Raw genomic sequence first — 72,089 nt, forward strand, 5'->3', positions numbered from 1 at the left:
GCATGCTGTTTTGTATTTGTTATATGTTAAGGTTATATTTGTATGACGTTGATATTTTGGGGTAGCTCACTAAACTTTCAGGCTTACAGTTTCAGGTACTTCTGGTGATCGAGGGAATGTGAAGGCTTAATCGTACCGCTCCTCCTGCTGCTTTGATTTATGATTGGAAACTGGGATACTCTGATGATTATTATTTTGAAAACAAATTATGTAATAGTTAAATGGTTTTTAAGTGTGTTGAAAAAGTTTTAGTTTGGCATGATTTTATGGGTGTTACAAATGAATTTGAACTGTTATCTAATTCTTTACTGTTACGTATTTGAGATTGAAGGTTATTATCATATTTACAAGTTTACCACCGTGTCTTTTTATTCCTAAATTAAATGATTGACTGAGAATGATTCCCTCTTTCTCAACTTTTTCTTTTTTCTCAATTGAACTCTCTCTCTTTCTTTCTCTCTCTCTCTCTCTCTCTCTCTCTCTCTCTCTCTCTCCCCCCCCCCTCTCTCTCTCTCTCTCTCTCTCTATATATATATATATATATATATATATATATATATATATATATATGATAACACAATTAAATATCCTCCTACCTTTACCAATCATCATATCCATTTAAATAATAACATATGTTATATTAGTATCCTAAAATATCATTAAATTTCATTAAATGAACATTAAATGTTACACATATCACCATTTAATTGGATAGGATGATATATAGGAACAAAAGGTAAGAATAAATTTTAATTTCTCTATCTTTTGTAGGTGAAAAACCCCATCATATTTAAATATATATACACCATATTTTACGTGTTGGATGATAGTTTTAATTTTTAAATAATAACTGTGACATATTATGAGGAAACGAACTACACCAAATAACGCCTGAAGATCACACACATGTCCCGTAACTCACGGCAGCAGTTTTTCTATTTCTTTATATAATGTTGATCCACATCTTAACTAAAAGATATCAATAATGTTGATCCACATCTTAACTAAAAGATATCAATATTGGAGAATTTAATTATTTAACATATTTTTTATAAAGTGTGAGATTTTTAATATATCTTGCTCTTTCATGAGGATGACATCACAATTTTTTTCACTCACATATCATCCATCTTGAAACACAGTTTCTTTCACACAAAGATCAAGAGGACAGAGACTGTTAATAGGGTTTTAAAGTATATATTCTTCGAAAGAATACAACGAAATGTAATAACATTTTCTTTTGTCAAATTGGAAAGGTTACTTCCATGTTTCTTAAATTTAAATCTTGCCCGTATGCTAAAATACGTACACAAATGACTACTTTATTTTTTTTTTATATATTATTGTTAAATATTACTAAAAAGATTTTTTGCTTAGCTCTTATAATGCTCATTTACGCCTAGTTCTTGATTTAAGCAAAGAAAATAAAATAAGAAAAAAGAAAGTAAGGAGAGAAAAAAAAGAAAAATGAAAGAAAAAAAATCTTTTGTGTTCCTAAAGAAGTGGATGGAAAATTAATAATTTTTTTTTTTCTTTCTAAATCCTTCAAACTCAGAAGGAAAGTTAGGAAAGAAATTGATCCTTTCATTTCTCTGTACTTCTTTTATTTAATGAAACTCGGAAACATAAATTTCTTTCACTTTCTTCACATTTTCATTTTTTTTTTCTTTCTTTAAGTTGAACTTGAGAATGGGGTGTTAAGATCCGAGATAATCAAACCCCATGAAAATGTATAAAATTATAAATAAGGATCTGATGGTAACAACTTTACTTTCCAATGAACCTTAATCAAAATATACACTTTTTGTAAGATCTCAATACGATCGATGCTTTCATTAATCACCAAAAGGGTCCTATTTATACATGAGATCTATAGCTATAAGGAGAGTGTTGTTAAATACAATTACAAGACAAATGTAACAAAGAGAAATAATATAGTGATAAGGCATATCATTGATAGTACCCCGCAATACAATTGGAAGAGGGTGAATGCATGCTTAGATGTCATTAAAGTCATCAAACAAAACTTTTGGTATACCCTTTGTAAATACTAGTTGTGAGACTTGTATATTATACGGGTTAATTAAAACAAAATGTTAAGTACGAACGATTAAATAGAAATTTAATTTCAATTTGAAATTGAAATAAGTGAAAATTATGTGAAAAAAAAACATGCAAAAAATAAATTAATTGAAATTATGTGTTTAGTGTAGTAACCGAGTTAATTCTAACAAAATGTTAAACATAAAGGTTTAAACTGTAAATTTATTTGAAATTGAATTTAAATTTAAAATTTAAAATTTAAAATTAATAGTAGTTATGGTAAGTTTAATTTATGGAAACTAAATTAATGATAGAGTGAAAATGAAAATTGAAGCAATGACAAGTGGAAAATAAATATATATCTCAAAATTATGACAAAATTACATGTGGTTAATTTTATGAGATAATGACATATGGCAAAGTCATTTTCATTTATTAGGGTAGATGTAGGCAAGTTCATGGGACGGTGATACATATAGAAAATGTATCTCTCCCTTTGCAACTTTCTCACAAATAATGTGAATATCCATTTAACGATGTACTAGATTGCCCCCAAGGTAAATATGTAACGTCCCAAAAATAATAGCCAAAAATTTTATTTTTAATTTAATAAAATTAGTATTATAAAACATCATCAATACAATCCAAATAAAATAAGTGTATCAAACATCATCTCAAATCAGAGTAAATCACAAAATACAAAATGAGGTGGTGTGTGCTCTGCAATCATCCCGAGTCATTCTCCTTGGAACAAGAGGTACCTGAAACATAAACTGAAAACCGTAAGCACAAAGTTTAGCGAGTTACCCAAAATACTACATACCATACATATATAACATATAACGGGTCCCGCCCTAACTCGCATAACGGGCCCCACCCATATGAGTATAATGGGTCTGCCCTAACTCGGATAATGAGCCCCGTTTTAACTCACATAAAGGGCCCCGCCCACATGCAATTCATATTATTATAACAGGTAATAGCAGATAGAATAACCATCGGGCCCGCCCAATAAGCATACAACACATACACATACAAATGTCACACATACAACAAGTACACTAACATAACAGGTCATGGGTCGACATTGGTGCCTTCGACCCACTAAACATAGTGAAGAAACTCACCTTGCACTGCTAAATCACACTGATAAATACCTGGCTGCTGGTCCGATAAATCCTCGAGCTATATCAATATGAAATAACACCCAATTAACATTTGGATTCCAATCCATAATCCTCAGTCCATAATTAGGGTACATGACCAATTTATCCCTTACTTAGTTTGGTCCAAGACTAAAGCCTAAACTCACAATCCAAAAGGCCCAAAAACAAATAATCATTATAGGCCAAACATGGCCTAATTTTCCAAATTGTGCCCTAACCTTTACATGGGCCTTACCCTAAGGCCCACCATTGAATCTAGTCTAAAATACTTGCATTCAGATGACCCAATAATGCTCTAAGCATCCAAGCCCAAAAGGATGGCCCGAACTCAAAGCCCAAAACACGAAGTCCATCAAACTGAGTATGTGGGGGGTACTAAGCACGTACGCGCAACGTACTTGCTTGAGGGCTTGTATGTAACATCTCAACTCCCAGGTATAATATTTAATTAAGTTATATTCATTTTGTCAAGGTGACTCAATGAGTTGGAGGTCCCAACTCTCCGAGTAGAGAGTGTAACGGTTGTGGGATTTTAGAGTCTACTCGACGAGTCGGAGGACCCCGACTCGACGAGTAGGAGCTGAGTGATAAAACCCTAATTTTTAGGGTTAGTGTCCTTTTTAAAGGACCTTAAACCCTCATTTCCATCTCCCTTATCATCATAATCCTCTGTGAGAAACCCTAATCATGTGTATCCATTTGTGTGTATGTGTGTGAGAGATAGATAGATAGATAGATAGATAGATAGATAGATAGATAGATAGATAGATAGATAGATAGAGAGAGAGAGAGAGAGAGAGAGAGACTAACTTTGGGTGTTCTAGTGCACATTTGGAAGAAGAGTGAAGAGTATCAAGCCTTGGAACGAGAAGAGGCTTGTTGATCAAATGTTTCTCTGTGCTAGCTTTAGTTTGGAGGTAAAAAGCTACTACCTTGAGCATTTATTTTGATAGATCTCCAGATCTAGACAAAAGGAGGTCCCATGAGCCGAAACATCAAAGCTTTATCAAGCTTTGGGCAAGTCTCCATGCATGAAACCCTTTATGGTGCTTGTTTTGGCATTTTGATCCCTAGATTCCACGCATGAACGTAAAGCTTGCAACTTTACATGATAAGTGAGCCCTAGAAGGCTAGACCCAGAGTATGAGACGTCATTTTTACCTAAAAACATATGAATAAAGAAATGGTCTGAAGGGACTCGACGAGTCGGTTAGGGTTTTCTCTGACGAGTCTGGACACGTTGTAACTCGGCGAGTTGATGAGACAACTATGCGAGTTTAGTTGGAGTTTTCCCGATTTTTTGAGATCAGGAGGAACTCGAAGAGTCGCATAGGTGCACTCGACGAGTTAAGTCAACATGGACTCTTGACTTCCTTTGACTTTTAGGGTTGGGTCAAGTTGTGGACTTTGGAGAACATGGAGGGGTAAAATGCTCTTTCACCCTATTTGGAGATTTAGTAGAGGAGTTAGCTTAACATTTTATATAATTGTTAAGTAGAGATGATTGTGATACGTGTAGGCGGAGTCTAGACCAACAATTCGAGCGTGGGATATATTGCTTTACTCTACGAGGTGAGTCTTCTCACTATACTTACCTGAATGGTAATACTGTTCGACCAGAGGTTCCTATTTGAGTTATTGACTGGAGGGTCTTGCATGCTTATACTAAGTTATGTGATACCATGCATATGTCTTTGTGATTTATGATGTATATTATTTTGTGCTTTAGTGAGTTAGGACTAGAGGGTCCAACTCGAGTTGTGTGAGCGGAGGGTCTTCACTAAGATACATTGACCGGAGGATCTTTATCGAGATATAGCCATGAGAGACTAATGATATGTGTATGGTATTTTGGGGAACTCACTACGCTTCGTGCTTACCGTGTTGTGTGATATGTGTTTCAGGTACCTCTTAGGATCGCAGGAAGGCACCGACTTGATTGTACACACAAGTTGAAGATTTTTTTTAAGGATTATGGGATATTACCAAACATTGTTGACTTGTGTTTTTGACAATTTAAACATTTGCAGTTTTTGGAGAAATGTGATAATGGGATTATGTGATTTAAAAATGAAAAATTTATTTGAAAATTTACGGTGTTTTAAGTTGGTATCAGAGCCTTGGTTTGAGGGATTCAGATGTACCCTCGGGTATGTCTGAACTCAAACTGAGGATTTGAGAAGATTTTTCTAAAAAGAAATGATTTTTCTAAAACGAGTAAGAGTTTTTTAAGAGAAAACGAGATGGAGCAATGTGTACAATCAGCCAGAGCCCGAACGGTAATTTCCATTAATACCATACTTGTTTATATTATGAGATACTTATGAGATATTAGAGATGCATGCTCGAGGATAGGCTAGGTATTTCATAATTTAGAGCTATAGATGCCTGATTCATGATGCCTTATCCTAGGAGATACTATTGATTGATACTATCTGTTATCTGCTCTATGTATGGGCTGAGTAGGAGTACCTAGCAGGAATCTTTTAGAGAAAGCTTTTAGTAGAGGAGAAATCTTGGAGAGATACCTAGATGTGCATTTGAGGAATCTACTGAGAGTAGTTAAACACTCACGAGGGGTAGGATTTCCTGAGTTTAGTGATGTCGTTTGAGTTGTGGATAGAGAAAGTGTGGTTGTATGTTAGACTGGGTTATGTGTTGGTGGAGGTTATTCGATACCCGAATGCTGCTTTCTTTGTGCTTTGTGGAACTCTTAAATTATAGGAGTTAGATACTAAGTGAATATGGAGATATTCAGGAGGTAGATGGCTGGCATTATGAGGAGTTCTTCAGCAGCTGATGGCAGAGAAGTGTGAGAACCTAGGAGAGCCTAGGGAGTACTTTAGCCCAATGAGTACGTTGTTTAGAGGTGAGTATTCTCTAGAGAGCGAGCACGTGTAATGGGATTGGTGGATCGATAAGGTTGATCAACTACTTAGGATATCTGGGACGATCCGTGTGGAAAGTATGAGTAGATGTGGAAGGTAGTATGGGCCCATAATACTGAAATCAGAGGATCCATACTCGAAATAGGGAGAATTCCAGAGTTTCTAAATAGCATATTGAGAGGAGATAACATGGTTCGAGTACCATGATTCGTAGCAGAGAGTGCTTCTATCTTTACCAGTTGTCCCGCTGTGGTTGTTGAAACTGAGAATTTATATGGTAGATTGTGGGGCCAGAGGGTCATGTCGGTAGAGCTTCAATGGAGCGTGCCTTGCGAGGAAAATTTAGTTAGAGTCCGAGGGTTTTATTGGTGAGGTGCCAGTTAAAGTCGCAGGACTAAAGAAAAAGTGGAGATGATGCTTTGTGGAAGATTGCGGTCTGGGTTGAGCAATCGGTCGATAGTTGAGTGTCACTTTTTGTGACAAGAATTGCACTATTTCCGTTTCCAGTGTGGAGCGAAAGAGATAATGAGCTTCCGATTTCAGAGTTTGGAGGTAAACCCCATGGAGTAGCATATAGTTGCGATATTTTGACCAACGTATTTATGATATGTCTGCTGCGAGGTATTCAGTCATCAAAAAGGGGGACTAAGGTGGATGAGGACAAGGATATACCTTAGTCTAGTATAGCAAGGCATATTTTAGTAGCAGTTCCAGGTGATCAAGAGGAGTATATCGGGGCGGCTACCCTCGTTATTTACATTTTATATTGACTGTGAGAGTGAGGTCCCTTGCTTTTTTGATAACTTACACAATGGAATGTTGGTTGAGGAGTCAGGAGATGTTGTATATGATAACTCATTGTTTTTAGGAAGAGAGTAATAACAAATTCGGGACAGTTGAGATGTCTGTTGAAGTGTCGGTATGAGATTTTAGGGTGACCAGAGGTAGTCACATTGAGAGGATTCTAAGGTCTTCATCCGATATTCAGGATACTTGGAGTTAATTGGTCATTATCCTGGAGGTCATCAAGTGTTGTGTGGTACGTCCCAAGAGGCGGGGATGGTGTAACTAGTGAGCCAGTTCATAGTGAGGTTAAGTGGTGATGGTTCGAACCCTAAGTGGGGGAGAAACGGGTATTTACGTTAGGAGGATTATTAATCTGTTGAAGTTGCAGTTCGAGGATTGAGTTATAGGGATTTGAAATCCAGATATATGGACTTAAGATTTGAGGTAATCAAAGCACGGTGCAGAGTGAAATGATGCATGTTGTATGTGCTCAGGGATTAATGAGTAATTTCAATGCATGAAACCATTGTTCGAGAATCTTCTACGATTAGTGTTCCTTCCGGGTTCGCCGATATTCGAGTTTTGAGACGATTGGATCGTTGAGGTCGAGTTCTGGTTGTTAAGATATTTTCTAGTTTGAGGCATTGATTGATATCTACACACTAGGAGGGGGCAGCAGTTGAATTGTCAATCAACTTCAGAGTTGGTATGAGTAGTTTCGCATGGACTTGATCAGTAGAGCATGGGGATTTGGAATGTCGTCAACGAGTTCTCAGTAAAGTTGGCACCTTTATGCTATTAATTGATATTAGATGGACTTAATGCATGCATGAGACCTAATACTCCATAAAGTTGTCACCTTTATGCTTAAGGAACTCATAATAAGCTCAGATGTGAAAGAATAAGCCCTTCAAACATCTTAACTCGACAACCAACCCAAAAAGGGACCAAAAGCATAACAAATCAAGTCATAAAGAGATCTAATCATCTAAAAGCCAAGGTAGGAACTTGATCAGTAGAGCATGGGGATTTGGAATGTCGTCAACGAGTTCTCAGTAAAGTTGGCACCTTTATGCTATTAATTGATATAAGATGGACTTAATGCATGCATGAGACCTAATACTCCATAAAGTTGGCACCTTTATGCTTAAGGAACTCATAATAAGCTTAGATGTGAAAGAATAAGCCCTTCAAACATCTTAACTCGACAACCAACCCAAAAAGGGACCAAAAGCATAACAAATCAAGTCATAAAGAGATCTAATCATCTAAAAGCCAAGGTAGGAACTTGATACCTCCAAAGTCTTGCAAAAAAGGTGATGATTCTGGATCTATGAACTCCTCGCCAAGCTAAGCTACTTCAATCTTCTTTACTTCCTTCACAAAGGGAAAATTTGTTGGGTTTTGAGCACTATAACACTTCCTAAGTGCACATAAAACCATAAATGCTTTGGATCTATGTTTTCTCTAATTATACATGCATTATCATTTTTCCAAAGCATTGTCCTAACTAGCATACAAATTATCAAATGAACAATACAACTAGTTAGATGACTTACCTCTTAGAAGGACCTGTAGTTCTTGACCTTAAAAAGCTTGAGCACCTCAAGTGTGATGCCTCTAATGCACAAACACCAATATGCAAGAGGATGGATTAAGAGAATAATCTATTTATCTCAAAGAGAAGAGGCAACCACTTTTGGTCTATGGAGGGTTATATTTATAGTGTTGGACATGCTAGGGTTACACTTGGAAAACCCTAATAACCCATGATTTTCCACATTCTTATGCTCCATGGGTTTAACCTCCATGGACTATCCATGGATTAGTTTAGCCCATAATCATCGATCATAAGCGTACACTACAAGAATGATTGATTTACATAATCAATCCCCATATATTTAATTAGTCTCTTTTGATCACAAAATTAATAAATTAATTATTGATAAATACTAATTAAATAATTCCATATTAATATATTAATAAACTATAACTAACCTTATTCTCAATAATCCATCCTATCAAGTTGCACTGGTGAAGGCAACCCAAAAGGACCATGCTACAATCAGGTCAAGTACATACCAGTTATAGTTATGAGCTTAGACACCAAATACACCAGTCTCCCACTTGGATAAGTCTAATAACTATTACTGCTAATGTACTTCAGGATCTGTCTTAGCAATCGTAGCTTTCAAAAGCCTTTGACGAACTCTGACCTAGTCAGTGACGTGTCCTTCAGATAAAGGGTCATATAATCCCCTGTTCTCAAGATACCAGCCAGGCAAATACATGGAACAATGCCATACTTATTTTCCGACAATTTTTTTCCCGATTTCCGATTCATCTGACATAGAACATAACTGAACACATCAATTTAGTTATGACCGGGCCTGACACATAAGTCAAAACAGAATCATCGAGGGGCCTAAGATATCACTTTTAATCCTCTTAGGATAAAAGGGAATAGATAAACTTCGACTCATATGCTTGTACTAACTATTCATTGAATTATACACAACAACACGTTGTATAACATCGAGTTACCGATGTGTTTTTGTACTATCAATCTACAACCAACTCATAGTCAATAACTCATATATCTAGGTTTGAAGATTTATATGATATTATCATCTCACGATCACCCGTGATAAATTCCATGAAGTGATTCAAGTGAGTGTGGGTTGCATCCAATACTCAAATCTTATTTCAGAAGTACTCATGAATGGTGTAGCAAACCTGTTGCTATGCCTAACTCCTTAGATAATCATACAAGCTAGCTCATGACATTCTTTCTTCATACCTACTTCCAAAGTATGATCCACTGTGGATAGTTTGAATAATCTTATTATTCGGGAAGTCAAAACATGCAAAGTGAAACACAAAAATAATACTAATCCTATATGTCCCCAAAACTTGTGGGCGTAAATAAAACACATTTTATTTAATCACCATATTGATTACTCATTATTCATTGTATAATGTTTTGAAAGATCAACTTGATACTTTAATTAAAACAATAGTTATCCCATGCTCCAAGCATGCACACTATGTTTACCTATGGTCCTCACTTTGTGAAATAAATCAATTTGATAACACTTCCAATTAGACTCATTTCACAATTCCAAATCTTTAAGTGTAAGAATGCCAAATTCTTGTCACCATTAGAATGTGTTAGTTCTAAACTATCATGCAAAGATTTCTTTTGTAATGTCTAGGTACAAAAAAGTCATAGAGACTTGACCAACGATATTACAAAGTATTCCTTTGGAGATTGTTACAAGACAATTCCATGGAGATGAAGTCTCAAATTCAAAGTACATTCCTTTGAACATCCTTCCTGCATAAAAGGTTCTAACTTTCTCAATATCCAACTCCCATTATGGAGACTTTTCCATAACTGCCATATGACTATCTATTCTTAACAGAATCCTATCTATTTAGAATTATATCAATATGGCCCATTTATTACTATACTTCCAACTATCCATAAACAACCAATCCTTAGTGAACTTTAGATTGTCCTTGACAGTTGTTTAACCACTTTAGTCGTATCTGGTTCTAGTCCTTTTTCCCTCTTATTGCCCTAGGCATTTGGAAAATTAGAAAACATGAATATTATAGCATATGCAATCGATACTATACCAAAAGCATATAGGACATTACTCATAATGTCCTACATAAAGACATGATACTTGATCATTCTTTTGCTATAACATTTCTATTTGTCAGGTTCTTACAATTCGAACTATGAAGAGGGATGCTGTAATCATAATCGAATTTGAGAATGCAAATAACATTTCCACATATAGAATTTCCTTTTGTCGAATTTTTTCAACATATCATTCATGTATGCCTTTGACTAAATTTGATTAAAAAATCTCAGTCAAAGCTTTTAGAATTGAAAAATGAAGTATAAGTTCCTCTCCCTTAATTATAGCAAAATAACTTTTTCAAACCCCGCAACTTTGCGAATTGAAAACTTTGTTTTCTATAATTAACATTGCTAACTTGCAACACTTACCATAATTAATTTTTCTCCCACTAGCATAACAATTATTTTTTGTTACTAGCATAACTTTTATGCTCCCACTAGCCTTGACATGTATCCAAAATCAAATGGACTTCTGGAAATTAATACTTATTGACTTTCTTACCAAAGTTTAGATTTTTGATATGAGATGCTTCGATAAGACTTTATCTTAGCTCATACACATTTTATTAAAAAGCTCATATGTGTGTCTAAACTATTTCAGAACTTACATCAATAAGTTCTGAATGTCCAAACTTTATTTTCCACTTCTCACAATTCGAACTATGAAGAGCGATGTTGTAGTCATAATCGAATATGAGAATTCAAATATCACAAATTCTATCTCCTTAAAATCTACTTAGTGAAAGCGTTTCCTCACAATCATTTTCATGAATTGGAGAGAAACCTTATGACACTTAGATTTTATGGTGTATGTGTTCCTATCCATATGAATTTGTCATAACCATAATCACAAGACAAGGTTAGTGACAAAATCTACCTCATATGGACTGAATTTACTCAATCTTAATTTCTTGCCTCTTGGCAGCACAAGGGCCTACCATGTCTTCCAAGTTGTTTAGCAGATCACTCTTACAGATCAATAAACTTTCACTGACCAATGTGCTTTTCCCTATGCAAATAATTGAGAACTCATAGAACTCACATGCATAGTTAACTTTATCTGGAATGGGTACAGAAACAAGAATATGTCAACACAATAGGTTACAAACCTTAAGTCGTGTGCTAATGATTAACAATAGGTTTATTCTTGACTAGTTCTTGAAACTTTTGAAGATCTTTAAGACTCCTACTAACCTCTTGACATATAGGATTCTCTTTGTCAAGAAACATTCACTGATAACCAAACATTCAAGGGTTAGTGCGGTTCTTATCAAGAAACAACACTTCACTCAATTGGTCTTAGTTGGTCTTTGTCCTTACCAAGACATCACAACTTACCAATTTCAAAGGTACACGAGTAAGAAACATTTTACTCTTCATTCGATGAGTGTTATAAACCTTCTTAAGATATGTCACTCAAGTTACAATCTGGGAGTATGACTCTAAGACTTGTTTCGGAATGAAGTATGATTCACCTTAATTGATTTGACCATTTCAACAATTTCCCGATTCCTCTTCTCAGTCGTATGTGTGCACTAAGATGTCCATAGAAGATCAATTGTGATATGGTTTTCATAATCATTAAGGTGATCACAAAACACGACACTTGAGTACTCTCCCATCCTTTTAGATTGGAGAAACTTTTATCTTTCTGCGTAATTTGATTCTTCTGATTTGTCCTGCTATTCATTGAAACCTTTCCAATGATTGAAAATTATATTTAATCTTGTAAGCATAACCATATTTACTAAACTTTAGTAAATCATGACGAATAGTCTTATCGTTCTTTATGGTGGACCTGACCAGTGCACAAGAATGTGTACTCGATCCCTTAGTCCTTCACTTGACTCACATTTACATGTGAACAAGGACTTTGTCCTAATTTCCCAAAGATGAAGGTTCTCATACATCACATAATACAAGTTGCATAATTCCAATTTTCTATCCAACTGAAACTTGAGTGATGATAATCTTTCCTTATTTGGTAAATTTTGACACTACCACATACAAAGAATCAAATCCATATTACTAATGATGCAAATATACAAACATCGATTTTTCATAAATGACATTACAAGGAGATATAGAATAAGATAAAAATCAAAATTTTATTTATTTATAAAAAATGCGGAAAACATTTCCTTACAATGTTATTACAAATGAAAACTATGCTATTAAAAATTTCTAAGCAATCTATCATAACTCCTAAGCAACAGCTCAAAAATCCGATCATTGAACCATTCGATTGAAATCCATCCTCGCGATCAGATTCAACATAATCTTCTTTCAAGATTCCTTTCTTTTCTTCGATCCTACAAAACATCAAAATGCGACCCTGTCACATCAAGTATTAAGAATCTCCAAATAGGAACTTAATAGAGTTAGAAAGTGGACTTACCTAAAGCAGAGTTAAACCTTTTTGACTTTACCATCCTTATGGTCCTTCAAGTAGATACGATAGCTTCGCAACCAATGTCCCTTCTTTTGGCAATAAAAGAAAACATATTCTTTTGGAATGGTACACAGAACAATCTCAGACTTAGCCTTCCTCTTTACCATTTGGTCAACCGGGTTGACAATGATTGATTTATTTCCATTGGGAAGAGAAGACTTTTCTGGACTTTAAATGTTTCCATTGTCAATGCCGATGGAAGTTTGGGGAGTAGATCTTCCTATCAAGTTTGCTTTAGCATTGCGTCAAATCATTGTTGATTCAGCCGCAATTAGCAAATAGGTAAGATCGATAAGGGTTATGTCACGATTTGTCATATAATAATCTTTAATGAACTCACTATATGATTCAGGAAGTGACTGAAGAACCTAGTTAACAATCAACTTCCTCGAGACAACGACACCTAATACTCTCAGCCTGTCAATGTGTGACTTCATCTCCAAGACGTGAGTACACACACATCTTCCATCTTGATGTTTCATTGCAAGTAGGGCTTGAGTAACCTTGAACTTTTCAAGTCTTTGAACTTGTGGGTTAGGTATAATTATTGGAGGAGGTGGAGGAAGTGCAGTATGATATTGTGGAATATCATCTTCATGTGGAAAGCTTTTTCCAACAGATTCGGGAAGACCATAGTTGTCTAAACTAGACATCTAAAAGGGATAAATTCAAGTTAGTTGATTTAAGTCCTTAATATAACACCCAAAACGAAATATTAAGGCTAGGACCCAACACAATATTTTAGAATTGCGAAGAGGGATGCCATAATCCAATTGTAAAATATTTGAAGGTAGGTAAATGATAATTTACCAATTTCCACCATGAAAAACGAAATAGTTTATTAATTTTTAATTGGTATGAAATTCCTATATCTTTGAGATTCATTGAACTTTTCAATGGCATGTTTAAATCTCAAGTGTGGCCTTTAAGTTTGTGACTGGAATGCCAAGGATCACAAACAAGGTGTGGGTAACCATGCAAATTATCTTGGTACACCCAATGTGACAGATCACCTAATCAATGTGTCAGTTAACCACACATGCTCCATTGATTTATGATTAACACCAAGCTACCCTTTTCCACACATTATTAGTCCCAAATTAGTGTGTCGGTTAACCACACACACTCCACTAACGATTTAACAAGGTGCAAAGTGCAATTTCATGGGTTAGCACCATTTTCACATTTTCCTATGGTAACTAAGATTAGGAATTTAATAAAAGTTTAGTTACTTTATTTTTTTTTATAATTATACTTTTAATGAGGGAGAATTAATGTCTTATCCTACCCGTTCGGCTAACGGCCCTCCACCAGTCAAGTAAGCGGTGGGTGAGAGTGGACGCCCATTAAACTGCCATTTTAGAGACAATAACCTTATACCCCCTTATAGACCGGCTTCGTGAATGAGGCCTACCAACGGTAAGACCGGCTTGTCTTATACATATATATATAAGTATTAAACTTTAATATTATAATAATATAAGGGTAAAATTTTAACTTTTAAAACTCTAGGGTTTTATTTGGAATTAAAGTATTCAGAGGTGAGACTTTACAAATTCCAAAACTTGAGGGCAAGTTTTGAACTATTCAAAAAACTTTTGGAATCCATAACATATGAGTTTAATATAGGCTTTGATGAAAAAACTTTTGAAAATCCATAAATTGAGGACAAGTTATGGAGTTCATAAAACTATTTAGGGGGAAAAAGACTCTTCAACTACATAACCTATGACTTTAATAATATTTTTAAAATAAAAACATTTCATATTCCAGAACTTTAGGACAAGTTATGGAGTACATTAAAGGCTATAAAGATCATAAAATAAACTAAAAAGCATGTCAAAAAATGTCCATGATTTAGATTAAACTCATATTAGCACTATAACACTTCCTAAGTGCACATGCAACCCTAAATGTTTTGGATCTATGTTTTCTCTAATTATACATGCATTATCATTTTTCCAAATCATTGTCCTAACTAGCATTCAAATTGTCAAATGAACAATACAACTAGTTAGATGACTTACCTCTTAGAAGGACTTGTAGTTCTTGACCTTTGAAAGCTTGAGCACTTCAAGTGTGATGCCTCTAATGGTTCGCAAACACCAATATGCAAGAGGATGGATTAAGTGAATAATCTATTTATCTCAAAGAGAAGAGGCACATAATTTTGTTCTATGAAGGGTTGTATTTATAGTGTTGGACATGCTAGGGTTACACTTGGTAAACCCTAATAACCCATGACTTTCCACATTCTTATGCTCCATGGATTTAACCTCCATGGACTATCCATAGATTAGTTTAGCCCATAATCATGGATCATAAGCCCACACTACAAGAATGATTGATTTACATAATCAATCCTTATATATTTAATTAGTCTCTTTTGATCACAATATTAATAAATTAATTCTTGATCAATACTAATTAAATAATTCCATATTACTATATTAAACTTGTAATATATTAATAGACCATAAATAACCTTATTCCTAATAATCCATCCTATCAAGTTGCACCGGTGAAATAAACCTAAAAGGACCATGCTACAATCAGTTCAAGTACATACCGGTTATATTTATGGGCTTAGACACCAAATCCAACAAAAATAACCACCAAAATCTTCTCATGAGCTCAAGAACACAACAAATAAGGCTTAAGGGCCAATTTAGGGTTTTAGGTAGTTTGGGGGCGGGTAAAGAGGCCAACCCTAAAGAGTTAAGGTGCTTATATAGGGTGCAACACCCTAATATAGGGTTTCATTAAGTCGCACGTACGCCCTGCGTACACAAGTGTACGATTTGCATACCTGCCCGAAGTTTTGATCAAGTATCACTTCAGTATGTTAAGTGTACCATGTGGTACGCCTCGCGTACTAGATTCTCAGCTGGTATGCTAAGCGTACCATGTGGTACTCATCGTATACTGGCTTCTTAGCTAGTATGCTAAGCATACTATGTGGTACTTCCCACGTACTACACCAAGGACCAACTATGCAATAATTAAATATAAATGGGAAAATAAAGAACATAACCAAATCCAAGTGTTACAAAATAGCACCAACTTTATCAATTAAATCAATGATAGCCAACATGCTTTAGAGACAACGTTGGCAACACTTTGATACTTGATTTCGATGTTAGAACATGAGATAAGATTATCTCTAAAGAAAATGAAAGACTCCGAAGTGGATTGTCATGTGTCTAAATAGTCACCCCAATTTTCATATAACATATAAACCCAAAAGCTTGATTTGGAGATAAATAGAAAGAAATGGTGCCTTGTAACTTCCATACTATAGGTTTTAAAACATTCATGTGGGAGGTGGATGGATTATGCGTGTGGAGACTTGTTTTTTGAATTTCTTATGAAGTATTTAGCCATGAAAAAGTTAGATATAGTAGTGCACCTACAAGACATAGATAGTGTGTACGGTCGGGAAAGGGTTCATCGGGTTGAGAGCCTAGTTCCGTATTGGTATCAACTGGAGTATGTCATGATTTGCATGTGGCCGTGTCAGCACAATTGAGAATTTCCTTAATGTATAGTGTTTGGTTGAGGTGAAGTCCCCTGGACATGCATTGAACTACAATACTTAAGAAATAACCTAGAGGACCGATGTCCTTCATTGAAAATCATGAGATAATAAATACATGAGGGGTTGTTGTAGTGATTGTGAGGATGATGTCATTAACATATAATAATAAAAGTTGAATATCATTGTCCTTGTGATAAATGGAAAGGGAGTGGTCATATTAGTTGTAAATGAATCCAATTATTGAAACAAAATCGACAAACCGTTTGTACCACACATGAGGATCTTGATTTGATTTATATAGTGATATTTGTAATTGGCACACATAATCCATATTTAAAGGGTCTCAAAATCCTATAGGTTGATGCATAAAGATGTTCTCAATTATGTTGTATAAGCTTGATGGGTTTAAAGGCTAGAGAATGTTGTGGTTTATAGTGTCTCCAGCTCATCCTTCCACTAACGAGAACAACACTGTCAATCTAACCCCATTACTGCCAACGAGTTCCCAATCGCATGGAAACTCACTTCTACTCGGTTTCAACACAAACTGATGTCTGTAGTGTAGGCTAAAAAATACACAAAGTTGATATCGGGTATAGTTTATTAATTGTTATGGATGGAAAAGTAGATAACATAAGCAACCAAAGGTACAGAAGTGTAGATATGAAGGATTTTGTTGATATATGATATGTGTTGGGAAAAATTGGGTAACATATACAATAAAAATTGGGTAACATATTGGATTTTGTTGATATATGATATGTGTTAGGAAAAATTGGGTAACATATACAACAAAAATTACATATGTGTAGATATGAGAGATTTCATGGATATATAATTTGTGTTAAAGATTGATGGATAACACCCTGTTCCGAGTCGTTTCATAAATCAAGCTCATGACTCAAAGATCAAGTATAACCTCCCAAAATATAATCCAAGATTTTCATTTTCAAGTTAAATAAAAACTGTATTCCAAAACATTATCCATACAAATCAAATGAAAATAAGGGTATCAAACATTATTTCAATCAGAGTAATATCCCAAAAATAGAAACCATGTGGTGTGTGCAATGCAGTCATCCCGAGCTCTTCCACTTGGAACCAGAAACACTTGAAACATAAACTGAGAACCATAAGCACAAAGCTTAGTGAGTTCCCTAATATACCACATATCATACATACATATCACAAAATGGGACCCGCCCAATAAGGATAAGGTCCCCCGCCCTAACTCGCATAACGGTCCCCACTAGGGATGTCAATGGGGGCAAACGGGACGGAGACTGCATTCCCCACCCCCCCCCCCTAAAATTTCCCTGTTCCCCTGCCCCCGAAATGTTTAGTCTTCCTACCCCCACCCCGAATCCCCTTTATTACCCCCACCCCTGCCCCCATTCCCCTACCCTCGAATCCCCTTTATAACAGAAGTTTACATCTTAAAAATAAAAAAGTTATGGCATCTTAAACACATTATACTAACAACTTAGAAACATGTTTTTTGATGACTTTTGGAAGCTCAAAATCATGTTATTATTTATTATATTTATATAATTAATATATGCAAATATATGCGTAATTTTTTAACAGGGTTCTCATGGGGGTTTCATGATAGGATTGCCTACCCCCACCCCACCCCCTAAATTACAATGGGGGTTAATCTTACCCCTACCCCTGTCCCCGCCCCCATTTTTTTTTAATTCCCCCAAATGGGACGGGCCTCCACGGGAACGGGGTTCCATGGGACTTTTTAACATCCTTAGGCCCCGACCAATGAGTATAACAGGCCTCGCCCTAACTCGCATAACGGGCCCCGCCCACATACAACCCATATAGGCATAACATGTAATAGGATACAGAGTAACCATCAGGCCCCGCCCAGTAAGCATATAAGCACATATACACGTGTCACACAGACATCAAGTTTTCTAACATAACAGATGTTAGGTTGGCATTGGTGCCTTCAACCCACTAAGCACAGTGGGGAAACTCACATCTGAATCTGAGCGATATCTGAATAGGTCCCGACTCTGAATATCAGCTTTACCCCACACCTAAACGATAAATAATCCTTAGATATAACTCAATATACCTCAACACCCTCCCATAAGGTTGAACTTGGTCAAAGACAAAAGGCAAGGTCAAGGTCAACAGTCCATGTTGACTTAACACGCTGTGATGACTTGACAACATGCTGTGTTTGACTGAGTTCAAACAACTTAACACATTAAGATGCTTTCTTCGAATCCAAGAGATCCAAAGCCCATATCTAGACCAAAACGGTATTTAGAAGGGTAAAGTTTCAAATTTTACCCATAGGGACTACCAAAAATGGTCCAAAACCAAAACTCTAAGGCTTAATAGCACAAGGCTTAACCAATAAGCACTCATCTCTTAAAGACCTTGCCCTAAAACATAGATCTAACCTCCTTGAGCTGGAAAATCACATAAAGTTACCAAATTTACATTCATTCATGTCTAAATGAAGCTCTTAAGCTTAAAAGGGAATTAATAAGTGACTTAATGCATGTATGTAACCAAGTTTTCTCATAAAGCTTGCACACTTTATGCTCAAGGAGTCCAATACAATTTAGATCTAGAATAACAAGCCGTTAAAATGACTTCACTCACTCATCAACCCAAAAAAGGGCCAAAAGATTAATAAAGCACACTATGAAGAGATCTAAGCATCTATAAGTCAAGGTTCAAACTTGATACCTTGGAAATCTTGCACTAAGGAAGATGATTTTGGATCAAAAGCCTTTACACCAAGCAAGACAACTTTAAGATCTCGTCTTCCTTCACAAGGAACAAAAATGAGCACCAAGAACTTCTTACTAGCTCAAGAACACTACCAAGAGACATAAGGATCGATTTTAGGATTTTAGAGGTAATGGAGGTTGTAAGGAGGCTATCCATGATGACTTAAGGCCTTTGAATAAGGTGCAATACCCTAACATTTAGGGTTTCTCCACCAGCCACCAACACGCCATGTCATGACACAAACACACTGTGTTGGTCCAATAAAATTCATGGTACCAAAGGCCTGTTGATACGCCGTGTTATGACACAAATACACCATGTCCAAAGAGAATCATGAAAATATAGGAATTAATTTCATACCTAGGAACGGGTGTACGATCAAGTATCATAAGACTTTGGGCTTTGGGAAAGAGAGGTTTAGACCCAATTGGATGTGGGTAATGTAGATTATGTGATCCAAGAGTTTAGTTTGTACTTTGGAGTCAAAGGGTAAAAGGGTAAAAAGTGGTGTTTCATACTTCTTTTATGAATTAAGGATTTTAGGTCAATGTGGTTTAAGTCAAAAGTAATTAAATTGGGTTGTAGAACTCCACAATACCATTTCGTGGATATAAAGACCATCGAAAATGGAGTTGGAACGAAGAAGTTATGATCGTTAGAAGTTAAGAAGGTTTTGAACTTGGTCTAGTACACTGGGCATACATGATGTACGTTGAGAGTACTAGGGCAACCCTGGTATGTTGGGCGTACCAGGAGTACGCTGGGCATATGCGATCAGTTCTCAAACCCTATTTTGGGGTGTTCCTGGTGCATCTTGAAGAAGAAGGAGCTCTTTAGAGAAGTGTTTGTTGCATTAGAGCTTGTAGATCTAGACTTTGTTCACTTGGATCATTCTTCTAGAGGTATAAAGCTTGAATCTTGATGATGCATTTGTTAGATCTAGCTAGTTTAGGGTATTATGAGCTTTTGGTCACTTTCGTACATAAATTTTAGATCTTGAAATTTGGTGATCTTGTTATGGATAAATTTGGAAATTTTATCCATCTAAACATCATAATGATTCAGATCTAAAGGTTGGAGACTTGGACTTACAAGATTAAGTTGAAAAGGATGTACGTTTGGTCCCTTTAAGTCTTAAAGACTAGATCTTGGTTTTTTGGACCATTCTAATGGATAAAGTTGGAAAATTTATCCATTATATAGTTTTTAAGACTCATAAAAATGTAATCTTGGACCTTAGTTTCTTTCCATGCATGATCTAGGTTATCTTAATTGGTCAAAAAGATAGGGTTTTGATGTTAAGGTCTTAATAGCCTTGCAAAACCATAAAGTTGGAAAATTTATGGTTAAGAACACCTTTAAGGATCTAGATCTGTATTTTATACGAAAAGTGCTTAAGGATTAAGCATTTAATGGGTTGAGTTGGTGGCAACCGCGCACTCTGGGTGTACCAAAGGGTACGCCACACGTATGTGGTCAACCCTTCGATGTTTGGTCAAGCAGGTAGTACGCTTGGCGTACGTGTTGAGTACTCCCAACGTACTCACCGAGTTGACCCATTTGACTTTGACCTGGATTTTGACCAAGGTTTGACTTAGGGGTATTTTAGGTATTTTGACCTGTGTTCTGAGATTTGGTTACTGTGTTTATAAATGTGAATAGGAGAGTTGATTTTGAAGCAGTGTGCTATTTAGTTTTCTCATCGGTCTGTGAGGTGACTTTCCTCATTGTATCTATGGGTTGAAGGCACCAATGCTAGCCTGTTATTTGGTTATTTAGAATGCTAGTTGCTATGTGATATATATTTGTTTATGTGATCGGGTTGAGACACACCTAGGGTTGGGCACACTAATGTATGATTGGGTTGAAATATACCCTAAGGCAGGGCCTACTATTGTATGATTGGGTTGGAATATATCCCAAGACAGGCCCCATATTTATATGTTTGGTATGTGGTACTTTGGGAACTCACTAAGCTTCGCACTTACAGTTAATGTTTATGGTTTCAGGTATTTTGGTAGTAAGGGGAAGAGCTTGACATGATGACACAACATCCTCCCCTCATGATTTCTATACTTTAGGGATATTACTAATCTGATGTTTTTGATATTTTAGATTGTGGATGTTTTGAAACAACTTGATGTTTAAAACTATTGATTGTAAAATGAAAAATTTATCACCATTGTTTTAATAAAAAATCAAGTAAGTAGAATCTAACCAAATTGTATGAAAGGTAGTGATGTTCGTGGTAAATCAGGTAAGTAATAATTATTAAAGTGACACAAGAGGGTTACAAGGAAAGCCCTTGATCCTTGATAGGATCTCCGACATAAAACCTTTGGAGGTGATAATGATCACCTGCCTTGATGATTTATTGATGTAAAATGTTGAATATAGAGATGAATGTGTAAATGTAAGTACAACTATCATGGATGAGCTCAATGTCTCCATAGTGTGCTAGTTACATGTGTTATTTATAGTGTAATACTAATAATAAGAAGTCCGAAAAATCCGAGATCCTTCAGAATCAACATATGAACTTTATCTAACTTGGTATTGTGATTCTTTTGCCTAGTTGAGATGACTATCCATTGAGAATGGGTATTGTGTTGACTCGTTCTGCACATGTTAGAATAATAAAGAAAATATAGCCATCACAAGTGTTAGAAATATTAGTGGTAATAGTCAGGATCCCAGGATATATTTAAAGGATCCCGAGGTTCTAGAAATATTTGAGGATCCTAAATATGAGTCAAGGATGCTGCCCCTAACAACTATTATTGGGTTGTTATACATGTATAAGAAGTTTAGTTGGTAATATATTAAAAAGGTATGTGACCATTTGGATTGCATGATTCCAAAAAGAAGGTGAGACTTTGCATACGAGAGAATGGTGTAAATTATTTTGTTTATTGCTCGAATATGCTATTTTAGGGAGATGCATGTAGGTATGAGAAGTAAAAGACCATATGTAACACCCCAAAAATATTGCTTAAAACAAACCGAGACATACATACATTTGTTCAAAAGATAATCAAGTGTAATGTATTGTCAAATATTAGAGTGAATCATAAGAATATAATGCAATAATAAACTTTGGGGCATCAGTGCAATCAAGTCGTGTCCTTCCCTTTGGAACCAAAAGTAACTGAAATATTTAAACCATAAAACCATAAGCACAAATCTTAGTAAGTTCCACCAAAATACCACATACCATAAATATATCAGTCCCCGTGCACATAAATGATCCCGCCCAACATAACAGCCCCCATCCAACATACATGCAAGACTCACAAAGACAATCTAGCATCCGACATAGTATAGTGAGAAAACCCACCTCACACTCGAATAAGATCAAATACAACTCAAACTAATCAAGGAACCAGTGATAAAACCCACTTATCGAAATAATATTAGTCCTTAGTCTACTCTCTATACTAGCCATTTGACCAAAAGTCCACCATGTTAAAAGTTAACGGTTAAAGTCACTCAGATGATCTCCACATCATGACTACCTATTGGCACGTTGTGGGAACCTTACGGAAAAACAATAACGACCAGGCCAAACACCATGATGTGGTAAGCATGCAACCACGTCATGTCAACTAGGCAGGAACAGGTTAATGGATTAAGCTCTTATCCCTTTACTCCAAGAGCTCCAAAGCTCACATCTAAATCTACTCAGGATCTTGTTACATAAAGATTAACATCTAACACATGTATTCTATATTTCAATCCTTTGAGCTAAATAAGAATGACAGACCCGAAATTTGAAGGTCACAACATGAGAGGCAGGGTCTCACGATGTGACTTTAGTGTAATGCCCTGTTCCGAATCGCTTTCCTAATTCAGGACCGTGGCTTGAGGATAGGTTATCATAAGGATTAGGTCCTTTGGAAAAGAGAGATCTAGAACCATTTAGGTACGAATAATGTAATTGAGGTGATCCGGGAGTTGGGTTGTGTCTTGGAGCCAAAGGGGTATATCAGTAAACTGGCAGTTCGAGCTCTTTATGAAATTTGGGTTTTATTCGGAAGGTATTAAGGTTTACGCGTGTTGTTAGGAGCGTAGGGATTCTCGCCACCTTTTCGTGGATATACGGTTCGTCGGAAACGAACCTCGGATGAGGAAGATATGGCACTTTGAAGTTATTGACAATTTTAATCCCTAATGAAGATTTGTGGCAAGTCAGCCCCATGTATGCATGTATAGCATGCATGTGTATTAGCTAGGTACACCCAACGTATAAAATTATATGGTCGTGGGCGGTTTGTGAGTACGTTGGCGTACTAAGAGGTATGCGGGGAGTACTCCATTCAGACCAAAACCCTAATTTTAGGGTTTGACACTATAAAAGGAACATAATGTCTCAATCTTCAGCCTCCCCTTCACCCTAAAGAAGCTACTACGAAACCCTAATCCATGCTTGAGTGATCTTAGAGCTTAGAAGGCCTTGTGAGAGCATTTTGGTGATTTGAAGCTTAGAAGGAGAAGGAAGAATTTGAAGAAGAAGAACTTGAGTACTTTGAGCTCAAGGATCTGAGATAACATTGCCATTTGGCATTCATTTGAGGTAAAAATCCCTCAACTTGCCTCATGAATGATTAGATCTATGTTAATGATGTTTTGGACCTTTTAGGTCCCGAGAATGGAACTTTATGGTCCCAAATCCGTTTTTAGGCTTAAGGTTGCCACCCTTGATGCTATATGAGTCCCTAAGGTACAAAGTTGCCATCTTGAAGGTCTTAATGGGTTCATGCAAGAGTTATGGTCATTTCCGTGGAATTTATTTTCCATATTTCAAGTTTGGGTCCATTTGGTAAGTTGCAAGCCACCAAGTAATCAACTTGATAAGTTAAGACATGTTAATGGACTCAGATCTGTATTTTAAGCTTAAGTTCTAAAGGGATTAAGAATTTTTGGAGTTTATAGATAAACAGGTTAGTACATTGGGCGTACAAGCCATGCAAGCTGTACGCTTAGCGTATAGAGGAGTACACCCCGTGTACTCAACAAATTTGGGGTTTTCATATTTTGGGCCTTGGTTTGGGCCAAAGCATGGACTTTGTTTCTTTAGGCATTAGTGGGCCATCAGAAGTCAGGCATTTTGGGCTAAGTATATGTTTGGGCTTTAGGGTAAGACCCATTAGAGGGGTTGGCCCATTGGGCCTTTCATGTTAAGTTTTTAGGCCTTAGGTATGGACCAAATTAGATTAGGAGGATTATTGATTTTAAACTAAGTGCTATTTCGGTAATGGTAGCTCGGGGAGTCGAGAGATCAGCAGTTCAGGATCTGCCAGTTAGCAGCTAGAGGACTATCCGTGGGATTCAGCTTTGCGAGGTGAGTTTCCTCCTATTTGAACGGGTCGAAGGCACCAATGCTGACCCGTGTTTATGTTATGTGGTTTCAGATTACGATTTGATGTCGGGCGGTGCTCAAGGAATGTTAGTATGCTTGATGTCTTCATGATTCCTGCACGTGTCTATATTATATGTTTCCGGATTATGGTTTGATCCGGGCGGGGCCCGAGGAATGTTTATATGCATGTTTCCGAACACCAGTTCGATGTCGGGTGGTACCCAATGAAGGAAATCATGTTTAGTTATACTTATTGTCTTAGTGATACTTGTATGTGCCTGGTAGGGAGGTGATTGTGGGTCGGGTCCCGTATCTCATCACTTGCTGAGTATGGACGGGGTTCCATATCTCATCATTAGTAGAGTAGGGGTGGGCCCATGACAAGCGAGGGCCTAGGACAAGAATATATAGTATTGTGCTTGATTCTTTATGTGCTAGCACAATTATATGTTATTGTTTGTATGTGTATGGCGGGCGGGGCCTAGGAGAAACATATATGTATACCAAGTGAGGCTCGATGCCAGGCGGGGCCTGATGTCGAACACTGTCCGATGTCGGGCGCGACCCGATGAAGGGGGGGGGGCAATATATGTGATTATGTATATGGTATGTGGTAGTTTGGGGAGACTCACTAAGCTTCATGCATACGATTTTCAGTTTTGGTTTCAGGTACTTCCAGTTACAAAGAGAAGAGCTCGGGATGACTGCATCGCACACACCATGATGTTTAGCCTTGGATGATTACTCTGATGTTTTGATATGATACTCTGATTTTTTGTTTGGAATACAATGACTTATGTTTTAGATTGAATGATTTTGATAACTATGATTTATTTATGATTTAAAAACAAAATTTTTGGTCATGATTTTTGGGATGTTTCATTTAGTCTGGGACAAGTGGCCATATTAAGAGTCACGGGGTGAGGGTTATGGCCTCACGACGTGAGATAAGGGCTAACCCTTATCCTGTGTTTTCCTCCCTATTTAAGAGAAGTTGGAGGATAGGGTTTTCACACCCTCGGCCTGCATCACCTCCTTTCTACCCAAATCGTTCTTAGCCTCCATTGTTGATCTTAAGAGCTCTTTTGGTGGCTTTTGGCTCTTTGAAGAAGTAGAATATTCCTTTGGTGCATCCTTTTGGCTATCAACCTTCTACCTCTCCATCTTGTAGTGCTTTTGGACCTTTGTAACTCCTAAAGCTATTGCCTTTATCTATTATGCATGCTAAATCTAAGATTTATGATTATGTTTTCATGTTTAGGTGGGATAACATGCATGGTATCCATAAAGTTAGCAAAATTTTGATCATTGAAACATTTTTTCTTGGATATGCTTCAAATCCGAGGTTTGGTGTTGGTTTTAGACACCAAACATCAGTATTGATCATATTTTCCTTCTTATTTACCTAGCTAGTGTCGAAGTCATGCATGACTGAAAAGCCATGATTTTATAGTCTTTATGGTTAGGGAAGACCCTTTGGAAAGTCTCAAAAAATGGCTTATGGGATTAAGAGCTTAATGCTCAAAGTTGTCCAAGATGGATCTCACGACGTGAGGTATAGCATGTCACATCGTGAGAAGTGGTGTTCGTGACTATTTTGTCCTTTTCCAGTCATGACGTGGCCTATGGGTTGTTAAAATGTGACCACAGGCTGGAGTTGACCAAGGTTGACTGTTTGACCATGCTTGAATTTTAGTTTAAGATAGGGTTTAATGGTACAAGCTAAAACAATATGTCTTTACTACTGTTAGGTGTCTTGTTGCTCCAGTTTACCATGTGTGAGAGCTGCTATAGGTCTAGCTGTTATTCGCAAGGCAAGTCTTCTCAATATATTACCTGTGTAGTAGTGTATGCATGCTGACTAGTTGCATCTTATTTGTTGAATGATGTTATTTGTAAAATGTGTTGTTGATACCACTTGGACTGCTGTGAGTCCATGGGACCACTGATAGTTCCCAGGGTTGATGATAACCCTTGAAATATGTTGCTAATCCACAAGGTTGTTGATAACCATAATTTATTATCTAGCTGAGATGTATGTAATATTTTGGTAACTCACTAAACTTCATGCTTATAGTTTTGGATTAATTATGTTTTAGTTACTTCAAATGATTGCGGGAAGACGAAGGCTTGAGTGTACACTCCGGCTTGCAGATCTTTTTAAGATTTCCGCCTTTTTTACGCTGAATTGGGATGATTTTATTTAGGGATGAGAATTAGGATTGCCGGAATTGGAACCGATAATTGGTAACAAGGTCCGGTTACCTGTTCTCCATTTTTATGAAAACCGGTCCCAGTTCTAAAAACCGAAACCGGTTTAACATTTTTTTTCGTTTTTTAAAATGTGCATAACTCACTCATATGTAGTCGAATTTATTTGATTTTTTTCCAACATGTAATTTGGAGTTTGCAATTCATTTTTGACTATAAAAAAATATGTTTTGGTTAGATATTAAATTAGACATGTGCCCTGAAAGAAAGAATATTGATGTTGCATTTTTTCTATTTCAGATTTTTTTTTTTTTAATCTGCCCCATTTTATAAAATGTACATAACTCATTCATATGATGTCGGAATTACTTAATGTTTTTTCCAACATGTAATTTGGTGTTTGTAGTTCATTTTTTACTATAAAAATACATAGTTTGGCTAGATATTGAATCAGTTATAGACCTCGGAAGACAACATATCAATGTTGCGTAATTTCTATTTCAACATTTTTTTGGAATCTATCCCGCTTTTAAAATGCGCATAACTCCCTCATATGAAGTCGAAATTACTTGATTCTTTTTCCTTCATATAATTTAGTGTTTGCACTTCAATTTAGAATGTAAAAGTTCATAATTTGGTTAAATATTGAATCATTTAAAAGCTCTAGAAGATAACATATCATCTATAATATTTCAATCGGTTCTAATTTGAAAAATAACTGAAAAACCAAGCCGAAACCGGAGCTGGCGCTAGAACCGGCGGTTTGGTTCCCGGTTCTAAAGCTCTTCCCTAATAATTAAGAATGTTCTTAAACATTATCCAATGAGCCTTACCTAGATTTCCCTGATAGCGACTGGCCATGCTCAAGGCAAAGAACACATCAGGGCGAGTACATGTCATAACGTACATGATCGACCCTACAATCGAAACGTAAGGTACCCGACTCATATTAATTATTTCCTCATCTGTACTAGGGCTTTGAGTCTTAGTCAATTTGGTATTGATCTGGATAGGTAGCTCTCATTTCTTGGAATTTTCCATACTAAACCTCTTTAGTACTTTATCAAAGTATGTACTTTGACTAAGTCGAATTAGTCTCTTCATTCTATATCTTAAGTTTCTTATCCTAATAATATTGGTTTCTTCTCCAAGGTCTTTCATGGCAAAACACTTTCCAAGCAAAGACCTAACTTCTTACAAGGTTGGAATGTCGTTTCCCATGAGTAATATGTTATCAACATACAACACCAAAAAAGTCACTATACTCCCATTAGCCTTGATATACATATAGGATTCATATTCACTCATAGAGAAACCAAAATCTTTGACTTTCTCATGGAAGCAAAGATTATAGCTACGAGATGCTTGTTTCAATCTATAGATAGATTTCTCAATCTTGCACACTATATTTGGAAACTTTGCATCTACAAAACCCTCTCGCTGACTCATGTAAACATCTTCAACCATCTTCCCATTATGGAAAGCAGTTATGACATCCATTTGCCAAATTTAATAGTTATGAAAGGAAGCTATAGTGAGCATTATCCTAATAGATTTATCTCGGATACTGGTGAGAAGGTCTCATCATAGTCAACCATCGGGGTTTGAGTGAATCCCTTAACAACAAGTCAAGCCTTTAAAGTGTGTACCTTTCCATCCATGTCAGTCTTCTTCATGAAGATCCATTTGCACCCAAATTTCTTTCGACCTAGTACATTATCAACCAAATTCCAAACCTAGTTACCATACATGGACTTGATTTCGCTGCCCATTGTCTATTTCCATTTAGCAGCCTCAGGGTCTACTATTTCTTCCTTATAGCTAGCCGGCTCATCCAAATTTATCAATGTCCTATCAGTGAAAAAAAGTTTCACCATCTATAGTAATATGGAAGCTATAGAACTCAGGTGGCATGTTAACTCTACTAGAACACCTAAGAGGTAATGATATGTCTATCAGTTTAACATGAACCTCTTCCTTTGGTTGAGTGCTAGTATCATCTGAGGTTCCTTCACAAGTTGACTATTGAATTTTTTTCAAGGTCAATGGCACTCCCAATGTCCTCTTTGAATATGAGCTCTCTCCCTTTCTCGAAAGAATCCTCTTCGTGCTACAAAGACCACTTTCTCACTAGGTCTGTAGAACAAATATCCAAATGACTGCTTTGGTTAACTAATGAAAATACACTTCTCACTTCCAACTGCTAGCTTTCATGAGTCTCTCATCTCACTAAAGTTTCACAACCCCAGATTTTGATATGTGCTAATGAGGGAACTTTACCCATCCACATTTTGTGAGGTGTTTTGGAAATCTTCTTTGTAGGGACAAGATTGAGGATGTGGGCGTCTGTCTCTAAGGCATACCCCCATAAGCGAATAGGAACAGAAGCACGACTCATCATGGACCGAACCATATCTAACAAGGTCCAATTATGCATCTCATCCATACCATTTAAATGTGGTGTCCTAGGAGGAGTCAATTGTGAAACCATCCCACATTCCTTTAGATAGTTGTTGAACTCGATACTAAGATACTCTCCACCTCTATCATATCTAAGCATCTTTATCTTCCTGTCCAATTGATTCTCGACTTCATGTTTAAACTCTTTGAACTTTTCAAGGTTTTTGACTTATGCTTGATTAAGTTGATATAATCATATATGCTATAATCATCTGTAAAAGCCACATAAAATCGGTTAGCGTCCCTTATGGATGATTTGAAGGGTCCACACACATCAATATGTATGAGATCCAACAAACCTCCACCTCTTTCACAAGATCCAGTGAAATGTGATTTTGTCATCTTTCCTAAAAGACAAGATTCACATGTATCATTTGACCTTAGGTCAAATGATTCCAAAACTCTATCCATTTGGATTTGGGCGATGCGTTTCTCATTAATGTGTCCAAGACTACAATGCGAAAAGCATGTTTGTCTATACCATTAGACGAATCAATATGAAAAATATTATTGCCCAAATTATCAACACACTTCACAGTTTCATACATACCATCACAAGGTAAAGCCTCAAGTATAAAAACACCATTTTTATAAGCAGAAATAGAACCATTCAAATAATTAATGAGTATCTAAAACCTTGTCTGAATACAACATGAAAACAAATAATGTTATGTGTCATCTCTGACGAGTAGCAACAATTTATTAAATCTAAACAAACACCACTACTAAGCACTAGACTATAAAACTCCAATATTGGTAACAAGAGAATACCACCTATTCCCTATGATCAGGTTCATTCTTTCATGCTCCACCTCCTCACTTTCTCTTAGCCTCTGCAAACCAGAACAAATTTGAAAACCACATCATGTATCAAGGACCCAAGAACGAGATGAAGATGGGTTATTATATGAAACAATATATATACCTACATAAGATGGCTTTACTTTTCCATCCTTGATGTCTTGCAGATACTTTGGGCAACTTGGTTTCCAATGCCCCTTATCATTGAAGTAAAAGCATGTGGCTTCTTTTGGATCAAAAGTGTGAGGAATGTCAAAACTCGGCTTTCCTTTAGCTCCATTTCTTGACGACCCAACATGAGATTTTATTTTCCATCCCTGTTTAGGAGGAACTATCCTCTTCTTCCCCTTTCCTTGTCTAATATCTTGAACGGGAGCACTAGAAGGAATGGAGGCCGAACCTTTTCCCATCATTCATGCTTTAGCTTTTTGTAGTAGGTTGTGCAATTTAGCCAATGTGGTCTCAGTGTTGTTCAAATGATAGGTCAGGATGAACTAATCATAACAACTTGGTAAGGAGTTTAGGACTATATCAATAGACAACTCCTCTTCAAAGTGCACATTTAGCTTAACAAGGCGCTCTATATGTTGTTGCATTCTCTATACATGGTTACACGTAGATTCTCCTTCCTTCATCTTGCATACCATGAGGGCTTTGACCACTTTGTACTTTTCTTGATGATCTCACTTATGGAACTTTTCCATAAGGTCCTTGTTCATCTCATAAGACCAATAGTCCTCATGAAATCTCTGCAACTCGGGGGATATAGTAGCGACCATGATGCAAGCAACTTTTATTGCATCATCGTACTGTTTCTTGTGGGAGGCTAATTCTTCAGGACTCAGGAGTAGCCTTGTCTTCGTCGATTTCATCAAGTTATTTCTGAAGGAGATACCCCTTGTTCTAAAAATAGAGGGCCATTTTAATGTTGTGCATCTAGTTGTTTTAGTTGGTGCCATTTAATGTCACCTTTGAGCAAATTGAAAACAATGAAAAGTTTTAGTTAGGCAAGAATAATCCTTAATATAGTAACCTATCATAACATATTAAGGCTAGGACCCAACTATATAATTCACAACTTAGAAAAGGGATGTCGTAATCTAATTATAAATTTTATAAAGGTAGGTAAAAGACAATTTGCTAATTCCACTAGAAAAGAAAAGAAATAAAGTGAAATACCTAGGTCTTTTGAGATTTATTGAAACTATTCAATGACATTTAATCTTAGATTATGCTCTTCTATTTGTGATTGGGATACCGAGGATCATAAACAAGATGTGAATAACCATGCAAATGTGGTTGGTAACATCATTGTCATTCATGATCCCAATTGATATGTCGGTAAAACACACATGCTCCATCAACAATGATAATTTATGAGATACCCATTACAAATCTTTATTAGTCCCTATTAGTGTGTTAGTTAACCACACATGCTCCAATAACGACTCATAAAATGTAATGCGCAATTTCATGGGTTAGCATACTAATTCACATTTTTCCTAAAGTAGATTTGGGATTTTAAATAAAAGGTTCTAGTACATTTAATAGCATTATTCTCTTAATGAGATTTAGTTGTCCTATCAAATCCATTTTGCTAACGACCCTCCGATAATCAAGGAAGCAGTTGGTGAGAGTGGACACCCATTTAACTACCATTTTATAGGTAGTTTCCTTATACCCCCTTATAAACTAGCTTCGTGAATGAGGCATACTAGTGATTTGAATGACTGATTCTTATACATATAATATATTACCAATTAATAATAATATATAAGGTGTATTTTAAACTTTACAAAATACTAGGTTTATTTAATTTTTAAATTTCGAAAATTAATAATCAATTAATTTAAATTTAAAATAACCAAAAATTGATTTAAAATTTATTAATTAATTGACAATTAATTAAAACATTAAATCAAATAAGGATTAACTAATTAAATTAATCAAATAATTTAATCATAATCCTAACCCTTTAATTTTCGAAAGTTAGGGTATAGTAGTTATCCAATTTTATAATTATCCCTTTGAATCAAATTAAACTAACAATTATCAAAAATAGGAAACCTTAACAATAATGCAATTTTTAAAAACTTAGAGAAAAAGTCTAGGGTTTCAAAACCCTAACCCTAATTTTGAAATCCAAAGGGAAATAGGCAGGGTTTCGAAAAACCCTAATCGTATTCGAAATTCTTGGCCTTTTAGGGTTTAATTTCTATAAACCCAAATTAATCAGATTTAAAAATTATAACAATTCAACTGAAACAAACCAAATTCTCTGATACCACTGATAGGTTTTATGTGGAAAAAAACACTTAAGTTCACATTCAACCTAAGGATCTATGTTTTCACTATTGAACCTATAACTAAGAACATCAAATAAAAAACCCTTCGGTATATTTCGAAAAAATCACAATAGGGTTTAGGTTTGCATACCGTGTTGTTATTGTAGCAGATAATGAGAATACTTCACTTGTAGATGTTTTGGAAGCAAGCACCACAAATTTCATGCCTCTAATAGCTCACATCCAAACTAGCAAGAAGGAAGACTACTGAGAGAGGAGAGGAGAGGGGATAATTTTAGTTATCTTTACAGAGGTATGAGTGGCCAAAAATACAAGGATTAAACGTCTTTATATAGTGGTCCAAAGAAATACTAGATAACCCTTATTTGAATATTAAATTAATATTTAAAATCTCGTATTTATCTCATTCCTTATTTATCCACATGAGATATTCTAGAAACTCTAGAATATCCCCTCAAAACCGTCCAACCCTAATGGTGGAAGGTTCTGAAGCCTTTTGTTCAAGTATTGAACAATTGCACTTTAGACCTTGTACTTTTAAATTAATTCTATTAATCCTAAATGTAAACCTAATTAATTTTTGATTGATTATTAATTAAATAATTGCTTTTATAATTAATATATTATTTTCATAATACATTAATAAAAATTTTAAATTAATTTATTAACCACATAATAAATTAGTCTCTCTTTCTCTCTCTCTCTCTCTCTCTCTCTCTCTCTCTCTCTATAAACTCATCAATTCTAATTGCTAGGTTTGAGGGCAACCCAAAAAGACTGTACTACTATCAATTCAAGTATATGCTAATTATAGTTATAGGCTTAAACACCTAATCCAACAGTCTCCCACTTGGATATGTCTATAACCATGAGTGCCAGTATAACTTCTGAATTGATCAGCAAATTGTCGCTTCCAAAAGCCATTGTCGAACTCTAACCCAGTTAGTTACACTGCCGAACTTCTACCCAGAAATCAACTGGACTTCTAAAAATGAATACCTTTTACTTTCTCATGGATGTGTAGATTCTTATCTTGCGATGCTTCTTCAAGCCTCTCATTAGGCTTCGTAAGCTTATGCACTTTATCTGGATAGTGCATATGTTCAAACTCTTTCAAGACGTTATAAATATATCTCCTGAAAGTTTAAACAATTATTTTCCATTCCACACAATTTGAAATATGAAGAAGGATTCTATAATCATATGTTGTATTTGTGAATGCAGTTGATACAACCAATATCCGTATTGGTCTCTAATAGATCCTTAAAATCTACTAGTGAAAGTATTTCCTCATAACCAATTTCCTGAATTAGAGCGAAACCTTTTTTTGTCACCTAGATTCAAAGGTACATACTTTCCCATACATTTAGAATTCTCATTTTCATCCTATAGTTATAAGACAAGGTTTAGGAAAAACCGAAATCACATATAGTTCTTCTTCATGGACTGAACTTCGCTTAATCCAAATTTCTTGCCTTATGGTAGCTCAAAAGGTCCACCATTGCTTTCATGTTGTTAGCAGCTCACACATATTGATTAGTTACTTTCACTGACCAACATGCTTAGCATTTTGTAGTTAAAGGAATAACATAGAACTAATAGGTGCTGCGAACTCAATTAGAAGTGCATAAAAATTAGAATGTGTCAATAAACACAACAGATTATCAATTTCAGGTCGCGGGGTAGTGATAACTAAAAGGATGATTGTCAGTTGACTCTTGAAACTCTCAAGATCAATATAAATCCCACTGAAGTCATTACATATAAGTTTTCTCTCAATAAACATTCCTTGACGACCTAATCCATTATTCAAAAGTTCGTGTGGATTTCCAACAAGAAACCACTTCAAAGAATGGGTTTCAGTTTATCTTTTGTATCTTGATCAATGTAAACATCATAATTCCAATTCCAAATATGCTATAGTAAGAAAACATTATTACTCCACATATTACGAGGTGCTATCATCCTTCTAAGTTTTGAAATGAGTTTCAAGATACAATTTACAGTTACTAGAGTATGTCTCTAAAACTTTGATTGAAATAAAGTATGCTTCACCTATGATCAAACCATTTCCAACAATGTTCAATTCCACTTCTTAGTCATACAATTGCACTAAGATGGTTTTGGGGGATTAATTGTGATACAGTTCCACAATTACTAAGATGGTTTTGGGGGATTAATTGTGATACAGTTCCACAATTACTAAGATGGTTTTGGGGGATTAATTGTGATTCTTATATTCGTTTTGCTACTCATGAACTTTTCAAAAGTATTAGAACTCTATTTAATCTTATAAACAAAATCATATTTACTGAAACATCAATAAATCATGACGAATAGAGTTATCGTCCCTTGTGGTGGATCTAAAGAGTCGATATCAATATGTACTAGATCCATTAGTCTTTCACTTTCCTCATATAAACATGTGAACAATGATTTAAGTTATAATTTTCCAATGAAAAAGATTCACATATATTATACAATTCGAATTGTACAACACCAAGAATCGGTTCAGTTGGTGATGAGATTTCTTTTAACTTTGTCATTTATGACGATACTAGTAGTGATATCATAAGATTCAAATACAAAATTAATATTGTTATTATTAGAAACATAACTAACATTGTCATTAATGCCATTGCAAGGAAATAAGATAAGGTAACTAAGTAAACCAAAGCTTCTCCTTTATTGAAATGAATGAAAATTTTGGAAATTTGTCCTTACAATGCATGAAATGAAACTTTATTTCTAAACATCTTCGAAAAGAGTAGTAGCAATCTATTAAATTATTCTAACTCCCTAACAGTAGCTCCATATTCTGATCATCGAACCATGTGACCAAAGTTCATTTCCCAAATTATCCTAACTCCCTAGCAGTAGCCCTAAATTCTGAACATTGAAATATGTAACCAAAGTCCATTTCCCACGATCAGATTTAGCTCACTATACTTAAGCTTCCATCTTTCTTAGATCTTGTAATACCATCAAAATATGATCATCACATTATGTATTAAGAGTCTACGAATAGGAACTTATGGAGTTAGATAACGGAACTACCTAATGTAGAGTCACATGATTTGACTTTACTATTTTTAAGATTTTTCAGGTAGTTTGGGAAGCTTCGATTCTAATGTCCCTTTAGTTGGCAGTAGAAACAAATGGACTTATTGGGTCAACATGTGGAATCATCTTAGAACAAGCGTTTCTATTTACCATACAATCAAACAATTTGACCTTGGCCCATCCCTTTGGGTTGAGAAGAGAAATCTTTTCTAGATCACTAATATTACAACTGTTAATGTCCATGGAAATCTTGGAATTAGACCTTATAAGAAATTCCACTTTAGTTGTGTTCTTAAGCATTTATGCTTCAGTAACCATCAACATATAGGTCAGATCGATTAGGGTCGCATCAAGATTCATCATATAAAAGTTCTTAACAAACTGACCATATGACTAAGAAAGAGAAAGAACAACTAAATCGTTGGCTTGATCCTTTGGGATTATGACACCCATCCTTTCAAACTCGTCAATGTATGAATTCATTTTCAGAATGCGCATACACACATAATTTCCATCTCCATGCTTGTGTTCTAAAAGGGCATGAGTTGTTTCATATCTTTCATCTCGTGGCGTTAGGAGAATCACAGGAGGAGGAGGAAGAGTTGAAGAAGGACGATGTCCAATTCCACCATAAATCAAAGAAGGTAGTACATTTTCACCTTGATTAGAATGTGGAAGACCATCTCCAAATGATTGAGGAAAAATGTTCCTAAAGAATAAGGAAGACCATCATTTTATTAATTTGACATCTAATACTGGGAGAAAAGAGAATTCAAGTTAGTTGATTTTAATCTTTAAGGATTTTACCAATTTTGAATGAAACTCCTAGATGTTTTGTAATTTCTTGAATCTTACCAATGACATGTTTAATCTCAGATTATGCTCTCACCTTTTGTGACTAGGATGTTGATGATCACAAATTAGATGTGAATAACGATACAAACCCACTTGACAACCTCGAGGTCAATTATCATCTCAAATTAATGTGCCAGTCAACCACACATGTTCCATCAATAATGATACTTTTCTATTTGTCCATCACTCAACTTTACGGTCCCAAATTAGTGTTTTGGGTAACCACGTATGCTCCACTAATGACATACAAAGAGTGATGTGATTTTTCATGGATTAGCATACACTTAACATTTTTCCTAAAGTATCTAGAGTGGAATTTTAAAGTGGGTTCTTGTACTTTATAGTATCATACTTTTGATGAGGTTATGCCTTACTAAATCCGTTCAGCTAATGACCCCCCACCATACAAGGGAGCGGTGGGTGAGAGCGGACACCTAATGACGGTCATTTTATAGGCCGTTATCTTATAACCCCCCCCCCCCCTCTTAGAGTATGGCTTCGTGAATGAGGCATACTATTGATTTGATTGACTCGTATTATACATATAATATATTATACTTTTAATCATATATAGTATAAGGTGTATTTTAAAACTTTTCAAGATACTAGTGTTTAAAATTAATTTCCGAATTAAACTTTTAATAATTAATTTTTAAACAATCAATGATTTACCAATTATCCTTTAATTTAAATCATTTTGGATTTAAATAATTATCTTCAATTAAACAATTAATAAAATAATTCAAATTTAAATCATTGGGAATTAAATAATTATCTTGAATTAAACAAATAATTTAATAATTTAAATTTAATCCTAATCCAATAACCCTTCTAATTTCCGAAAATAAAAGGATTAGGGTTACTAGGTTTTAGTTATCCAAATTTTAAGGCATTTAAATTATAATTAAGGAAACTAGAAACCCTAAGAGAAACCGTAGCATTTTCGAAAATAGGGTGGAGGATAGGATTTCAAGAACCTTAACCATTTGCGATAATTTAAGGCCATTAGTATTTAATTTCCATAAATCCTAATTTTGATCAATTCAATATTATGCAAAATCAATTAGAACACTAAGACTCTATTACCACTGGTGGGCTTTCTAGGTTATAATATTACATATGAGCAGAAAAACACTTAAACCCTTAAGTTCATAGGCAACCTAGAACGGATCTATGTTTTCTCTATTGATAGCAATAACCTTTTAATATCAATAAATCCTAGAGAGGGGCTATGAAAATCGAAACTAACATAAAGATAGGGTTACATACTTTTTGATTATTATAGCAAATAATCAAATCAAATCCTCTTGAAGTTCCTTGGTAAGCAAGCACCAAAAGCTTGGATGTTTCTAATGGCTCAAACCCAAAACCGTTGAACTAGACAATACTTGCAGAGAGAGGTGAAGAGTGTAATTTTTCATTCATAAGCATCTTAGAAGAGAGAGCCACGAAAATTGATGCCTAATAGGTCCTATGTATAGTTTTAGTAACTGAAGGACAAAACAAGATCTGAATAATTAAATAATGGATTTAATTCCAATTCAAATCCTTTCCTTATTATCATCCTGGAGGCTTCTGGAAACCCTATAAAGGATCCCAAAACCGTTCATATGAACTCCTTTTTTGACATTTTTTTATATCTACGCGTAGCTATCGACGAGATCTACAACTTTCATTTAGACTCCGTTGGCTAATTTTGAATTTATATTTTTGTCAATATTTTATAAAATTAAACGATTTTGCTAAAGTCATAACTCTCTCATACGGACTCCTTTTTTTGGCATTTTTTCTCAGAAATCCTATTTTAAGGAATACTACGATTTTCCTTTTGGTAACATTCGCTAAAAGTCAACTATTCTCTTCGTAGCTTTTTACGTCATACATTCGTTGTGCACGGCTGACTTTTATATCTTATAAAAATCATATCTAATTCATACAGAGTCGGATTTCTATGAAAGTTATATTTTTGGGATCTGGAAGACGTGTACTTTATGTATGTGTGTGTGTGTGTTTGTGTATATATATATATATATATATATATATATATATATATATATATATATATATATATATATATATATATATATTGGCGCACTTACTTTTACAATTTATGGACGATTCTACTGATTTTTCCTATTTTATTATATTATAATAATCACGAAACATATAATATTCACATAATTTTTCTTTATTAAATCAAGTAGGTTACAACTATTGACCATAACTATTACTTTGGTTAAGATTATTTAGCCAAAATAAAAAAAATCATTTTTAACGCTTATTATTGACTAGCCCGAATTTGTGGGTGTTATAGGTACCTGATTGCATTTTAGTACTACTTATCACCTCAGATAGATAGGTAGACTAAGAGAACCATCCAGACACTCGAGGATAGGTTGAGGGCATGTATCATAGGCTTCGGTGGGATATGGGACTCCTACCAACATCTAGCTGGGTTTTCTTACAACAACTATCACGATAGTATTAATATGCCTTCCTTAGAGCTTCTCTATGGGAGGATGTGTCAGACCATGATTTGTTGGGGAGAGGTTAGTCACCAAGTCATGGGAAGCATGTAGATCATGCTTAAGATCACGAAACTTATACAACATGTTAAGTAGAGATTGCAGACAACCAAGAGTCGCCTGAAGAACTTCACCGACCAACACTAATTTGAGTTGGAATTTTACGTCGGGGATATGGTACTCCTAAAGGTGTTACCTTGGAAAGGCGTTATCCAATTCAGGAAGCAGGGAAAGTTGGGCCCCAGGTTATTCAGTCCATTCCGGGGGGTAGGTAGGCAAGGCAAGGTGGCCTACCAATTGGATTTAACAGATGAGCTCTTTTAGATTCATAGCGCCTTCCATGTTTCCTAATTGTGGAATTGTATGACAGACAAGACAGCCCTAGTACCCTTGGATGATATTCAGGTGGATGTTTGCTTGAATTATGTCGAGCGCCGGTAGTGATAATCGACAGGACCATAAAAGACTCTGCTTAACAAGGAAGTAGGCTTGGTGAAGGTGCAGTGGCAACACCGTAAGGGGTTTGAGTAGACTTGCAAACCCGAGAAGGAGATGCATACCTATTATCCTTCTTTGTTTGAGATTGAGGACTTATTTGGTGAAAGTATGATTCTAGTGGAGAAGAATAGTAACATCTAATGTAGGTATTCGATCTTTCAATGTTTTGAGCTAAATAAAATGAAAGACCTAGAATTTGAAGGCCACGACGTGATATGTAGGGCCTCAAGATGTGATTTTAGTATGAAATACGTGGCCATTATAAGGCTCATGACATGAGGGTTAGGGTCTCATAATGTGAGATCAGGCTAACCCTAATCTCAAGTTTTGCTCCTTATTTATGAGAAGTGGGAGGCTAGGATTTGCACACCCTCAGCCTCCATCACCTTCTTTCTACCCAAATCGTTATTAGCCTCCATTCTTGATCTTAAGAGCTCTTTTCGTGGTTTTTGTTTCTTTGAAGAAGAAGAAGACTTCTTGGGTGCATCCTTTTGTTCATCAAGCTTCTACCTCTCCATCTTGCAGTGTTTTTGGACCTTTGTATGTTCTAATGTTCTTCCCTTTATCTATTATGCATCTTAGATCTGAGATTTATGCTTCCATTATCATGATTGGGTGGGATAGTATGCATTGGATCCATAAAGTTAGTAACTTTATGGATCATTGAGACATTTTCTCTAGGATATGCTTTAGATATGAGGTTTGGTGTTGGTTTTAGACTCCAAGCATGAGTCTTGATCCCATTTTCCTTTTTATTGACCTAGCTAGTGTCCAAGTCATGCATTGGACATGCATGACTAAAAATCCATGATTTTTATAGTCTTTAAGGTTTAGGAAGACCCTTTGGAAAGTCTCAAAGAGTGGCTTAAGGGATTAAGAGCTTAATGTTCAAAGTTGTCCAGGACGGATCTTACAACACAAGGAATAACATGTCATGTCGTGAGAAGTGTTGTTTGCTACTATTTTGTCCTTTTCTAGTCACGACATGACCTATGGGTGTTCATGATGTGACCAGAGGATGGAGTTAAATAGTTTTGACTTTTGTTCATGGTTGACTTTTAGGTTAACCTGGGGTTTAAGGGTATTAGCTGAAAGGGTATGTCTTTATTGATGTTAAGTGTCTTGTTGCTCCATTCTATTTAGTGTAAGAGTTGATGTGGTTCTGGTTGTTATTCGCAAGGTGAGACTTCTTACTATACTACATGTGTAGTAGTGTATGCATGCTGACCAGCTAGGTCTTATTTATTGACTAATGTTATTTGTGAAATTGTGTTGCTAATATCACTTGGACTGTTAAGAGTCCATGGGACTGCTGATAGTACCCAAGGTTGCTGATACCCCCTAAAATGTGTATTAATCCACATGTTGCGGATAACCCATAACTATTTATCCTTTTGATCTGTATGTAATATTTCTGGAACTTGCTAAGCTTCTTGGTTCCATGTGTTCATTAAATATGTTTTAGGTACTTCAAATGATCGCAAGAAGACGAATGCTTGTTTGTACACTCTGGCTTGCAGATCTCTATGATTTCTGCCTTTTTATACTCTAATTTGGGATGATTGTATTAATAAACCTGGGATTTCTTGTTTTAGTTTCTACGACACTTGGAGGTTTTTTCTAAAATAAAAATGAAAAATTTGTTGGAAATTTTGGGTTGTTACATAAAGTTTCCAAGTTTATCCACTAATACTTACCAATAAGTCAAGATCTCTAATCCTAAGCTCTTAATGGTTGCACCAATTGCAAGGATACCACACTAGTTCATGAGAGACCACTTTCCAACCAACACCATGGTCTAGAAGCTAGATAATGCACTCAAATGATTTGGAGTTCACCCAAAACTCTAATGACAAGAAGATTAGGACTAAAAAGCTCATAAATTACCAAATGCAAGATCTAAACATACAATGAACAATGTGTTGCATTAAGGTGTCTAAGACAATAACTAAATTAGTATATTCTTAAATTAGAAGCAAAGTCCTTTTGGGGTTGCCCTCATAACCAATAACTGAATAGAATGACTTTTGGAGAGAGAGAGAGAGAGAGAGAGAAAGAAAGAGAGGTTGATTAATTACTTTATTTGATGAATAAATTAATTATAAATTTAAATAAATGATTTATTAATATATTATATGATTAATTTATAGTTTGAAATAGTCATTATTAATTAAGAATTTATTAGAAATTAATTGGAATTAATTTTGGGTTAATTACAATTAATTGAAAGTGCAAAAGTCTAACATGTAATTGTTCAATAATTGAACAAGAGGGAATTCCAAAATCTTCCAAGCCATGGACGATTTTAGGGAGGAAGATTTGGGTTTCTGGAATATTCCATATAGATAAATAAGGAGTTGGGTAATTATCATATTTAAGATATTATTATAGTATTCAATTAGGGTTTATCAAATTCTTTTCCTTATCAGCTATAAATAAGACCCCTAAGGTCTTTATTTTCGTGTACTACTCCTCTTAGAGTTGAAAATTTGCTCTCTCATCCTCACTCCTCAAGTATTCAATTTATTAGAGTTTTGGGTACAAACCATTAGAGGCATTCAAGTTTTTGGTGCTTACTTTCCAAGGAACTTCAAGAGGATTTTATTTGATTATTAAGGTATGTAAACCCTAACCTTATACAATTTCTGATTTTCATAGTTTATCTATAGGGTTTCTTGGTGTTCATAGTTTATTTCTATCAATAGAGAAAACATAGATCCTTTGTAGGTTGCATGTGAACTTAAGGGTTTAAGTGTGTTTCCGCTCATATGTAATTTATAACCTAAAAAACTCATTAATGGTATCAGAACCTTAGTTTTCTATTTAATTGTACATAATAGTTAATAGATCAAATTATGGTTCATGGAAATTAAATCCTAATGGCTTGAAATTTTTGCAAAATGACCGGGTTCTTGAAACCTTACCCTCCACCCCTTATTTTCGAAAATTGGTAGGTATCATTTAAGGTTTCTAGTTTTCTTAATTAGAATTTTAAATGTCTTAAAATTTGATAATTAAAAACCTAGTAACCCCATAACGTATTTTGAAAATTAGAAGGCTATTTGGGATTTGGATTAAATTTGAATTGTTCAATTGATTATATTTATTTAATCCCTAATAATTTAAATTTGAATTATTTTATTAGTTTTTTATTTAAAGATAATTAATTAAAACCTTAATGATTTAAATTAATTTAACTGGTTAATTACAGGATAATTGGTAAATCATTAGTTTGTTAAAATTAATTAATTAATTGTAAATTTTGAAAATCAATTTTAAACCTAGTATTTATGAAAAGTATCAAAATACACCTTAATAGTAGGCTTCATTCATGAAGCCATAATCTAAGATAGAGGGGGGGGGGGGTATAAGGAAACGAGCTATAAATTGATCGTTGAATGGTTATCCACTCTTACCCACTGCTCCCTTATATAGTGGAGGTTCATTAGCCGAACGTTGTTTGATAGGACATAAACTCTAAAAGTATGATGCTATAATGTAACATAACCTTTTTTCTAAATCCCAACTCAAGTTACTTTAGGAAAAAAAAATGTGAAGCGTATGCTAATCCATAAAAATGCACATCATTCTTTATAATTCGTTAGTGGAGTGTGGGTGGTTTACCATCACACTAATTTGGGACGACAAAGTTGAGTGATGGACAAATCGAAAATTATCATTGTTGATGGAGTGTGTGTGGTTTACCGGCACATCAGTTCGAGTTGATAAATGACCTCGACGTTGTCAAGCGGGTTTGCATGGTAATTAAAATCTTATCGTGATCCTCTGCATACTAGTCAAAAATTAAAGACCATAATATGAGATTGAAGATGTCATTGATAAGATTTAATGAATCTTAATTGACCTAGGAATTTCATATTAGATTGAAATGGGTAAATTTGTATTACCAACCTTGAATATTTATTTTGGGTTAAAATAATAAGGATTTGTATCACTAACTAAACTATGTCTCTTTATAAATACGTAGATCCAATGATGTCACTACTAGTCAAACTACCATCCCCTAAAGCTCTATGTAAAAAGAAAAGCTTACTGGTCCAAACTATATTGATTGGATAAGAACTCTGAACATGACTCTTTGGTATGAGAACATGGAATACATTCTTGAAAAGCCTCTTTTTGAAATCGATGAATCCACACCTACTAGTGAAGAAATAGCTACTTTCAACAAGCATTCTGATGACGCCACAAAAGTTGCTTGCATCATGGTTACTACCATGACACCAGAACTCCAAAAGTTCTAGGAGGACTAATGGCCATATGAGATGTGCCTTGACCTTGCTGGAAAGTTCCACTATAAGGATAGGCAATAACGCTATGAAGTGGCAAGTCTTTCATGGCATGCAAGTTGAAGGAAGGAGAATCTGTTTGTTATCATGTGAAATTAATATAGAGATACGTGTAGTGTTTGGAAAAACTCAATGTGTCCTTTGACCAAGAGTTATCCATAGATACGATCCTTAACTATTTGACTCCTATTTATGTTCAATTCATATTGACTTATCCTTTTAACAATATGGAGACGACATTGACCGAACTCCACAATTTGTTGCAGATTACTGAATCAAGGATGAAAAATAATCAAGTCCCTTTTTCTACAAATGCTCCTATCGTGATCATTAGTTCTGGCAAAGGGAATAATTGAAAGGCTCCTTCCTAATCTAATCGGAAAGGGAAGGCCCATGTTGGAGGGTCTGGTAGTGGGTCCATGTGAAAGCCCCACTTTGATGTTCTTGTTGTTTGTAACCCAAAGGAGGCCACTTGTTGTCATTGTGGCAAAAAGGATCAATAGAGAATAAGCTACCACAAATAATTTAGTAATTGAAAGATGGAAAGATCAAGGCATCCAATTCAGGTGTTTACAGTATTCAAATCAATAACACACAACTTTCTCATTCTTAGGTCCTTTACATAGGAAGTGGTTTCCATATTTAATCTAATTTTGCAGTGGATAAGAGAAAGTGATAAAGTGGAGCATGGAAGCTTGAACCTGATCATGGGTAATAGGCAGACTTCACATGTTAACAAGATCAGGACTTATGCTCTTATGTTTAGTAGTGGCATCAGGATAGATTTGTTAAATTGTTGTTATTCATCGGAAATGACGCGAAACATTATTTCATTTCATGCATTTTTCAAACAAGGTTTTAGATATATTTTTAATAATGATATTGGATCTATTTTTGCTTATACAAATGAAGTTTTTATGTTTGGAGCTTTACCTTGTAATGTTGTGTATGAAACTATGATTTGTGTTGATAACCTAGGAAATAATGTGTTTCATATTCATTCGTTCAATGGTGTAGATAAGGTATGTTTGTGGCATTGTCACATTGGGCATATAACACTACTAGAAAAACAGCCTTTTACGACGCTTATTGCACGTCGTAAAAGGATCAGACGACGTGCAAATGCGTGTCAAGGAAGGCCCTGTCATAAAGAGAGACGACGCGCATTTACGATGCGCAATTACGACACGCAATGTGTATCAAGGAAGGCCCTATCATAAAGGAAGATGACACACATTCGCGTGTCATGACCTTACGATGCGCGTGTTAATGACACGTAATGCGTATCAAGAAAGCCCCTGTCAAGAAAGGCCATGTCATAAATGAATATGACACACATTTTTGCGTATCATAATTTTAAATGTTTAAAAAAAATTATTTATAGATTTACTTATTTTCAAATTAAATTTGTATTTAATGTTTCATAATAGAAAATAAAATATCATATACTAAAAATAGAATCCATTGCATAAATTTAATGTTATACAATTCTATTTCTTACAATATATAAAGTTTCATTCATCTAATCTACTGTGTTTCATACAAAAAATCTATTTAATGAGGCTTCTTCCATTTCCTTTATTAGCTACTTCCATCATTAGTATATCTACAAAAAACTTGTGTTGCCTCAACAGCTCATCCACATCACCAAATATATCATGAGCTTCCTGTATTGCTCATGGAACTCACAAGCACTAACAATAACATGTTCAGAAAATATAACCTGTAAAAAAAAATATAGCAAGATATGATTGAAACATTGGTACAACTCTCTAAAAATTGTAAGTGTCCAGATAGTTATGTTTATATCCAGAACCTTCTGTGTTGTTTACACAACAAAAAGGAGGCTAATTGTTTTTACTTTTACCTTATCAAAACCCATTGCTAAAGCTTTTGGATCTTTTCATCTGATACAACACTTACTGCTGCAGTGGCATCTGTATTTATCCCTCCCTGCCTAAAATACAAACTAACTTTTAAAATACCAACCTAATGAACCTTACTTTTTTCATTTACCCATAATACCAACTTCTTCTGACACCTCAATCTGCCTTTCAATTTCCAAACAAGAGGATTATATTTGTAAATTTGAACCAAAAAAACTGTCTGATACTAAAATGATAGAATAAAATAAAGATGATACTAATAAACTGAAAGTATATGTGTTTATCTAGATAGTATATGTGTTCAACCTCTTTCAAGACGTGATAAACTGACTGATAAACAAGTGGTGCATGAGGTCTCCAAAATGCATATGTTTGGTTGTTGTGGGCACCTGGAACACTCAGAATTTTTAATTTAATTGACTGATAAACAAGTATTCTTCTCAGAATCAACAAAAAATTCGACAAGATCTTTACTTTGAAATGTGCCAAGCTTGTCAAACTCGGAGCAGGAAACCGTCATTTTCCTAGATGTCATCCTCAGGAACTTTAATATATCCTCCCCAACTACTAAAAATAGTCATAATGTGCTGAAAGAAAAATTCATGAATATATCTGAAACTGCAACATTGATATTTGTCTTCCCAGAGGCAGTTGAGAACTTGACAGAAGTATTAAATAGCTCTAAAATTTTGATCCCATTGCTCTCCGTAGTTAAACCAAGAGCATTTGCACTCATTTCTATTGTATTGCCCTTCAGCACGAGCCTACAGACAGTAGATAAACATGAAAGATTTTTTTAATAAGTTGATCGTTTAAAAGGTAAATCATAAACCTAGAACAAAACCCTCAATCTCCAACTTATAAACATGATTGCACATGAGCTAAGATGTAAATTTAAACTAAAATAAGAGAGAAAATGTTGCATTTTCTCAAGATGAAAAATATTGGCATGTCACAGAAGCAGCCCTACTGTTAGTAGCTTCATGAACAAGGTTATCATGAGTGTTAAACAGAATAACAGAACTGGTTTAGTACTACAGTAGTTAGTCCTATTATTATGGGTCGATCTATAAATTGCAGTGCTGAGGGCACAAAAATGATTTTAGACTATTTAGCTTAGAAGCTTTGAAGTGTTTAAGAAAAAATTGTTAAGGAGATAAAAGTAATTACTACAAAAATGATATGAATTGACATCAGAAAATGTAAAAGATTACAGTTAAATTTCTTGATAGTATTTGTTTGTGCTAATGCAATATAAATTTGCATCAATAGCAAATTAATCGCAATAAGAGAAGACCATCCACATATCTTGGAAAATAATATCATTGAAGAAACAAGTAAGAGTTGATTGTCAAATATTAAGCCATATTATTACAAGGTGTACACAAAATAATATCATACTCCTTCCTCCCAAGATAATGTAATGTGAAACATGACACATGGTTGAATAAGAGACTTTGGGGGACGAAATAAATGTAACAGATATCTTCTCAAGATTGCACATGAGCTAAGATGTAAATTTAAACTGAAATAAGAGAGAAAATGTTGCATTTTTGGGACTGGGGCGAAAGTAAAGGGATATTTGTAATGACAGCTTATACAAAGAGAAAAACGATAATTCTAAATCGGTGTCATAATAGCAAACTTGGATGGAAGAACATTAACATTGATGGAAGTATTGTCTTAAGTTCTCTCTTATTTTTCGATGGCTTACAACTCACTAACTGAGATGAGTTTTTTCTTTAGATGATACGAAAAAATTGATGTTAGAAGGAAGAACGAATGTAATGTCAAGTTCAAGTGGTGTTTGCTCGGGAAGCAAAAGGTTTATAGACCCAGGTTTGGTAATGATATAATCATTGAAAAATTAACCTTGCGCTATGCTATGGACTTCCATCAGAAAAATACATTCACCGGCACCTCGATGGAAGTTTCTATGGGTCTGCTCATTGTATTGTTTGGAGAAGGCAAATCTTTTGTAGTTTCATATTAAGTATTTGGTGAGCTACTTTCCTCCTCTTCCAAAAAGACTTGATCATCTTCCAAAGCTGAGAAACTGTTGTTGGACCCTAGGGAAACACATAAGTCCAGATATTCTCCACTCTCCATGAATAAATTTGATTTTCATAAGTTCGGAAGAAGAAAAACAATCAAACCAACATCAAAAGCGAAAACACACCTTGATGGTGACATTTTTGAATTCCAATCGTTTACCACTGTCAACATGTATAATAGCTTCTATGCTTGTAGAAGAGATCATGTGTCCTTCTCTGTCTTGTAACAACAAAGTTCCACCTCTACCACCAAAGGCCTTTGAGGAGAGAGTATCAACACCTCATCGCTTTGACTAAAAATTGGTTTATCCAAAACAAGCGCATCAACTACATATAATGATGTTTCATCCACTTCACTTGACAGCATGCCACGTACAGTAGGTACAACAAAACTCAGCAACCGCCATTAGGAATTCAAGTGCAACAAGTAATTGTGGCCTTTGGATACATAATGACAATGAGGTTGAATACTGACTAAATTTAGCATCAAGGATTAACATTGTGGGAACTCCTAATATCTCATCTCACATCGTCTGCCTTCACCATTTGGTTCTCCTCATTGTGAACCTCATAATTTGGACTGTATCTCAGACTCTTGGGCTGCCCCACAGCTAGCCTAAGCTCTTCTTCTGTCCCTCACGGTCATCATTCACAATGAATCCCTTCAGGCTCACTGACAGAAGACCTTCTCCCCATGTATTAGCTTTGTAAAGCATACATAGCCCACTCACCTGAGACAAAGAACCACATAAGTGAACAAGTAAGAGTTTGTTTCTTTTTTTTCTCCATTAAGTCATGTAAGGATGAAGTGGCTTAATGAGTAATGATGTTTGTCACTCTGGATCAACTGATCAAGTGTTGTATACATAAGGATTGTTTCTTTTCTAAACTTAATAAACCTTCTAAGATATCCAAATTCTCTTTAGAAGCATCAAGTTGGAGGCACAATTCGAATTGAATTCCAATTCCAGCCAACTCCTATGAAATCTAGCAAACCAATATTCATAAGAAGGAAAATTACTGAGAATTCATTCCAAACTAACTAACTAGAATGAGGAACCTGATTAATCTATTGTTCTATTTTAGTGAATGAAGAGGTTTATTACCTCATCATACATATGAGAGTAAACACCAACACCCTCTTTATATTGAGTATTGACCACTTGTTTTTAACATTTCAACCTACAAAAACCACACCATGTGGCATTTCCCCTTCCCTGATGTCCTAATTCTCTAAATAAAAGCACATTTTTTTAAATAAATAAAATAATCAATCAAATAACAAGAATCTTGTAATGAATTACCAGGTATACTTTGTTACATAATCCTGGAACACTACAAAATATAATAGGTCTCAATTATTCCATGTCAACAACCTACAAAGAGATGCAAAAGGATATTGTTCATTACTGGAAACAGAAATAACAAATTAAACAAAGAAATAGTTCTCAAACCTGCCTGCCTACAACAATATCTATAGAACCGATGAGCCTGCTGCAGGAAAAGGTGCCAAGAACTCCCACATATACAAAGTACTCAAATCATCAGATAAATACATAAGAGATATATCTAAGTTGTAATAGGTCTCAAGTTGATGTATATCTACACTCTTTGTCCTTCCCAATCATCTGCAAATCCAACCATGAACACCTCAATACATGCTAAATATGGTATAAATATAACCCAAAGAAAAATCTCCACAAATAAAGGATAGAACTCCATAGCTTCTTACCTTCTCTAGGATACCAGGTATGGATGAATTTTCCATCTTTACACAAGTCTATAACAATCTTATATTACCTGTGGAAATACATATACATGAAACAAATAGAAAGTTAAAAGCCACATGGATAATGTTTTTTGCATGTATCAGACAAATAGAAATTCAGAAGCCACATGGATAATGTTTCTTTCCCTTTAGAATTCATGCACATTCTAGTTTTCTATTATGTTGCTCCTTCATTCCAAACAGAATTACAATTTTGTATAGGAAAAAGAATCTTTTGAACTACAGATTTGTCAATCTGTCTTGATAATTTTATGGTAATAGATAAGTAACCCTAAATTTCCAATTTGTTTGTGTTTGGAACCAATTTGTCAAAATTAAGTACTATTCAGAGAATACAAGTCAACATGAGGGGGAGAATCACCAAATCAAGGGAAAAATCGACATAACCAAGCAAAAATTCGAACAGTAGAAAAGAGAATTTAACAATATATATGAAAATTTAGTGAATAATGCCAATTTGAGAGAGACGTGGTTTGAAGTTTCATAAAATCTCATGTTTGAAAGCCCTATGTCGGCTCTTTGGACTGTGGTCTCGATTACTGTAAGTAGAATCACATATTTGTGGGTGCGATCGAGCCCACTAAGTTTTAGATGATATTATCATACCTTCAACACAATGAAGACGACGTTATTGAGAGGGAGTCTGGTTGTGCGAGACAGATCACAAAGAAGATCTGATGGTCACTAAACCAGACCTAGGGCTTGTAAATTTGAGCATATGTGGCAGTCTCTGTCGAGGTAAGGTTAACCCAAGCTCGCCGGCTAAAAGAGATAAGTCGAGATCGTTGGTAAATGAGGTGAGCCAAGGTAGCGAGCGTTGCAGAGAGCCTTCCCATCTTGAAAAGAACCCTAGAATGATCCTTTCGATTTCAGGGGCATCTTGCAAGGATTTTAAGAAAGATAGACTCGGTGAGGTTTTGAATATTGTATGAGAACGTATGAGCAAGGAGAACAAGCCCTGGAGCTGATGATTCGAAAAGAGGGTTTACTTTTGTTGAATCGATTCGTGTGATTACCTGAGATTGAGAGTGTTTTCTCTTTCTTAAATAGGTGATGATCTGATGACGGAGGCTTCGAAATGAGTTTTGATCACCATTATCGTCGATGTGATTGTCGATTTGATTGATTGAATTGTTGGGTTCCATTTAGCGGTGGTTTGAGGTTGGAAATGGAAATGGAAACCAAGGAGATTAAGGAGCGGAAGAAGAGAGAATCAGAAAAGTTCGAATTGTGGATTGAGTTTTTAGGTTTCAATTTCAACTTAAGAGTCCAATACGATTACACGTCCCTGTACCTCACTCAATAATCGAAACCATAGAACTTCTTGAGTTTTGTATGAACTTTTCTCAATAATGATGTTCACGTCGCCCGCTCCAAAACGCCATAATCATGCCGAGATCGAGAATCGTATACGTTTGTTGTTTACAAATCTGTTGTTGAACCCTGAAGAATCGAACTAGGTATTCCCACTACTGAAGATGAAGATGAAGGCCCTAGGGCTGTTTCTTGAGGCGGAAGGATTAATTTTTGGGATCCAATAGGCGGGGGTAATTTTGGTCGATTTCATTTCCCGCCTAAAACATGTGTTTCACTTAAAAATTATAAAGCGACACATTTAAACGACGCACATTTTATGAAAGGCGCCCTCAGCATTTCTTTTTTTTTTCTTTTCTGATACTAATTTTAGGGCGCACACAAATGCGTGTCCTCTATCAGCGAGTGTCATTGTTTGCGTGTCATTAAAGGGTTGTTTTCTTGTAGTGTAAACAAGAAACGCATCACCCAAATCCAAAAGGATGGAGTGTTGGAATCATTTGATCTTATGACAGATGATGAATTCAAATCTTATTTACTGAGAAAGATGACTAACGCGCCTTTAAATAGGTCATTTGAAAAAGGTGAAGGATTGTTGGACCTCATCCATACGGATGTGTGTTGGCCATTCATATCTGTAACAAGGGATGGTAGTCAATATTACGTGACGTCTACGGATGATTATATCATATATGGTTATATCTACTTAATCAAACATATAGTGGAAACCTATGAAAAGTTCAAAGAGGTTAAGAACAAAATCTAGAATTAGGTTGACACGAAGATAAAGATGCTCAGATCTGGCAGAGGTGGTGCGTATCTTAGTATCGAGTTCAACGACTATCTTAAGGAATGTGGAATTTTTTCACAATCAACTCATCCCGTAACACCACAACTTAAGGGTATGATTGAGAGACGTAACCGAACCTTACTAGATATGGTTTGTTCCATGATGAGTCGAGCTTCTATTCCTATTCATTTCTAGGGATATGCTTTAGAAACTAGTGCTCACATCTTGAAACTTGTCCCAACTAAGAAGATTGCCAAAACACCTCATGAGATGTGGACAGGGAAGGCATTGTCGTTCACATATATCCAGGTATGGGGTTGTGAAGTGCTCGTAATACGAGAAATAAACAAAAAAAACTTCAACCTACAGCAAATAAGTGTTATTTCATTGGCTACTTATATAAGTCCTTTGGATACTTGTTCTACATGCCTAGTGAAAACATGGGCTTTATAGCTTGAAGAGGAGTCTTTCGCACGCATGGGAGAAGAGAGAGAGAGAGAGAGAGAGAGAGAGAGAGAGAGAGAGAGAAATAAAGAGTGTGTGTGTGTGTGTGAGAGAGAGAGAGAGAGAGAGATCGTATTCAAAGAGGATAGTAGGAATGCTATTAATCTTGAAGAAATTCAAGAGTCATCCAAGGAAGGAACCTCTTACAACACTAGAACACAACATGAGGAAGAAAGTTGATTTGCCTATTGTAACTCCCCGACTCTCATGTATTAATTTTACAGCTTTAATTTTCATATTGAAAAGTCTACTCAATGAGTTGGATGTTGTTTTTGGCCACGTGTTGAAGTGACCAACTCGATGAGTCGAAGGACACGACTCGACGAGTTGGAGCTGAAGGATGAAACCCTAATTTCTAGGGTCTTGCACCCTATTTAAAGGGTCCTTAGCCTCCCTTACAGCCCCTTATGAGCCTAGAAACCCTAAATCGCCATTTTTCCCTCTTTTTGTTTGATATTAAGCTTTGTGGTGGATTGTGGAAGGAAGATCTTGAAGTACTCAAGCTTGGAACAAGAGGAAGCTTGTATATCTGAGTTATTCTTCATCTTAGCTTCATTTTTTAGGTAACAAGTTGTAACTTTGACCTTCTTCTATCAAGATCTATGCATGTATGAGATTAGGGCCACTTTGGCAATGTGCGTGACCCCTAAGCTCTGAACTCCCTGAAATTCAGTGTGCGTGACCCCATGATGGTCGCCATCTCAATGCGGAAAGCACGCAACCTCTCATCCAAAATCTCAAGAATGCCCTCCTTGATCGTGCCAAAGATCATAGGATTCTGGTCTAGTATGTTATGCGTGATCTCTGAGGAGATGAATTCCCTGGTCTTCTCGTCTAGCTGCTTAGCTACAGAGCCTGAGCCTGATCCCTCACTGGCACCTAAACTACTGATTGTTGGTTTAGGGCGTAACACCACCATTCTGAAAAACACGTCATAACAAACATCAGAATACTCAACATAATTGGAGGGATCTCAAACACTACATGTTTCCTGGATTCATCTCAGCCTTCCTTGATTCGAGTACGGATCCTCTGCTTTCAATAGTACGGGCCCATACTACCTTCCACATCTATCCGTACATTCCTCAAGAACTGCCTTAACTCCACCAAGTCCCTTATACTACTACTACTTCACGCACTACTCCCATCCTAGGCTTAACCTAGGGTAATCACTATCCCACTCTTCGCCATCAGCTGCATAAGAAGTCCCTGCTATCTTCCCCTAACTAGTTTGCGAATACTATTACATATCACTAAGACTAGATAAGTCTTCAAATGAGAGGTACTACCTTATAATGGTTGGACTCAAACAAGAGCTACGAAATAGAGCTAAACCTAACCTTCTGAAATTATTTAGTCCTCGCAATATGTAACTTAACATATTCCTTTACTAGTTAATAAAAGATAACTAGAACTCCTAAAAGCACAAAGAAAGAAGCATTCAAGCATTGAGTACATATAACCAATCATATACTACCCTAGCTATCATACTGACTGATCTATACTAGCATGTGTTTCTCATAAAGCTGATACACATATTATAGCCGCATAAAGCATCCTTCCTAGATCCTTAGTCCTAGTCTAGCATGTTGTTCTCATAAAGTTAATAAACATATCATAACATAAACTTGTTTGGGTAATTTGGAAGTACTTACTTGAGCTTAGCTAATTGCATGAACCACACCATATTCTCTTTTCAAAGTCCTTTTCTTGAAATTGTTTTCGTTTCTCAAAATCCTTTTATAAAATGGTTTTTCTTTTGAAAATTTTATACCACTTCCTTAGTTTGAGTTCAGATACACTCGAAAGTGTGCCCGAATCCCTCAAACCATATCTTTGATACCAACTTGAAACATCTCAAAAACATGGTCCAAAAATTTCGTTTTGAAACTTAATAAATAACCACAAATCATCCATAGACATAAAAAAAAATCAAGTATCGTGTATCTCCAAAACATCTTGAAAAGTACTGTTTCAAAATCATATGAGAAAAATATCAGAGTCTAAACATCCCAGGCTGGAACTGTGGTGTGTTCCATGCGATCACCCGAAGCCCTTCCCCTTGCTACTGGAAGTACCAGAAACCAAAACTGAAAATTGTAAGCACGAAGCTTAGTGAGTCTCCCCAAACTACCACATACCATACAATTATCATGCAACTAGGAGATACGGATCTCGCCCACTCTCATGGAGATTCAGGCCTTTCCCACACTCCGATGTCTAGGAGATTCAGTCCCCGCCCACACTCCGCTACTAACATGCATACAAGTATCACACAGACAACAAGTATATCTACCAAACAATCGCATATATATATATATATATATATATATATATATATATATATATACTCGAATAATACTATGAGAATCGGGCTACGCCCAACCTAGACTGCTACGAGATTCGGGCCCCGCCCATACTCATCTACTAACATATCACATATACGGGCTGGCCTTGGTGCCTTAGACCCGTTCCTACTGAAAGGGAACTCACATCGCAAGACTGACTGCTGAAAACTCGAGTAAGGAATCCCTATATGCTGCTCTGGCAACTCTCCGGCTATCAATTCCATAACAACACTTAATCAAAATCTGGTAATCCTTCTTAGGGTAAAATGACCATCTTACCCTTGGTCAAAGTCAACATCCAGGTCAAAGTCAAGGTCAACTCTCATCCAACCCAACTCGTCGAGTTATATCCCAACTCGAAGAGTTCATGCACTACTCAGCCTTGTAGTCAACTAAGTCAACCCGTCGAGTCGCTTCCCAGACTTGTTGAGTTCTTCCTGTCATAACATCGGGACATATCGACTCTAACTTGTTGAGTCCCTCCTTGTACTTGTCAAGTTCTTCAGCTTCCGAGTCCTAATCTTGTCCAACTCACTGAGTCATCTCCTAAACTCAATGGTTTCACTCACAACCAAAAAAGGGGTTAGGGTTCACGACCCAACTCGCCGCGTCCAAGAACAACTCATCACGTCCTTCATGTAACATAACCATTTAGTCGATTCTAATCCATTCCAATGCTTCTAATTCATAGATCTGGACTCCCTAGACTATTATTACACGTAAAGTTGCTAACTTTATGTGCATGCATGGTGCTATGAAGCTAAAACACCCAATACAAGCCAAAATGAAGGTCTAAGTCATAGAATGGAGTCATGGTTGAATAAAGGTAGCAACTTTGAGCTTCTAAAGCTCAAGAATGCCCAGATCTGAATCCTTTCATCCCCAAGAGTTCAAATCTCGGAATGACCTTGGAAATGGTCCAAAAATGACAACATACAAGCTAGGAAGGAGATCTAAGTGAAAAACAACCAAGGTGTAAGCTTTATACCTTTATGAAGACAAAATTGAGTCCTTAGCTCTCGATCTCCAACCTTCCTTCTGCATTTCATTCCTTCCTCTAGCTTTAAATCACAAAGATGGCAAGGTGCAAAACCCCGAAAATAGGGTTCCCTCTTGACATACCTACTTGTCGAGTTCAGGCTTGGACTCGACGAGCAGACCATTTAAATCCATGTGTCCTTTCTGGTATCTACTTGACAAGTTAGGGCTATCAACTCATCGAGTAGCTCTAAAAAAATACTTAAATATATTAATTGCCTACCAGGAACGGGACGTTACAATAGAAGTGCATTTGTAACAAAAAGTCTCGAAAAAAATGTGCACATATGAAAGTTATTTTTGACGAACATATGCACTTCCATCGTTTGTGCATATATGCACTTTTCATGTGTGCATATTTTTTCGAGATTTTTTTTGTGAATACATTTCTATATGACCGACTTAATGCCTTAATTCATTTTTTAAAGAGATTTAACACAAAAAAAATTTGTGGGAAAATATAGGTTCGCAAAACATCCTGATCCATATATATATATATATATATATATATATATATATATATATATATATATATATATATATATATATATATATACACATACTATTTTGAGCTTCAAAGAACCATAAACATATTCCTGAAGTTGTGCTATACATGTGAAAATGTTTAACTTGAATCAAGATTTTAAACACATATTAACATGTTTGTGATTAGCATATTATTTGATTCACTATGGTACCTTGATAATGTCCACCAAAACCTAAATACCAAAGTCACCCCTATTTGCTATAGTTGATTCTAAAGTAATAATTGGTTGTTGTATAAGTAACTTTAAGGTAACAATAAAAAGCAATTGATTGTTGTATAAGTAACTTTAAGGTAACAATAAAAAGCAAATGATAGTTTTCAATGTATTTATAGATTATTATTTATTTATTTATTTGACAAAATAGTTTAAAATAACTTATGGATATTTGTAAACATCAATTTATGGTCATATCGAATTATTTATTGTTCCTTGACGATACTTAATGTTAACTTATTAATTATGTATTAAATTAGTTATTGATTATATTTTATTATTTTTATAAATTTATCTTATATTAGTTTAGGAATATAGGGGTTTGTCATTATATGGGTATCGTTGGAAATTACAGTTTTATAATAATGATAGTTAAGAAAAGAGATGGATAAGGTTGTCTTAGAAAGACAAAACTACACAGATAGTCCATGTGGTTAGCTAAAAATTGTTATTTTTGTTTAAAATTGTCTGAACTAGGTCCAAAGATTTTATTTTATTGCTAGTTTTGTCTAATTTGTTTGGAATTTCTTTTTGAATGACAAATTTCTCCCTTATTAATTTCATGTTTTCTTTTTTTGATTTTGTTACATTTCTGATTTAAAATTAAACAAAAAAAAAGTGTTATCACCCTCCCCCCCCCCCCCCCCCCCCCCGGGTTCTTCATCCTTTTTCCCTCCGGTAAACATCACCACCACAACCGTCATCTCCACCGTAGCTTGTCGCCTTCACGTCTCCCCTTCTCAAGTATCAGTTCTAGAAATGTCCTGTAACAACAGTGGTTATTCCAAATGAAGATAGAAGGGGGGAGGGGGAGGGAGCTAGGGGAGGGAGTAAGAAACCCTTGTCGGACCACCACTGTGTATAGATCTGTAATACCAACACCACCACCGACATCAGACAAATAGAGAGATGTACTCAAGCCACAAACATCAACAACAAAGGGTTTTCGGCAAAGAAGGACGGTGGCGACGGAGGATTTTCTGCGAAGAAGAAGTAGGATCGTCGTTTGGGAAAACCTAACTCATCGGATCTGAAAACCCTAATTAGTTGTTGCCTTTAGTTAGCCAAATCATTTGTCTATGTCGGTCTTTAGGTTTGACGGAGAAAGATGGAGAAAGACAAGGCTCGTCGGAGATGGAGTTGGCATTTGTGGCCCGAGTTTCCAGATGGACAGCAACATTGTCCTCCGTCCCAAATGACGAAGTATATATATATATATATATGAACTTCAAAGAACCATAAACATATTCCTAATGTTGTGAATGTTTAACTTAAATCAAGATTTTAAACACATATTAATATGTTTGTGATTAACATATTATCAGGTTGACTGTGGTAGCTTGATAACTTCAATATGTAAATGAATCAGATAAAACCTAAACACCAAAGTCACCCTTATTTACGAACACTAATTCTAAAGTAATAATTGGTTGTTGTATGAGTAACTTCAAGGTAACAATAAAAAGCAAATGATAGTTTCCAATGTATTTATAGATCTTTTTTTGACAAATAAGGCGGAGGGAGCTAGGGGAGTGAGTGATAAACCCTTGTCGGACCACCACCGTGTATAGATCTGTAATACCAACACCACCACCAACATCGGAGAAGTAGAGAGATGTACTCGAGCCACAAACATCGGAAACAAAGGGTTTTCGGCAAAGAAGGACGGCGGCAACAGAGGGTTTTCTGCGAAGAAGAAGAAGGATCGTCGTTTGGGAAACCCTAACTCATCAGATTTGAAAACCCAAACTAGTTGTTGCCTTTAGTTAGCCAAATCTTTGGTCTACGTCGGTCTTTAGGTTTGACAGAGATAGATGGAGAAAGACGAGGCTCGTCGGAGATGGAGGTGGCGTTTGTGGCCCGAGTTTCCAGATGGACAACAATGTTGTCCTCCATCCCAAACGACAAAGAAGGTGGTATATATATATATATATATATATATATATATATATATTTGAGCTTCAAAAAACCAAAAACATATTCCTAATGTTGTGAATGTTTAACTTAAATCAAGATTTTAAACACATTAATATGTTTGTGATTAACATATTATCAGGTTGACTCTGGTAGCTTGATAACTTCAATATGTAAATGAATCAGATAAAACCTAAACACCAAAGTTACCCTTATTTATGAACACTGATTCTAAAATAATAATTGGTTGTTGTATAAGTAACTTCTAGGTAACAATAAAAAGCAAATGATAGTTTCCAATGTATTTATAGATCTTTTTTTGACAAAGTAATTTAAAATAACATATGGATATTTGTAAACATCAGATTATGGTCGTATCAAATAATTTATTGTTGTTTGTCGATACTCAATATTAACTTATTAATTATATATTAAATTATTTATTAATTATATTTTATTATTATATTATTTTATTATATATTAGTTTAGGAATATAGGGGTTTGTGATTATATGAGTAATGTTGGAAATTATAGTCGTAAAACAATGATAGTTAAAAAATGAAATTGATAAGTTTGTCTTAGAAAGACAAAAGTACACAAATAATCCATGTGGTTAGTTGAAAATTATCGTTTTGGTTAAAAAAAATTGAATTAACACCAGAAGTCCAAAGTTTTTATTTTGTTGCTAGCTTTTTCAATTTGTTTTGAATTTCTTTTTAAATGAAAAATTTTCCCCTTATTAATTTCATTTTTTCTTTTTTTCTTTTTTTATATTTATGATTTAAAATTAAACAAAAAAATGTTATCTGAAGGGTTTTGAGCACAACAACATTCATATGTGTTCATGCAACCCTAACTGATTTGGATCTAAGTTTTTCACTAGTTATACATGCAAATAGAAATTCCAAAGCAATAACCCTAGTATAGCATACAGTTTGAAATCCATATGAAAACTAGAGTTAGAAGATTACGTTGCTTGCTATCTCGTAATAACAAGAATTCCTCTGTTGATCTTGACTCATGAAAGCTTTAGTGCCTCGAGTGTTACACCTCTAATGGAGTCACAAACCTCTAATGGAGTCAAGTGTTGCACCTCTAATGGAGTCCCACTAGCTTTGAAATATGCACAAGACTCATACTCACTCCTAGAGAAACCAAACTCTTTGACTTTCTCATCGAAGCAAAGATTCCATCTGTGAGATGCTCGCTTCAATCCATAGATGGATTTATCAAGCTTTCATACTCTATTGGGTTATTTAGCATCCTTAAAACCCTTTGGTTGATACATATAAACATCTTCAGCTAGCTTCCCATTAAGGAAATCAGTTTTGACATCCATTTGCCACATTTCATAATCATGAAATGAAAAGATGGCTAACATTACCCTAATAGACTTGATCTTAGCCACTGGTGAGAAGGTATCATCATAGTTAGCCCCTGGGGTTTGAGTAAAGCCCTTTGCAACCAGACGTTCCTTGAACGTGTGCACCTTTCCATCCATGCCGGTCTTCTTCTTGAAGATCTATTTGCACCCAATTATCTTACGACCTGATACATTGTCAACCAAGATCCAAACATGATTGCCATACATGGACTGGATCTCGCTATCCATTGCCTCTTTCCACTTAGCAGAATCAGGGCCCGCCATGGCTTCCCTGTAGCTAGAAGGCTCATCTTAATTCACCAGTGTACTATCACTGATAAACATATCACCATTCGCAGTAATATGAAACTATAAAGCTCCGGTGTCATTCTAACTCAAGTGGAATGCCTAAGAGGTAACAACTCGTCAATTGGTTCAATAGGAATCGCTTCCTCAGGTTGAGCGCTAGTGTTAGAGGTTCCTTCACCACTTGATTCTTAAATCTCTTCAAGATCAATTATCCTCCCACTATCCTCTTGGCATATGAGTTCTCTCTCGTGAAAGACTCTCATTCGTGCTACGAAGACAACGTTCTCACTAGGTCTGTAGAACAGATATCCAAAGGATTTATGTGGATAGCCGATGAAAATAGACCTCTCACTTCGAGGTTAAAGCTTGTCATGAGTCTCTTGTCTTACGAAAGCTTCACAACCCCAAACCTTGATATGTGCCAATGAGGGAATCTTCCATGTCCACATCTCGTGATGTGTTTTGACAACCTTCTTTGTTAGGACTAGATTAAGGATATGGGCGGTAATCTCTAAGGTATACCCCCCGAATGAAATTGGAAGTGAAGCTCAACTCATCATGGAACGAACCACGTCCAACAAGGTTCAATTATGCCTCTCAGCCACATCATTAATTTTTGGTGTCCTAGGAGGTGTCAATTATGAAACAATTCCACATTCCCAAAGATAGTCATGGAACTTGATACTAAGATACTCACCACCTTATTAGAACTAAGCCTCTTTATCTTCCTATCCAATTGATTCTCTACTTCTTGCTTAAACTCTTTGAACCTTTCAAAAGTTTCTGACTTGTGCTTGATCAAGTTGATATATCCATATCTACTATAATCATCTTTAAAAGTCACAAAGAAGAACTTTGCATCCCTTGTGGTGAATCTGAATGGACACATCTATGTGTATGAGATCCAACAATTCTTCACCTCTTTCACAAGAACCACTGAAAGGTGATTTAGTCATCTTCCCAAGTAAACACGACTCACACATGTCATCTAACTTTAAGGTAAAATGACTCAAACACTCCATTATTTTGGATTTGGGCAATGCGCTTCTCGTTGACATGTCTAAGACGAGAATGCCGCAAGCATGCCTTGTCTAAACTATTAGATGAATCAATATGAAAAACATTATTTCTTAAATTATCTATAACCATCACAATTTCATATACACCATTACAAGGCAATTCTTAAAACTAAAAAATACCATTATAATAAGCATTTATAGAACCACTTCCATTATTAAACGAATATCCAAAGCCTTGTATGTATAAACCATGAAAATAAATAATATTCTTTGTCATTTCTGACAAGTAGCAACAATCATTCAAATCTAAACCTAACCAACTACTAAGCATTAAAGAGTAAACTCCGATCTTGGTAACATGCAACGATTTCTTATTGCCCATAATCAGGTTCATCTTCCCATGCTCCACATCCCAAATTCTTCTTAGTCGCTACAAGTCAGAACATATGTGAAAACCACATCCTGTATCAAGGACCTAAGAGCTAGCATGTGATGAGTTTTTAGATAGAATTGTATAAATACCTGCAAAGGTGGGCTTTATCTTCCCATCCTTGATGTTTTGCAAGTACTTCGGGCAGCTTTGTTTCCAATGCCCGTTTTCATGGCAATAGAAGCACGTTGCTTCTTTTGGATCGAAGGAGGGAGGGGTAGAACTAGTTTTAACTTTGGATCCACAAGTAGAAGAACCATCATGAGATAAGTCATGACTGGGGCAACACTAGGAGTGGATTCAACACTTTTTCCTTTTAATCCACTTTCAGCAGCTCCTAACAAACCTTAAAGTTTACTCAAGGTGACCTCCTCCTTACTCAGATGATAAGTCATCTTGAACTGATCATAGCAGGGAGGCAAAGAGTGCAAGACAATGTCTATAGCCAGCTCTTCATCAAAGTTGACATTCATCTTGAGCAAACGATCCACATACCTATGCATCCTTTGCAAGTGGGTTATGATGGACTCTCCATCCTTCATATTGGTTGTTATGAATAAGTTTACTATTTCATACCTCTCTTGACGTGCTCTTTGATGGTACTATTCCATCAGGTCCTGGCACATCTTGTAGGGCCAATAGTCCTCGTAGAACTGTTGCAGCTCAGGAGTCATAGTGGCCACCATAATACACGAAACTTTGGTCGCTTCCTTTCATTTGGCCTTATACTCATCCATTTCTTCAGGAGTATCAGTGGCTTCATCTATCTCAATGAGTTCCTTGTCGAGAATATGTTCCTTATCCTCGTAACGTAAGGTCATTTTGATGTGTCTGATCCAATCATTGAAATTGGATCCATCAAAACTGACCCTCCCATATATGTTCGGGAGCGAGAGTGGGTTCAAGGAGTTGTTGTTGTAAGATTTAAGCTAGGAGCATTGTTTGGGCCAAACATCTGAAAAAGGAGAAAGACAAGGTTTTGATTAGATAGGAATTCCTTAATATAACACCCAAAATGAAATATTAAGGCTAAGACCCAACACAATAATTCACAATTCGAAAGAGGGATGTCGTAACCCAATTGTAAATTATTTGAAGGTAGGTAAATGACGATTTACCAATTCCACCACAAAAAACGAAATTTAAATAAATTAGGTTTTATTAAATGAAATTCCTAGATCTTTTGAGATTCACTGAACTATTCAATGGCATGTTTAATCTCGATTATGCCCTTCAAGTTTATGACTGGGATACTGAGGATCACAAACAATGTGTGAATAACCATGCAAATTACCTTGGTACTCTCAATGTCATTTACCACGTAATCAATGTGTCAGTTAACCACACACGCTCCATTGATCAATGATAATTTATAAGCTACCCATTGCCACTTCTTTTCTAGTCAAAGTTAGTGTATCGGTTAACCACACATGCTCCATTAACGACTTGACAAAGTGCGATGTGTAATTTCATGGATTAACATCAAATTCACATTTTCCTAAAGTAACTAAGATTGGGAATTTATAAAAACATTTAGTTACTTTATATTTATCATTATACTTATTAATGAGAGAATTAATGTCTTATCCTATCCGTTCAGCTAACGACCCTCCACCAATCAAGGAAGTGGTGGGTGAGAGTGGACATCCATTCAACCGTTATTTTATAGGAAGTTTCCTTATACCCCTTTATAGATCGGCTTCGTGAATGAGGACTACTAACGATAACACTGACTAATCTTATACATATATATAAATTAAACTTTTAATATTATAATAGTATAAGGGTCTATTTTAAAATTTTAAAATACTAGGATTTTAGAATTTAATATTTCAAAATTAATCTTTCAATTAAATTTTAAATTCTAAATCTAAAGGGTGCAATTTGAAATTATTCAAAATTACTAGATCAAATTTCAAATAATTAAATTAATCAAATAATTTTAAATTTTCACCAAATCAATCTTATTTGATAAGGAAATCATATTACCATTTAGAAAATTCAATTTAAGGTATTAAAACGAATTGTGGTAATTATCTAAATCCAAACAAGATCTGAAAATCGAAAAATCAGCTAACAGACGATCCAACTCGTCGAGTCAGGGCATGGACTCATCGAGTTCATTATAGAACTCGTCGAGTTTTTCATACAGAATGTGAATTTTATTTTGCTTTCATTTTGGACAGATCACTATTTCATCAAATATAACTGAAAAAAAATCCTAGGCTCTGATACCTCTGAAGGGTTTTGAGCACAACAACATTCCTGTGTGTTCATGCAACCCTAATTGCTTTGGATATAAATTTTTCACTAGTTATACATGCAAATAGAAAATCCAAAGCAATAACCCTAATAATAGCATACAATTCGAAATCCATATGAAAAATAGGGTTAGAAGATTACCTTGCTTGCTATCTCGTAATAACAAGAATTCCTTGGTTGATCTAGACTCTTGAAAGATTTAGTGCCTCAAGTGTTGCACATCTAATGGAGTCACAAACACCAATAGCAAAGGATGAAGGATAAAGGAGATATAACACTATGAAAATCGGCTAGGGTTTTCCAAGAAGGCATAAGACAAAAATCACATGCTAGGGGTCCTTTATATTGTTGAGGCTACTAGGATTTTCAAGTGGAAACCCTAATTTCCTTGCTTAGGCCTTAAGCGGTCCATGGACCTCCTGTCTAGAGGCCTTGGACGAATTTCTATAGGGCCTCCTATAGATTTCGTCCACTCCACAAATAAGGAAACCAACATCCTAATTTTGCAACTATCAATGATTTGCAAAACCAGTCCCAGTTCTTTTAATCCCAAAATTAATACCAAATTAATTTCTGATTAATACTAATTAAACAATATGATTGCTAATTAATATATTATTCTTATAGTATATTTATAAATAATTTATTAACCTCTTTCTCCAAAAGTTATCCTGTCAAGTTGCTTTGGTGAAGGCAACTCAAAAGGACCATGCTACTATCAAATCGAGTACATACCAATTATAGTTATAAGCTTAGACACTTAATCCAACATTATCATGTATCACTCAGTTTCTAATCGTTTCAATATTTGGGTTTGTGACCCGATTATCGATTATCATAAGGCTTAAGGCCTTAGGGAAAGAGGGTTTGGCCCTTTTTGGATATGGGGGTTATAGATGAAGTAATCTGAGTGTTCGATTGTGCTTCGAAGCCCAATGGTATAATCATAATTTTGGCAGTTCGAACCTTTATGAATTCTGGGTCTTTGTTGTTGGATAAGGTGTCTAAGTCCATAACTTATTTGGTATATACTTGACCCGACCGGCATGGTCCATTTGGGTTGCATCTCATCCAAACTATTATGGATAATTTTATGAGAGTTATACACATATGTTTATTAATATATTATAAGTTATAATATATTAATATGAAGTTATGTTATTTAATTAGTTTTAGTCTTAAATTAATTATGAATTAATTTAGAGATTAAAAGGAAGACTAATTAGATTATGGGCTATTTGTTTTATATAGTGTGGGCTAATACTCATTTGTTAATGGGCTAGGCTTATATGGAAGTCCATGGATGATCCATGGAGCTTTTAACCCATGGATCCTTGGAAAGGAAAAGACATGGGTTATTAGGGTTTCACCCTAACCATGCACACTATATAAACATGCTTATGGAGCATGAAATGGCAACTAGTGAACTAGTGTGTGTGTGTGTGTGCTTGTGTGTGGCCGAATTTATACAAGTGTGTATACTCTCTCAAAGTTTTCCAAGAGTTTGTGGTGTTTTGTGATTCCATTTGAGGCATTCACACTATTGGTGCTTGGCCCTCAAACTCCTTAGAACCAAACTCATCAAAAGGTATGTAATCTCTTCTAACTCTTTTATGTTGAAATGTTCCCCATGCCATGTTAGATAGGTTATAAACCTTGGAAAATTTATTATTTTGCATGTATTTATACAAACATAGATCCAAGGTTTATTAGGGTTGCATGCACACTTAGGAAGTGTTAGATTGCTCAAAACCCAACATTTGTTTGGGAAGTTTTAAGGCGACAGTGAGTGGATAGAAGTGTAGGGCTTCTCGTCACCTTTCTTTGGATATAAAGTTCTTTGGAAACGGACTTAGGGCAAAGGAGCTAGGGCCAAATGAAGTTCAAGAGTTTTAGAGCATGGTCGAGTATGTGGGGCGTACTCACCAACTACGCACAGCGTAGTGGGATTAATGGTTACGAGTCCTTTTTTAGTACATCGAGCATGCGGGGTGTACTCCCATCAACATGAAACCCTAAATTTGAGGGTTGTACCAAATTTAATCCATAAGTTAGCCTTTTGTTGCTTTATTTAACCAGCCTCCTCACCCTTGAAAACCCTAATTCGTTTCTTAGCCTATGTTGGGTGACGTTGAGCTCTAGTGAAGCTTTTGTAGAGGGTTTTGTGTATCTAGAGGAGAAAGAATAAGCTTGAAAATTCATTCTTTGGGGGAGGGCTTTGAGAACCAGCATTAGCATCCTCTTTTGGTGGCTTGTAAGCTATAAAGTTCAAACCTTGCCATCTCATTTCTTAGATCTACTCCTTGGCATTTTTTGGTCATTTTGGTCCTTATGGTTGTTGATTGGGTGTTAAGGCCATTTTTGGACCTTAGATTTATATATCTTGACATATTAAGGGTTCCCTGGGCATAAAGGAGCAAGCTTTATGGTGGTTTTGGTCTCATGAAAGTATTACGTCAATTATTAAGCTCTTTTGAGCTCTAGAGCCCCATTAAGCGATGCATGTACATAAAGTTGGCAACTTTATTTGATTAACCACCTTACGGAGGTCAAATCTGAGTTTGGATGAAAGTCTTATTGGATTAAGAGCTGAACTGGGAAAGTTCGCCAAGCTGGTAAGTACGTAGGGCATACAAGCACATAAGTTGCACATACAAGCCTTTTATGCAGAACATTGAGCGTATAATGTGACATTCCCAAATTCACGATCATTTAAAAAAATTTATTTATGCTTATTTGAAAATCAAAGTATTTATATTAACGAATAACATTACGAAATTTATTCTCAAAATGATAAATATATTATTAAAGAACTTCCGAAGAAATGTATTTTGTTCATATTAAAACTTTGGGATGCCATCGTCAATACAGAAACATAAACATAAACATACCTTATTTACACTAATGATCTACATCTCCATTAATCTCTCAGTGTAATGTAGCTTCATATCGACACCTGTGATACAAATAAAATGAGTGGGTCGGGCTGGGAAACCTGGTGAGTACATAGGGTTTTCAACCCACAATAATAAAATTATAATGTTTAGTCCGCAAATAATTAACCCAATTACCGATCCCCATTATCTTCATTTAATATTCCCTAAATATTTATCTTAAGGGTCATCTCTTGTATCGTATTTATCTTTCATCTCCTTACATCGCATTTCCTTATATGTTTGTTCCTAAGGATCATCACCTACATCGCATAGACAGTACTGATTCGAGGATTAACCCCTCGATACGTGTCCAGTAAGAGTTAGGGTATCATCGCATGAATACATAGGTACAACATCGCCTGAACTCGTAATTCATAGTAAGGGTTAGAGTATCATCGCATGAATACGTAGTTACAAGATAGCCTGAACTCGAAATTCATCACCTGCAGGTTATGAGCATGCTGGTGTTTCCACATGACTGTCTAGAATATTCTGTGGTCAGCATCTATACTCTGGTAGATGACTACATCGCCACATTTTCGGTCAAGGTTATGGTCTCTCCTCTCATCTCACATCACCTATTTATCATCACTTAATTATCATCACATTTCTATCACCGCCTATCTCTCATCACCTAATTATCATCACCTTTCTACCATCACCTATCTTTCATCACCTAATTATCATCACATTTCTATCATCACCTATCTCTCATCACTTGTTGTTACCCAATATATATTTATAAGTATAAAAATACACATACAGTTTAAATCATGTAAACATGTATAAATCGTTCATCAAACATAGATATCAAGAACACTTATAACATGCATACATAACACGTAATTTATATTAAATACTTCATATCTATGTGTAAGATGAAAGTAACTATGCACTCACATTAGTAGCATGATTTGATAGAATCTAAATAGAAATGATCAGCGGTTCGTGATGGTCGGGCTCGGGACGCAGAACGCCTTCAGCAAACGAGAGAGAGAGAGAGAGAGAGAGAGAGAGAGAGAATTTGGTGTAAGGAAGCTTAGGGTCAAAATGGATATTTATAGGTTGATTTTTGGCATCTCACATAGTGATCCATACATTCTCACGTCGTGATCTCAATCTTGCTCACCTCGTAAACCTGCCATTTGCGTTTATAGCTCCGAAAGGTGTCCGGATGACTTCTCACGTTGTGAGAATGATATGCTCATGTCGTGAGCTTCCAAGAGTCATCCCGTAGACTTCCCAAGTGTTTTCTAGCTTAATTAATGTATGTTTGACTCCTCACATCATGAGAATTAATGATCATGTCGTGAGTCTAGTCAAATTAGGGTTTTTGACACGTGTCATGCTCTCGAACAGTTGTATCTTCGGAAGGTCGTAACTTTTGCATACGAGCTCCGTTTTTGACGTTCTTTATATCCACGCATAGGTGGAGTTTTAATCTACAACTTTCATTAGATCACTAAAGCTAAAAAGTAATTTATCATAAACTCACGTTTTACGATTCCCAGTGTCGTGCTGGTTTTGTCGCGAAACTTCGATAGGTTATAACTTCTTCATTATAACTCAGATTTTAGCATTATTTATATGTATGGAATCCTTGTGACACATACTAAAACTTAGATAAGATTATTTTTCTAAATAATCTTTGATCAAAAAGTCATTTGTTACACTTAGTGTCTCTAAATTGACTAGCCCGAGTCTGCAGGCGTTACAATTATCTCCCCCTTAGGATGATTACGTCCCAGAATCATCAACAAAATAGGGCTTGTATAATGAATCCATGTGTTATCCTTTTATAATAGGTAATTTTTAACTTCTATATCCCTTCGAATGAGTATCAAACTCTTGGACTTCTTGACTACAGGCGCTGCTCAATCTTGCACCCGCTCTTTATCCTATGTTTAACTTTCAATCGTAACCTTCGAGTTACAATGTCGATTCTTATTGGAAACTCCTTATTTTCATAACGGACTTAAGATAAGTTATTTCATTCGATTACAATAATAGACCGATGGGTCATGTTCTATTGACCTCTCATCGTATGATATAACGCTTAGACTCAGGTCTTTTAGAGTCAATTTCCATAACGGAATATACTTTCCTTCATGTTCTAATGTGATATAATCACAATCTAGCATGTAGCACTTCTAACTACAAGATTCTTACTTTAACAACGATCGCAATAATTCTATTGATCACTTCGATTATCTTTCACTTCAACCTTCTGGCTTAAGTCTGATGTTACATCGATCTTGGTTCTCTAAACCATGTGACATACTTATCGTAGTCAGACTCGATTTGATATGAGCACTAGGGTATATCATCATCTTAGTAATTACCGAAATGATGGTAATGACATACATGAAATAAATGGAATAAATTACTAGCTCCTTGGTAACCTTGTGACTTTCCCTGATCCGAGTGTGAGTTAAGTGCTTCCGGTAGTATAGGACTCTACTACCATTCACACATACTCATGCTTGTCTCAAGTATTGTCTCATAGTCCCCAATTTCTTATTTCCTAAAATTACAAAACAATTTAACACATACAAATGTGTCGAAATAATCATATAATTTCCCCTAGACTCTACTAGGACTTCTTCCATACGTATCTTCAATCATCAATTCTTCTTCAACTCGGTTGGTGGTGGAAACGCCAGACAATGGGACAACTTCAGGAATTAAGCCAATTGTTTTATCATCCCTCCAATCGAAGGTGTACTTCGGACGTACCGTACTCCTCTAGACGTACTGTGATTTTATTAGACGTATTCTAAAGGTACGATACCAATCTTTCGATATCTTATGATAGATATCATCTGCTATCGCAATCCTTCTCATTTCCTACTTTTCCTCAATCCGCTACGAGTCCTTATCATATCGTTTCATACACCATAATAGTTGTTCAAGACGAGGAATTTAAGATAGAGAAGGTTTAGACGGGTAATCCTCCTTATTACTCTGAAAAGTTACATGTTAGTTGTAATATCGTAATTAAACGTTTAGAAATCTTAACACAAAAATTTTTCAGATCCGATCAAATAATAGAATATAAGGCATCTTTATAGCTATAACATAAATCATTTAGCACATAAAATCAATTTAGGCATCTAACCTTAAAGTAAGCTAGTGCTTGCGTCAATTTAGGTGTACTGCCTAAAATATAATAGGCACTCGTCTCACAATCATCGTTTAGCTTCTATGTTTAAGTCTAGAAATCCAACAAATTCCTAGTTCGCTTAAACTAATGCTCTGATACCAACTGTCACATCCCCAAATTCACAGTCATTTTAAAAAATTTATTTATGCTTATTTGAAAATCAGAGTACTTATTTTAATGAATAATATTGTGGAATTTGTTCCCAGAAAAACATGATAAATATATTATTAAAGCATTTCTGAAGAAATGTACTTTGTTCACATTAAAACTTTGGGATGTCATCGTCAATACAGAAACATAAGCATAAGCATAAACATACCATTTACACTAATGATCTACATCTCCGTTAATCTCTCAGTGTAATGTAGCTTCGTATCGACACTTGTGATACAAATAAAATTAGCGGGTCAGGTAGGGAAACCTGGTGAGTACATAGGGTTTTCAACCCACAATAATATAATTATTATGTTTAGTCATCAAACAATTAACCCAATTACCCATCCCTATTATCTTCATTTAATCTCCCCTAAAGATTTATCCTAAGGGTCATCTCCTATATCGTATTTACCTCTCATCTCCTTACATCGTATTTCCTTATTTGTTTTTTCCTAAGGATCATTGCATACATCGCATAGATAGTACTGATTCGGGGATTACTCCCTCAATAAGTGGTTAGTAAGGGTTAGGGTATCATCGCATTAATACGTAGTTACAACATTGCATAATTCATAATTCATAGTAAGGGTTAGAGTATCATCGCATGAATACGTAATTACAACATCACCTGAACTCGTAATTCATCATCTACAGGTTATGAGTCTGCTGGTGTTTCCACATGACTGTCTAGAATAGTCTGTGGTCACCATCTATACTCTGGTAGATGACTACATCGCCACATTGTCGGTCAAGTTTATGGTATCTCCTCTCATATCACATCACCTATTTATCATCACCTATCAATCATCACTTATCTCTCATCACCTAATTATCATCACATTTCTATCATCACTTATCTCTCATCACCTGTTGTTACGCAATATATATTTATAAGTATAAAACTACATATACAGTTTAAATCAAGTAAACATGTATCAATCGTTCATTTAACATAGATATCAAGAACACTTATAATATGCACACATAACACGTAGGGTTGTAAATGAACTAAACGAACACGAACAAGGTCTTGTTCATGTTCGTTCATTTTAGTTAGCCGAACAACAAACGAATACGAACGGATAAACGAACGGCATTTTCTTGTTCATGTTCGTTCGTTTAACAAATTACTTTGTTCATGTTTGTTCATTTATGTTCATGAACATCCTAAACGAACATAAACGAACAAAGAAAAAACACAATTAAACATATATGAACATAAACGAACATATAATATAGCAATATAATAAAAAATAATTGAATATAGACGAATATAATAAACTTAATTGAATGAACATAAAGAAACGTTAACAAACATTATAAACGAACGTTCATGAACATAAATGAACGAACGAGACCATTGTTCATGTTCGTTCATTTAACTAAACGAACGATAATTTTTGTTCATGTTCGTTCATTTATTAAATAAACGAACATAAAGGAACTTCCCGCCGAGCAGTTCACGAACGGTTCGCCGAACGTTCAGTTCGTTTACAGCCCTAATAACACGTAATTTATATAAAAAATTTCATATCTATGTGTAAGATGAAAGTAACTATGCACTCACATTAGTAGCGTGATTTGATAGAATCTAACTATAAATTGTCAGTGGTTCGTGATCGTTGGGCTCGGGATGCGGAACGCCTTCGGCAAACGATATATATATATATATATATATATATATATATATATATATATATATATATATATATATATATATATATATATATATATAGAGAGAGAGAGAGAGAGAAGAATTTGGTGTAAGGAAGATTTAGGTCGAAATGGCTATTTATAGGCTGACTTTTGGACTCTCACATCATGATCCATACATGCTCATATTGTAAGCTCGATTCTACTCACCTTGTAGACCCGCCATTTGCGTTTATAGCTCTGAAACGTGTCTGAATGACTTCTCATGTCGTGAGAATGATATTCTCATGTCGTGAGCTTCCAAGAGTCATACCATAGACTTCCCACATGTTTTCAAGGCTCGATTAGTGTCCGATTGACTCCTCACATCATGAGAATTAATGCTCACGTCGTGAGTCTAGTCAAATTAGGGTTTCTGACACGTGTCATGCTCTCAGACAGTTGTATCTTCGGAAGGTCGTAACTTTTGCATACAAGCTCCGTTTTTGACGTTCTTTATATCCACACGTAGGTGGAGACGTACTCTAAAAATTTCATTTAGACCCCTAAGGCTAAAAAGTACTTTATTGTAAACTCACTTTTTACGATTCCCGATGTCGTGCCGATTTTGTCACAAAACTTCGACAGGTCATAACTTCTTTGTTATAACTCGGATTTTAGCATTCTTTATATGTACGGAATCCTTGTGACATATACTAAAACTTAGTTAAGATTATTTATTCTAAAT

This window comes from Lactuca saligna, chromosome 1 (genome assembly GCF_052625555.1).
Source record: "Lactuca saligna cultivar CGN05327 chromosome 1, ASM5262555v1, whole genome shotgun sequence".
Lineage (NCBI taxonomy): Eukaryota > Viridiplantae > Streptophyta > Magnoliopsida > Asterales > Asteraceae > Lactuca > Lactuca saligna.